Genomic DNA, 72,089 nt, shown 5'->3' on the forward strand with positions numbered 1-72,089 from the left:
CCGATTAGTGCGCACTAACGGGAGTCAGTGCGCGCTAACTCCCCGTTAGTGCGCGCTAAGTCCTGTTAGCGCGCACTAACAAAAACTAACAAAAAGTAACAAAAACTAACAAAATCTAACGGTTTTTGTTAGTGCGCGCTAACAGGAGTTAGCGCGCACTAACTGGGAGTTAGCGCGCACTAACTAAAAATCAATTTTTCGCGAAAAAAAAGACCCGAACTGAAAAAAAACGACATTTTCCATGGCGGCCGAAAAACGAAGAACGACACGAACACAAAAAACGATGCACATCTCTACTCTCTATTACCTCTCTGGGAGACCCTGTGAGGCCCATCTAAGTCCAAGCAGCCTGGGTCCCTATGGGCTCCACCCGGGGGGACCCCGGGCTTCCAGTGATGAAGCTCATCCAAGCCTCTGTCTCCTCCTGTGCTCCGCCCCCTGGGGGCAGGTGCTTCCTGGTCCCTACCAGGGAGCCGTTCTCCACTGCTCCAGGACAAGAGTCCACCTCCAAGTGCAACAATTTGCGCATTTTTTAAAATATTATAGTAAATGTACATGCAGACGCATTCCAGCATATATGCCAATATGCACAGTTGTTTGAAAGTTATCCTCCATAAACTGGGTTTTACATGTGCAAATGCACTTTACCTGCTTTTGAAAATTGCTAAAATATATGCCATTGAATTAATAGGTTTTACCCATGTTACATGCATTTAATGCAGGTGAATGGCTTTTGAAAATTGCTAGATAGTATCTTACATTTACATGCATAACTCCTTTGAAAATTCACCTGTAAGTGATTTTCATGCACAAGATACCCATGTGGATTAAATTAGAGAATAGAACTGTTATGTGGGTGAATGTACGCATATACATTTGGGCAAAACAAACCTGGATGCAAAGGCAGGAGCTTTTAGGGGCATTCCATCTACGAGTATACCATCTACTACCCTCAAAACAACCCCCAAAACACTTCCTTATGCAGACAAGTTTACCCTCATATTTTCAATCTTCTTACCTGGCTGCATATGGCTGACTCATGCAGGTTACATTTTTTTACCTGTGTAACAACTGAAAATGCATCCCTAAAAGCCTAGCCCTTGTCCTGCTCTTTCTCCCCCCTCTTTTTGTAACATTATAATTGTCTTGCGGTATCATTTTACCATTGGTTGCACAAGACACTGGGATATCTCTCTTCAGTGAAAGTCTATTGCAATCAAAGCATTTTGTTTCTTTCCGTTGAGTATGAGTGTGGATGCCAGTTATTCAAATTGAAAAAATATACATCAATAGCTGGCATCACTATTGACCAAAATATCTCTCTCCATAGTAAAGTGTCACATAAACCCTTAAAAATGAAAACGAATTTATAATTGGATTGTGTGTTTTTATAGCCACTGGCTCTCACAATGTATATAATTACAGTTCTAGGTTTCTAATTGTTCTCATTTACAGAGTAAGCATCAAATTCCCCACCCTGGTGCAAAGTCTGTGGGTATGACCTTGTGTTGGAGTCATTTTTTGTTACTTTTGCTGAGGATGTATATAGAGCAGAGCTTTCCAAACTGTGTGTCGGGACACGTTAGTGTGTCGCCTGCAGTGTGCAGGTGTGTCGCGCAAGCCCGGTCAACTCTGATGCGAGTTTGGGCTTTTTTTTTTCTAGAGATTCACTTTTTTTTTTCGGTTTATGGGTTGTTTATTATTGGGTGATTTTTGCTGTCAATCGCGTTTTTTTGGGGGGCTTGGTGGGTGGAACGAGCCCAGCCATCCTTGCATTGGCTGCTGCTGCCGATGAGGCCTGGCCATGAGGAGTACTGACTGCAAGCAGCAGTGTCTGGTGATCATGGAAGGGAGTGAAGCACTTAACTGGCAACAATCAAAAAGACGAGGTACATGAGTGTGGGGGCCAGACATGTGCTGGGGGGAGAGAGATGAGTGAGTGGGGGGCAAAAGTGCTGGGGGGGACAGACATGTGCTTGAGGGGGAGAGATATGAGTGTGTGGGGGCCAGACATGTGCTGGGGGGAGGAGAGAGATGAGTGTGTGGGGGACAGACAATTTGTTTTATTATTGTTTCTCATAAATTATAACAATAACATGAATCTTGGAATATATATTTTTAATATAAATTTAAGGTTTTCATGAGATAGGTTGTGTCGTGAAACATTTTATTTATGTATATATTTAAGGAAACATACATAAATTGTCGAAATATGTTTCGTTCGTTTAACCTTTAACCTCTGGTTTACTAGTAGACTGAATTACCGTGTCGTGAAATTATGTTTGTCTAAAAAGTGTGTCACCAACATGAAAAGTTTGGAAAGCTCTGATATAGAGGATAGGCCGCATGGATTCAACATTTTCACCCAGACACAAACTAGTTTGAAGGCCATAAGCCAACCTCTGAGTGAACTCCTGTTTACTGTCTTGCACTGTGAAATGTTTACGAACAGGTAAGAGTCTGTTTATTTAGTTATTCCACTAAGTCTATGATGAGAAAACTAGCAATTAACTTACACTAAAGCCTGAGAGAGAAAGCGAAGGCCACACAGCTGTGTCTGAAATCTGATAAGAACTCAGAGGGAGGGAAAGCCACTGCTTTCACAAGCATTTGTAGTGCATAAGGAGAGACAGCGAGAAAGAGAGGGGAGAGAGAGCCCTGGATGTGATGGTACAGCTGATCCTTTGGAAATGTAAACTTTTTATATCTTTGTAGCAATTGTTCTAATCTATTATTACTTCTTTGCAATCTGATTTTATGTGTTCTATCCTCCTATTGCTCAAATAAACTTACTTTCTTACTGGAACCGTGACGTACTGAATCCAAGTGTTGGGTCTGAGGCATGGTGTGGACTCTTAGTGACAGTGGTGATGACTCCTCCCACGGGGAGGGGCCCCATGGGGAACCACAGCGATAGGCTGGACTCAGAGAGCAGACACTGGAGATGGAAAGCTTTTTTGCACTGCTGTGAAACACCGAATATTTTGGAGCTGGTTTTAGAGTCTCAGTGCTAGCTGCTGTATAGTGATTTTTCTGCCTGGGTGGAATCTCCTAGGTAAATCTCTAGGTGCTCCTGTATTGTATTCAATATCAGTAACTCAGTTTCCCCAAGTAACTGGTTCTCAGGATAGAGGGGAATTATCAGTTATTTCCACTGCTATGCTTGTTCCGTTATGTTGCATTGGGATCTTATATTTGCTGAGATCCTTAATCAATCATAGCAAGCATTTGTAGATCTTGTTCCATTCAGGGCAGTCAGATTATGAGTACCATGTGGTGGGGGTTTGAGTTACGAGTAGCTTTGTGGATTTTAGAGGGCTCGCTGATTCTTGCCTACGCTCACCTCCTTTACTTGGGTTGGAGCTATCCATTTTTCCTCTCAAGTTGGTTAGCAGTCTTCCCGCCTACTGGAATAGTTGTTCCAATGGTGCCATATGAGTCCACAAAAAAGTCAGAGGCCCTCTCCATAACCATTGCCTCATGCCAATGATCATGGCCTCATTCATTTATTATTCTTTATCTTTATTTGTATTTACAAGAAGACTAGGCGATGTACAGGTAGTACAATCATAAAATGATATACACAAATATATCTTATAAAAACACATACATGAGACCAGCTCTGTTACAGCTAACATAAACCAATAGTTTGATTAGACTAATCTCAGATCAAGTCTTGCTTGGCGAACTGAAGGCACATCCAGGAGGCCCCTATGAGAAGATCGTAGTTGGCGTGCATTTCAGAATTTCTGTGCAGTTCACAGATCAACATTCATAGAATCAATAAAAACATAAATAGCTAAAATCATTGAGGATGCACAAACATAAGACAATGCAAATGAAACACTAAAAAATTAAAAGATGGAAAAATACAACTCACCTAACTTTGCTCCTTGAAAGGTCTCTGCCTGATGGGAGACAGTCCAGTTCTCACTTGATCCCAGCACTCTTGCTACTTTTCTTGATTCCACTCTGTCAGGCATCTATCAATTCTAAGGCAACACGTTATCATTGCTGCCAGGCTCTCCCCAGGGTCTAGCTGCGTGAACTCATAATATATAAGAACATAGCAAAAGATTTGCTATACTGGGTCAAGAGTGAGGCTCCATCAAGCCCAGCATCCTGTTTCCAACAATGCCCAATCCAGGTCACAAGTACCTGGCAGGATCCAAACAGTAGATACAGCCCATGCTGCTGACACCCAGGGAGAAGCAGTGGCTTTTCCCAAGTCTATCTGGTTAATAACAGTTTATGGACTTCTCCAAGAACATGTCCAAACCTTTTTTAAACCCATCTGTGCTAACTGCCTTTACCACAAATTCCAGAGTTTAATTGTGTGTTGAGTGAAACAATTTTTTTCTGATTTGTTTTAAATGTACTACTTACTAATTTCATGGAGCGTTCCCTAGTTGTTTTTTTTTTTTTTTTTTAATAACTGATTCACATTTACCCGTTCTATGCCACTCATAATCATAAAGACTCTGTCATATCCCCCCTCGGCCATCTCTTCTCCAAGCTGAACATCCCTAACCTCTTTAGCCTTTCCTCATAGAGGAATCGTTCAATCCTCTTTATTATTTTGGTCGCCCTTCTCTGTACCTTTTCCACTTCAGCTGTATCTTTTTTGAGATGCCGTGACCAGAATTGCACACAGTACTCTAATGCAGTCTCACAATGGAGCAATATGGATGTATTCTGACATTATCTTTATTTTATTCCATGTTATTTTCCTAATAATTCCTAATGTTCTGTTTGCTTTTCTGACCATTGCCACACACTAAGCTGAGGATTTCAAAATACTGTTCCCGATGATGCCCAGATCCTTAGCCTAGGTGGCAACTCTAAATATGAAACCTAACTACAGTGTGGGCTCCTTTTCTCTATGTTCTTCACTTTGCATTTGCCACATTAAATTTCATCTGCCATTTGGATACCCAGTCTCCCAAGTTCTTCCTCTAATTTCTCACAATCCGCCTTTGATTTCACTACTCGGAATAATTTTGTATCATCTGCAAATGTAATCACCTCACTCGTCGTCGTTCCCATTTCCAGATCATTTATAAATATAGTAAAAAGCTTCAGTACGAATACAAATCCCCGAAGCACTCCACTGTTTACCTTTCTCCACTGTGCAAACAGATCATTTATTCCTACTCTCGGTTTTCCTATCTTTTAACCAGTTTGCAACCCACAAGAGGACATTGCCCATTGCACCCTATCCCATGATTTTTTATTTTTTTCAGGAGTCGAATACCTTCTGAAAATCCAAATACATATATCCACCTGATCAGTATTATCCACATGTTTATTAAACCCTTCAAAAAATGTAGTACATTGGTGAGCCAAGACTTCCCTTGTGCAAATCCATCCTGGCTGTGCCCCATTAAACCATGCTTTTCTATATGTTCTATGATTTTATTCTTTAGAATAGCTTCTATAAATTTTTCCCAGCACTGAAGTCAGGTTTACCAGTCTATAGTTTCCTGGATCACCCCTGGAGCCCTTGATCCACATTACATTGCCACCCTCCAGTCTTCAAATACAATAGATGATTTTATTGATAGCTTAAAATTAATAGTAATAAATCTGCAATTTCATTTTTTAGTTCTTTCAGAACTCTGGAGTGTAAACCATCCGGCCAGGCAATTTGCTACTCTTTAGTTTGTTAGCCTGCTGTATTACTTCATCCAGGTTCACTGTGATTTGTTTTAGTTCTTCTGAATCATCACCATTATGTACCATTTTCGGCAAGGGTATCTCCCCAACATCCTCTTCAGTAAACAGCTCTCTTAAGTTCCCGGACCAGCAGCTCCATGAAGCAGTCATTTATTTCATCTAGAAACTTTACCTCCCTAACATGTCCTGATGTGACATTCATCCAGTCAATATTGGGGTTATTGAAATCTAAAACAATCACATTGTATCAATAAAGTATTTGTGACTTTTGTGAAAATACATTTATGAATTGTTTTATCTTAGATATTGGACCATCATACTACCCGCGGTTTGCAAGTATGTAACTTGTAATTTTTACCGCTACGGGTCTTTTTAATCATCGGTCCATTACCCATATATCTTTTTTATATTTTTATCTTTGCAACTTTTGCTTTTAATTGTTTCTTGTTTTTTTCATAAAAATGTGGAAGGTTCAAATGCCGATAAGAGGAAATGGCGGCAAGGTCTGAGAATAATTAATTTGGACCTCGAATAAAATTTGGGAAGTAATGTGGAACTAACAGACATCCTTCACCCGACCAGCACCGACCGGAGAATATCTCACAACGTGAACTGTCCCCAGTGCAGTCCCTGAAGCAGCAGCTGCGAAACGTGGACACGTCGGACTTGCATTCTTAAACTCCGGACCTTGGACTCTTGAAGCGCGATAGCACTATTAAAGGGAAGTACCTTTTCCACTTTTTTATGAAAAAACAAGAAACAATTAAAAGCAAAAGTTGCAAAGATAAAAATATAAAAAAGATATATAGGTTATGGATCGATGATTAAAAAGATCTGTAGCGGTAAAAATTACAAGTTACATACTTGCAAACCGCGGGTAGTATGATGGTCCAATATCTAAGATAAAACGATTCATAAATTTATTTTCACAAAAGTCACAAATACTTTATTGATACAATGTGATTGTTTTAGGTATACTGTTGTTTTTGTGTATACTGGACTAATTGATACGGATATATTGTGGTTATTGAAATCTCCCATTATTATTGTGAGCTTCCCTAATTTCTGTTAGCTTTTCATTGTCTGCCTGTTCATTTTGGCTAGGCAGATGATAGTATACCTCCACCGCTAGACTATTCCCCATCACACATGGAATTTCCACCCATAAGATTCTACGGTGTATTTAGTCTCTTGCAGGATCTTTATCCTGTTCACGTCTATACCATCCCTAACCTAAAGTGCCACACCCCCCACCAAGTTAATCTACCCTATCATTGTAATATAATTTGTACCCTGGTATAGCACTGTCCCATTGGTTGTCCTCCTTCCACCAGGTCTCTGAGATGCCAATTAAGTATCTCATCATTCACTGCTATACACTCTAACTCTTCCATCTTACTAGTTAGACTTTTGGTATTAGCATACAGACATTTCAAGGTACGTTTTTTATTTGTACGAGCAACTTTCTTAACAATTGATAGGGATAATTTGGAATCTTTTAACTCAATCTGTTTTTTATTTATAAGCACATGGACTATGTTTCTTTTATTGGAACCTCTCTATTGGGGTGCCCTAACACCCCTGATATTTTAGTATCCTTTGAAGATACCTCCCTCTGAACCATATGCTGCTGAGCGGCTCTTGACTTACATAGGAACATAAGATTTGCTATTCAGATTCAGAACAAAGGTACATCAAACCCAGTATACTGTTTCCAGCATTGGCTAATCTGGGACCCAGGTACCTGGCAGGATCCCAAAAAGTCAATAGATTCCATGTTGCTGACTCTCAGGGATAAGCAGTGGATTTCCTTAAGTCCACATTAACAATGGTTAATGAACTTTTCTTCCAGGAAAATGTCTAAACCTTTTTTAAACCCAGCTACACTCCGGCAATGAATTCCAGAGTTAAATTATCTGTCGAGTAAAAAAATATTTTCTCCTATTTGTCTAAAATGTATCACCTAGTAACTTCATTGAATGTCCCCTAGTCTTTGTACTTTTTGAAAGAGTAAACAACCAATTCGCGTTTACCCATTCTACTCCACTCATTATTATAAAGACCTCTATCATATCCCTCCTCAGCCATCTCTTCTCCAAGCTGAAGAGTCCTAACCTCTTTACCCTTTCCTTTCCTGATAGGGGAATTGTTCCACCTCTTTTATCATTTTGGTCACCCTTCTCTGTACCTTTTGTAATTCAGATATATCTTTATTGAGATGCAATGACCAGAACTACACACAATACTCAAAGGGGTAGATTTTCAAAGATGCACGTGCATTACCCGGTGCACACACATGGACGCCCGATTTTATAACATGCGCGTGCAGGTGCGCACATGATATAAAATCGGGGTCAGTGCGCGCAAGGGGGTGAACACATGTGCATCCTGCGCTCGCCGACACCCGCGGCCTTCCTCAGTTCCCTCCCAGTCCACTCCAATTTCGGAGCGGCTTCGGAGGAAACTTCCTAACCCCCTACACTAACCTTCATTCCCCTTCCCCTAACCTACCCATCCCCTAGCCCTAACCTAGCCCCCCCCCCAATCTTTATTTTACCTTTTGCGCCTGCCTCAGGGCAGGCACAGGTTGTGCACACTGGCACCCGATCCCCCTGCACAGCGGCAAATGACAACTGTGCCGGGGGCCTCTAGCCCTGCTTCGCCCCGCCCCTTTCCCGAGGCTCCGGAACTTACATGTGCATGGCCGGGCCTTTGAAAATAGGCCCAGCGTGCATAAGGCCACCTACCCCAAAGTGTGGTCGCACCATGGAGTGATACAGAGGCATTATGATATTCTCTGTTTTATTCTCCATTCCTTTCCTAATAATCCCTAGCATTCTATTTGCTTTCTTGGCTGCTGCTGCACACTGAGCAGAGGATTTCAAAGAATTATCCACGATGATGCCTGGATCCTTTCCCTGAGTGGTGACTCCAAAAGTGGAACCTTGCATTGTGTAGCTATAATTTGGGCTGCTCTTCCCTACATGCATCACTTTGCACTTGTCTACATTAAACTACTTCTGCCAATTGGTTGACCAGTTTTCCAGTCTCACAGGATCCTTTTGCAGTTTCTCACAATCCTCTTGTGATTTAACAGCTTTGAAAAATTTTTATCATCAGCAAATTTGATCACCTCACTTGTTGTTCCCATTTTGGGGTCATTTATAAATATGTTAAATATGTTAAAAAGCGGCATACAGATCCCTAGAGCATTCTCACTATTTACCTTTCTCCATTGTTATAATTAATGAGGTTTGGGTGGACCCTTAGACACTGTGGCAGCTGACCACGCCCACGGGGGGAAGTCCGGTGAGGGGCCACAGGTCAGGCTCAGTTTAGGACACACAAACACAGAGATTGTTCTTTTATTAGACAATGTGATGAAGCCACCAGAGGTGGCAGTGGTGAGCAGCAGAAGTAGCCCGGCTGGGCTAGTGTCCCTCAGGCGCTGGAACAGCGACTCCTCTGGTAGCAGTGCTGTAGTGGAAAGAACTGAGAATAATGAGAACAGTGGAATATGCACAAAGCCCCAGTATGGAGAACCCCAGGATAGGGAGAGCAGGCAATCGAGGAGCGAGTACCTGATCCCTGAGAGCTGAGAGGCTTGAAGGTAATGCACTCACACAGCGGTTCCAAGTAGGAGATGGCACTAGGGCTGGAACGGAGGCAGGCCCTCGAGGAGCGAGTACCTGGTTCCAGGGAACAGCTCTGAGGTGAAGATGGTAGTACTCACTGGTGTTGAAGATAGCGAATCCTTCCAGGCAGAAGAGAAGGTAGGAGCAGGCAGCGAGTCAGGGAACATGGGCCCTCGAGGAGCAAGTACCAGTTTCCTGATAGCGACCTGAAAAGCAAGTGAGGCCCCCGAGGAGCGGGTACCCCGTTAGCGTTAAGAGTCCAGTGGAAGATTGGAGAGGCAGAGTAGCTGGGTACGGAGAGCGAATCCAATCCGTAAGATATCCCCCCCCCCCCCCCCCCTTGCTAACTCAAAGGCTAGCAAACATCGTAGGCTTTAAATATACGGGCAGCGTGTCGTCATCACAGAGGGACGCCCCTGAGGTTCGTGCCAAGTAGGAAATAAGAGTGAGGGCCGCGCGGCACACGTGCCCTAAGGTACCAGCGGAGCATGGCGGGAGGCAGCACCCAAGCCGGTCCGGGGAAGCTGGAGAGGACGGCAGGCAGACGCCGCGGCAGCCAGGCATCCATCCATAGCGAGAGGAGGTGCAAAGAAAGAAAGGCGGCGTGAAGCCGTCGGGAAGGGACGGTTGCAACATCCATTGGGTAAATTGACCATTTAGCCCTACTTTCTTTTCCCACCTTTTAACCGGTTTTCAATCCACACTAGAACATTGCCTTCTACCCCACGATTTTTTAATTTCTTCAAGAGTCAGTCATGAGGGACTTTGCCAAACGCTTTATGAAAATCCAGATACACTATATCAACCGGCTCACTTTTATCCATATGTTTATTCATATCTTCAAAAAAATGTAGCAAATTTGTGAGGGAAGACTTCCCCTTGGCTAAATCCATGTTGATTTTGTTCCATTAAACTATGCCTATCTATATGTTCAGTAATTTTATTATTTAGAATATTTTCATCAATTTTTCCCAGCACTCACAGGCTCACCAGTCTGTAGTTTCCTGGATCTCTCCTGGAACCTTTTTAAAAAGCAGTGTAACACTAGCAGCCCTCCAGTCTTCAGGTTTCGTAGATGATTTTAATGATAGTTTACAGATTACCTACAGTAGGTCCACAATTTCATTTTTCAGTTCTTTCAGCACTCTGGGATGTATACCATCTGGTCCAGGTGATTTGCTTCTGTTTAGTTTGTCAGTTTGCCCTAGTACATCTTCCAGGTTCACTGAGATTTGTTTCAGTTCCTCTGAATCATCACTTTTAAATTTCACTTCTGGCATAGGTATCTGCCTTACATCTTCCTTTGTAAAGACCAAAGCAAAGAATTCATTTAATCTCTCCACTAAGCCTTGTCCTCACTTAGTGCCCCTTTTACCCTGGATTATCTAATGGTTCAACTGATCCTCTCACAGGCTTTTTGCTTTGAATGTACCTGAAAAAGGTTTTATTATGAGTTTTTGCTTCCACGGCAAGCTTCTTTTCAAATTCTCTCTTTGCCTTCCTTATTAATGCTTTGCATCTGACTTGCCAGTGCTTATGCTGTTTCCTGTTTCCTTCATTTGGATCCCTTTCCCATTTTTTGAAAGATGTTCTTTTTGAATAGGCTCTCTCACTTCACATTTTAATCATTCTGGCAGTCATTTGGCCTTCCTTCCACCTTTTTAATGCATGGAATACATCTGGACTAGGGTTCCAAGATGGTATTTTTAAACAACATCCTTGCTTAATATAAACTCTTGACTTTTGCAGCTACTCCTTTCAGTTTTTTCCTCACCATTTTTTCTCATAATCTCCCTTTTGAAAGATAAATGTTATCACAGTAGATGTCCTTAGTATCCTCCTTCCTGTTATAATGTCAGATTTGATTATGCTATGATCACTATTGCCAATTGGCCTTATCACCATTACCTCTTTCACCAAACCATGTGTACCACTAAAATAACTTCCTCCTTGTTGATTCTTGTACTAGCTGCTCCAGAAAACAGTCGTTTATTTCATTTAGAAACTTGATCTATTTAGCTATTTTTGTTTGCTTCCCTAATTTCTGTCAGCATTTCATTGTCTGTTCATTCTGGCCAGGTGGATGCTAGTACACCTCCACTGCTATTCTGTTTCCATAAAGATTCTGCTGTGCATTTTGTTTCCTGCAGAACTTTTCTGCTGTTTGACTCAAATGCTCTCTTTAACATATAGTGCGACCTCTCCACCAATGTGATCCATCCTATCATTTCGATGTAATTTGTACCCTGGTATCACAGTGTCCCATTGGTTAACCTCCTTCCATCAGGTCTCTGAGATGCCAATTATATTTTCCTCTTCATCCAGTGCTATATACTCTAACTCTCTCATCTTATTTTTTTAGACTTCTTGCATTTGTATAAAGACAGTTCAAATTATGATTTTTGTTTGTATTAACAACCTGCTTATCAACTGACAGGGGTAATTTGGAATCTTTCTTCTCTGTCTGCTCTTTACTTAAAGGCACCTTGGCTATTTTAGCATTTATTGCAACCTTTCTATTGGGCTGCCCTAACTTCCCTGTTTTGCTGGTATCCTAAAAGGATACATCATTGCAAACAATGTGTTTCTGAACTTTCCCCATCAACTAGTTTAAAAGCTGCGCTATCTCCTTCTTAAAGGTTAGCATAAACAGCCTGGTTCCACTTCGGTTAAGGTGAAGCCCATCCCGCTGGAAAATGCTCCCCTATCCCCAAAATGTCTCCCAGTTCCTAACAAATCTAAAACCCTTTTCCCGTCTTATCCACACATTGAGGCTGGAGCTCTGCCTGCCTCTGGGGTCCTGCATGTGGAACAGGGAGCATTTCAGAGAATGCAACCCTGCAGGTTCTGGATTTCAGTTTCCTACCTAAGAGTTTAAATTTAGCATCCAGATCCTCCCTCCTGCACCTTCCTATGTCATTGGTACCCCCATGTTCTAGCTTAAAAGCTGTCCTATTTCCTTTTGAAAGGTTAGCACAATCAGCCTGGTTCCACTCTGGTTAAGGTGAAGCCCATCCATTCAGAAAAGGCTCCTCCTACCCCTTTTAAGTCATCTTCTATGTGGCTTGTGAAGCTCCTCTCTAAACTGTACCTTAAATTCTGGCTCGTTCCAGGCTGCACTCGTAGCCCAGCAGTGGAATTACAATGCATTGTGTACTACCATTTGATACTCTTGTTGGAGACTGGTGAGACTACTGTCAGCTATTTCGATTCAGTTCAGCTCCCCGAAAATCTGAGAGATGACAACTCTAAATTGATCTAGGTGGTCGGGGATAGGGCTACTTTGCTTTAGTAGTAGAGTAGCCCAGGCTAAGGCATCCTTGAAGAGCAGGCTGATAATTAAGCCCACCTTCAGGGAATTCATACTATAAGTACAGGGCTATAATCAGAACATGAACTGACTTTGGTTTAGGAATCCTTGAAACTCTTTTCTTGTCTCATCAAATACTTCTGAGAGCAGGATTCAAGGTTATATGGTCAGAATTCGGGTTGGGTGGTGGATCTCATAGGCACATGTTGGGACTTTGCAATATTTCTACTCTTTGCAAGGAGGCTGAGGTGCTGTACCTGCGCTTGAATGACTGTGGTTAGGATCTTCATAACAATGGACATTCCAGATGGAGGAGGCAGGTAGACGGGGCATGAGACCAGCAGGATCACAGTTAACATCCCCAGTGGAGAAAGTCCACAGCAAGGAAGAATACAAGAAAGAACAGCCATGGTGCAAGAACAGGACCAGATGGACAGAGATTTTGGGAAAACCTCTCTGCTTCATTTTTTTGTAAAAGTGGTCTATAAATCTCAGAATAAGTATTTAACCAGATAGGTTGTATCCCAGAAATCCATTGTGCCAGCAGGAGTTGGTCTCTGCCATTCTTTCTCCTTATGTAGGGTGATCTTTCAGGCAAGCTCTCAGCTATACCAACAGGAACCTCTGAAGGTGAGTTACTCTCTGGAATCTCCTCATTTCTATGCCTCCTGTACTTCCTCTACTGTTTTCCTATATTTCCTGTGTAGCATTGCTGGTTTAAGCACCATCAACCCTGGGAGATACGAAAGTGAAACATGGACTCATAATTAAAAAATCATGAAAAAATACTTATATTTGAAGTGTGATATTATGAAAGAATTATGACCTCAAATGAAAGAGCGCATGAGATGATGTGAGGTGGAATACTCTAGTAGACCAAAAGGAAAATTTGATTTGCTGGTCTTGTACTCAGAGGTTCTGCTAACAAATTAACTAATTTAGTGCTAGAGAGCATGACAAAGGGCTAAAAAAAGGAAAACAGAGAGCAATCTGTGGCAATTATTAGGAAGAAAGTTGAGCACAGACAGAACTGGTACACTGTAAGTTGCCGAACTTTGCATTGAAGATGGCACCTGACGATGACGAAGCTAACATTTAAACACCGCTCCTGGATGCTTGCTCCATGAGTCTCTCTCTGAATTACACAAGCTCAATGTTAACTTTTTCCAACAAAAGCACTTGTGTAATGGGGAGAACAGAAGAACAGATTACCTTTGTAGCTAGAGGGACCATTCTCTACCCCCACGCCAAAGAACCATATCTTTTTAGTTTTTCAACCATCCTATCTCTTCTTTATCCGTTGCATGACAACATTCTTTACAATTGTTTGATCAAAATGGTCACTAAGGGGTTTGTCCCATCCATTACTCTGGCTATATCAGTGAGGTGCAGTGGATCTGCTGGCGATAGTGAGGCTTGGGTGCACTACAGAGGCCTGAGACAAGAGAAAAGATGGTTCCAATAAGCAAAGCTGAGGGTGCACCTCAGAGGAAGCTCTGCCAGAATCCAGTAAGGGTTCCCCAGAATCACTTGGGCAATGGGCATGCTGTCTGGCAGACGGCTTCAAAGATGGCAAGGAAAAGGACCAAAAAAAGGGCTACAGTAGAAGAAGAGTTAAATCTTCAGAGGATTGAAATGCCAGCTTGCCAGCAGATACTGTGAGGTCCTAGGCTTTGTTGTCCTGCTAATGTTTTGGTTTCATCCAACAAAACTGTGAGATTTCAAAATTCTTCATACACACCTCCCGCCCCCCCTCCCCCCCCATGCCGTGGCTACAATTTGTGTGGGTAACTCATTATCTGCCCATTATCTGCCCATATCTGCACATTTTACTTTCAGAAATTAGCGCCGACCCAAAGGTCAGCACTAATTTCTTCCGGCGCCGGGAAAGTGCACAGAAAAGCACCCTCCGACTTAATATCATGGCGATATTAAGTCGGAGGTCCCGAAAAGTTAAAAAAAAAAAAAAATTTGAATTCGGCCCGCGGCTGTCGGGCCGAAAACCAGACGCTCAATTTTGCCGGCGTCCGGTTTCCGAACCCGTGGCTGTCAGCGGGCTCGAGAACCGACGCCGGCAAAATTGAGCGTCGGCTGTCAAACCCGCTGACAACCGCCGCTCCTGTCAAAAAGGAGGTGCTAGGGACGCGCTAGTGTCCCTAGCACCTCCTTTTACCCGGATCTACCGCATCACCTAATTTAAATAGAGAATCGCGTGCGCCGAGAGAGTGGGCGTTCATCCGCTCTCCCGCGGACTTTACTGTATCGGCCCGAAAGAGAGATAAAGTTAGCAGGGTAATTTTAACCGGGGATTTTCATGCGGAGCACTTCCCCTGGGAATCCTCCCGCTGCATGTCAATCTCTGTATACTTCAGCTTACGCAGGGCCATTTGTATGATTTCCTAATAAACACTGTGGGGAAGACAAATAATTCAAAGGGGCATGGGATAATCCCTGTGGATCCCTAAAGGCTAGAAGACAGAAATGAAGAATAGAGTGCATGGGGGTATCCTGCTGAGTGGTGGTTACTACCCTTAACAATATGCATGGGGATTGTCACCCTTAGCCAACGAGCCTTGATGCTTTTGACGCAACTGCTCTCTGCTTTGAAATCGCTCTCCAGTTTGATGGAAGGGGGGAAAAGAGGAATTGGATTCAGAAGACAATCAACTTGTGCCCCGACGTTTACGGTCTGGGGTATTAATATACAGGCATAAGGGAAAAAGCACAGGACTGTTTCTATGGCCACGTTCAAGCAAAGCATGTCAAGCAGCATTGTCTGAATTTTCAAGAAGGCTCCTTACCAGTAAAAATGTTGCTTTATTGATATATAAGACTTGGGGGTAACCAGCAAGAAGCGGCAGTTAATACCCTTAACAGAAACAGGGTAACCTGCATGGAGCGGCAGTTACTACCAACAGAAGGCATGGGGGTAACCTGCATGGAGCAGCAGTTACTACTCTTAACAGAAGCATGGGAGTAACCTGCATGGAGCGGCAGTTATTACCCTTAACAGAAGGCATGGGAGTAACCTGCACGGAGCGGCAGTTATTACTCTTAACAGAAGGCATGGGAGTAACCTGCACGGAGTGGCAGTTACTACTCTTAACAGAAACATGGTGGTAACCTGCACCGAGTGGCAGTTACTACCCTTAACAGAAACATGGGGGTAACCTGCACAGAACGGCAGTTACTACTCTTAACAGAAACATGGGGGTAACCTGCACCGAGTGGCAGTTACTACCCTTAACAGAAACATGGGGGTAACCTGCACAGAACGGCAGTTACTACTCTTAACAGAAACATGGGGGTAACCTGCACCGAGTGGCAGTTACTACCCTTAACAGAAACATGGGGGTAACCTGCACAGAACGGCAGTTACTACTCTTAACAGAAACATGGGGTAACCTGCACCGAGCGGCAGTTACTACCCTTAATAGAAGGCATGGGGGTAACCTGCACAGAACGGAAGTTACTACTCTTAACAACATGGGGGTAACCTGCATGGAGCGACAGTTACTACCATAAGAAACTTGCTGGGCAGACTGGGTGGACCATTTGATCTTTTTTCTGCCTTCAATACTGTTATGTTTATTTTCTGTCAGAAAATGACGTAGCGGTGGTGCTTAAAATGTGTCAAAAAAGAAAGGTTTATGCTGTCTGGAAGCCTGCACCTGTTTACCTTAATTCCTAAGATGCTCTTGCAATTCCTATTTAATACCTGCTCCTTTTGAATGTGGTTATCTGTATCATCCCGTATTGTTTATTTATCTTTATATCTTTGTTTTGTTTGCTTAAAAATGAAAATATTTAATAAACAGAGTGAACTCGGAATGGTTTGCCCTGATGGCAGCTCGGAAAGACTTACATTTTGCAAAGTGCCAGGGCTCATCACTAAAGTCCTTTAACAGGAAAGGGTTTTACCTCTTTAAACAAACAGGCCGGGCTTTGCAAGAGTTTTAACTCCTTGCGACCCCCAGAAAATTCTGAGGCCCGATAATGATACTCGGGTCTAGAGGGGTTAAGGAGAAGGGCAGTGCGCTGGATTGCTCCATTCTGAAGAGTCGGCGTTGGGGAGCAGAGGGACAGCGTGGAGGCTGCAGCCCATAAGAACGTTTAATAAATAAATACATCGACCTAAAAGATGCTTTTCAAAGGTGGAGCCTGGCTTTTTTTTTTTTCCAGTTGAGGCCCAGTCAGTTCTGACTCACAAGGGATTGATTACACAGCGCCGCACATCCCCACAGTGCACAGAAATACCTCCCGCTTTATTAAAACCAGCTCCACTGCTCCAGTGATTCAGGGCAATGAGGGAAGCGCAGAGAGCAAGGAATGTCCCGGCGTCACCAGGCCCAGTGCATTCCTTTGGATTTGGCTGCCTGGTTTCCTTTCCCATTCTTCGACCTCCAGCGCCTGAAGCTCCTTCCCGGCTCCTTTTCTCCATGGCTCTTGGAGAGTTGCTCTCCACTGTTTCTGAGGCCTGGCTTTGTAAAGGCGATGGCAGCGTCTGTGCTTCCTCCTGTTCTAAGCACCACAGATGTGCATTTCAGTTCATCAATGCCAAGGAAAGGGGAAAGGGAAAAGAATATTTAATGTAGACCTCACTAGCTTATATCAAACATCAGTAAAAATGTTTTCTTTCTTTTTTTTTTTTTTAATTTTATAGTGGGTCAATAAATAGGAGGGGTATTATATAGGGCATTTTGTGATCCACATTGAACAGGCTTTTACCAGAAGCCTGGAATACAAGATCTAAATGAAACCAAACTATGTGTTTCTGAACATACACAGCTGTAGAAAACATGCCTGGGTTATCCTGGAGATGCGACTCTGGAAAATCAGCTCAGCGTCCATCATCACCCCCAGAATCCAGAGAAATTTCTATCTACTCAAAGATTATTTGAGGAGGTGCCAAAAGAATGGAGAGTTATTTGAAAATCCCAATGCCCTCAGTCTGTGAGGGTTTCTCTTTGTTTATTTCCAGCCAGATGTCTCACCATAGCTCTTAAACCCCTAGAATGACCCTGAAGGACCTTCCTGATGCGAGGAGTCACCTGCTCGGAGCAGCAGTACCCACCCTGAACACCTGACGGGGCAGACTGGATGGGACCATTTTGCTCTTTATCTGCTCTCATTTCCCGGGTTACTATGTTACCTGAGAGGCCAAGCTCACAGGATAATTTTATAATCACCAGCATAATTTTGATAAGCCCAACAGCTCTGATCATTTTCCCTAGCGGCTGTGCCTAAATATTAACCAAGGTAGATGATAACATGGGGTAACCCCGCATTCTAACCTCCATGGGCATGATAAGGACTCCCCGGCCAGGTTAAGAGACCAAGCATGATTGTATCAAAGGTCCAGAGAACCCAGAACTGAATCCTTTCCATATACGCACATTCTGGACACAGGCTTGAATAGGCCAGGAAATGTGATTGATCGCCGAAAGACACTATACAAGAATTCTGCTGTTTAAAAAATAACTTTGCCCTTCTCTCTCTCAGGACAGTTTGACTTTGGTGGGCTATGCAGCTGTCACGTGCCGCCTGGATTATTGCAATTCATTATATCAGCCCAATTTTCACATAAGCACGCATACGAGTCAGCGTGGGCAAAGTCACAGCAGTATTTTGTAAACCATTCAGGAGCTGCGCAGTTCATAAATGAGCCACATATCTCTGCCTGAAAGGTGCGCATGTCTGACTCAGTGTGTGTACTCAAAACAAAGTCCCAAAAATATAGCAAGTGAAAAAATACAAATATATATAAGATTTGCTAGATGGAATTTCTCTATTGATAAGTTAGTCAACCTTCATATGATACCAAATGAAAATGGTTATCGTGCAGATAAGCTCTTATAATTCAAGGGCTTTGTAAATCATTAGGTGACCGTATATTGTGCTATTTCAGTCCAGAAAAATTAATCCTTGGATATGGTACTCGTGGTACTTATCTTTAAATCCACTTGCAGTGATGGTTATCGCCGTCCGACATCACGAGGTTTCAGGGTGTCGGATGGCGATAACCATTAATTTTCCTGGACTGAAATAGCACAATATACGGTCACCTAATGATTTACAAAGCCCTTGAATTGTAAGAGCTTATCTGCACGATAACCATTTTCATTTGGTGTCGTATGAAGGTTGACTAACTTATCAATAGAGAAATTCCATCTAGCAAGTCTTATATATATTTGACTCAGTATGTGCGCATGTCTGTAATGCAGGGAAACACATACATCTCCTGCCTATTTCATCCAAGTCCACGCCCACAGTTCTACCACAGGCATGTAAGAGCCGTCACTTGCAGTATATGCAGAAGCAGGTATTTTAGAAAGTTTGCATATAGTCTGCTTCTGAAATTGCTTCCTTTTGCATGCACTTCTGAACCCTGCCCTGGGATGCCCCTTAACTGCTCCTTTTCCCCCATGTGACACTGCTAGCACACACGTACGTCAGGCTTTTACAAAATGCTCATACATGCTACTTACATGCGTACCTTCTAATTCTACATGCGTTAAAGCTTTTGAAAATTGCCCCCTATTCATTCTCAGATGCCCGCATTCTTCTGGGTTTGCGGCTCCATGATCATTTATTTAAAAAATGTATGAACCCTGTAAACAGTAAAAAAAACAAAACAATAAAAACAGTTTACAAATCAAACATTCGTAATGAAACAATAAACCATAAGAAACAAAAAAAAAAACCCCAAGCTCATACCACTGCAACCCTCCCACAGCTGCAATCCCGTTTCCAAAAAACTAATATCCTGCAGAAGCACCTGAAGCTGTGGTTAATTGCGCCATCACGTAACGATCACTAAAGATGCACCACTGGCTTCCAGTTCTTTCCTGTACTCAATTTAAAATTCTCTGTTCAATTTCTAAGACCTTGACTGGAAGGGACGCACAATATTTAAGGGGGCAAATTATCATTCTACAACCCATCCAGGGGTCTTTGCTCGTTACAGGAGCTTCTGCTCCCACCCTGCTCCAGTTGTACCAAGTAGGATCCTCTCTTTCACTTGTTCCTACTATTACTGCCCTCCCTCCTCTCACCCACCCTTTACCACCATGAAGCATTTTAAAAGTGCATCTTGGTTTTGGTTTCCAGTACCACTGCCGGCATCACTCACTCTCTCAGTATTTTTTTCATGTTTCATCTACACTTCCTTCTGCTTTGATCGATTGTCCTTGAATTTCCTCTCCGATGGAAGAGTTCCCCTTCCCAACTTTACTGAAACCTGTCAAAAATGTGAAAGTTTGTATCATGTCCTACTCCCCATAGCTTCCTTCTTTCCTCCAGCACAGGCATTTTGAGTGCCTTAAAGCTTTTCTCTTTAGCATTTGTCTCGTATCATTTTAGTAGCCCTTATCTGATGTTGCGTCCTTCGGTCTCAGACGGCTTCGTCCGACATGCCTCACCTCTATTTCAGCCTTCTTCACCAACCTCGGGAGAATGGCGTCCGTAGCATCTCCTTGCAGCATCCTCCGACTTCCCCGGAGCGGCTCTGGCGCGGCGTCCCGCCATGTTGACCTGAGGCCTCCTAGGGTGCGCGCGCACGCCTCACGTCTTGTAGCAGTGTTGGTGCGAACCTTGGGGGCGTCCCCCTCGAGTGACGACACTGCTTCTTTCTTCAAAAGGTTGCCCATTTGCTGACTCTCGCTGAGTTAGCAATAGATTGGATTCGCTCTGGTCTGAAGCTGCTTTGCCACTTCTACTCTGCCGGAAGCTACCTTCACCCCCCAGGGTGCCACTAACCTGGATACCTGCTCCTCGGGGGCACCTTGCTTATTTCCAGGTGCCTATCCTAATTACAGGTACTCGCTCCTCAAGGGCCTGTGTGTCTATCCTGGTGCCTGCTACCAATTCCTCTACCTGCTGGAACACTACCTATCAGCTACAGAGAGTGAGTACAACTTCTCCCAGTCTGTCCATCTACAGCTCCTCGCTGCTTATCTGCATCGGGCCCTACACCACCATTGTGGGACGGGTCTCCCACGCCGAGGATCACAGACTGTTGCTATCTAATCCTCTCTCTACTGCCACCTCTGGTGGACCACACTAGCTGTATAATAAAAGATATATTCTCTGTGTTTGTGCACCTGAGTCTAGCCCGGTGCTACAGTTCCCTACTGGCCTCTTCCCAGTAGGAGATACCATCAATGTTGCCCCTGAGAATCCACCAAACACCTCGATATCATAACATCTGAACTGCCTCCAAGCTCTGAGGGGTCGAGGTTCAGACTGCCCGCAGTGGGGAAAAGTCCATGGATCCCGTTTACCCGTGGATGCTGCACCAACATTCACAGAGAAAAGGCGCACGCGAGCCCTTTCACTGTCAAATCGCACCTGCAAACTTTTGCACTTGCTTTTTTTTTTGCAGGCAGATTTTCCAGGGAAAATAATGGGGGTAGACTTGAGAGTGCCACCTGTGCGCGTTCATTTTCCCATCCTACCCAAAATGTCCCTGGGAACGCCTCCTTTAAATGTGGCTAAAAGTATGTGCATTGCTGTGCTGGATGGGTGCTTATCAGATGGCCAGTTTTAGATGAGTAAATTACTACTTACCCTTTGGAAATGGTGCTGTATCAATGCCCTGTGTCCCTCTGAAAGTAGGACTCTCAGAACCAAAGAGGGGTCTTACAAGTGACCTATGAAGAGGAAATACCACCCCCTTTTTCCTGCTAATACCTTTACTTACAAACGGGCCGATACAGTGAAGTCTGCGGGAGAGCGGGCAAATGCCCGCTCTCCCGGCGCATGCACAGGCCACTCTCCTGTGCGCACGATTCAGTATGCAAATTAGGCCCGGCGGTAAAAGGAGGCGCTAGGGACACTAGTGCGTCCCTAGCGCCTCTTTTTTGACAGGAGCGGCGGCTGTCAGCGGGTTTGACAGCCGACGCTCAATTTTGCCGGCGTCGGTTCTTGAGCCCGCTGACAGCCACGGGCTCAGAAAGCGGACGCCGGCAAAATTGAGCGTCCGGTTTTTGACCCGCGAGCCGACTTCAAATTTTTTTTTTACTTTTGGTAACTTTCGGGACCTCTGACTTAATATTGCCATGATATTAAGTCAGAGGATGCACAGAAAAGCAGTTTTTACTGCTTTTCTGTGCACTTTCCCGGTGCCCGAAGAAATTAGCGCCTACCTTTGGGTAGGCGCTAATTTCTGAAAGTAAAATGTGCGGCTTGGCTGCACATTTTCCTTTCTGAATCGCGCGGGAATACCTAATAGCGCCCGCAACATGCATTTGCATGTTGCGGGCGCTATTAGGTTGGGGGGGGGTTGGACACGCGTTTTCGGCCCCTTACTGAATAAGGGGTAAGGCTAGCGCGTTGAAAATGCGCGTCCAATCGAGGGTTAACACCTCTTTGTATCATCTGCGAACAGGCAGATTGTGCCCTCAACTCCCTCAGCAATGCTGCTAATAAAGATATTGAAAAGAAGCCATTCGGTATCAAGCCAGGGTCTATTTTAAATCTATTACATCTATCTCATTTAACTGCATCACCAGAAAATAATTTTAGGCTTAAAACAAAGTCATGACAGTCATGCATTGTACAGAAGGCAGCATGTTTCTAAAAAGAGAAGAATATTTGCATTCCCCGTTATTGACAATTGATGTGGAGCCACTTCATGTAAGCACCTGGGGCAGAGGAGGACAAATATGCTTGATATTTACCTACTCTGAGGAAAGGTGGAAATACAAGAGGCCTTCAGCACCTGCAGAGCCTTCAAGCCGCTGCTTGTCCCACAGGTGAAAACAACAGGGGATTTCTCCCGAGCTGCTTGTTGGAACTGCCGGCTGCCTGAGCACATTCAGCCACAGGTAAACTCTTTTCAGCCCAGCAGAGAGGCCTCCTCTGCAGGCCAGCTTTGTCTCGCATTGCGCTGGGAACCTCGGCAGGGCAAGGTGCGCAACTCATACCGCCCACTAGAATGGAGGAGCCAGGTCTGCGGGCACTTTTGTGCCTGCCTACCTATAGCTAATTTTCAAAGGGACGTGAGTTTATTTACCCACTGCATGGGGTGCAACCTTCATTTACACAGATCTAGCCAGGTAACATCTTAGTGACTCCGCTAGATCTCTCCGAAACTTGCCTTTGAAGTGACGTGTTTGTTCGGAAGTTTGCTTGTCATTGACTATTATCCCTTCCTGTTAATGGTCAGTGAAAAGCCGTGATACAAGAGGCCCAATTACACCTTTGAAGCAGTCGTAATTTTTAACTTTATTCTCCAGAAAACGCCAAACCAGTCAGCTTGGCCTGCTCAGGCCTTTCTATTGAGTGGACAGATGTGACTCAGGCTCAGAAGCTTCATGCACAGTGAGAGAGACTTTGATCAGTACTTTTACAAATCACAATTTTGGACAACATGGGAAGGCTTTGTCATAATCATCATTCAGCTGGCTATGAAATGGCAACCTTGCAGGTAGGCTGTGTCCCTAAAACCTGAATAAAGTAGGTGATTCCGAGCAAAATACCCAAGTTGATGAAATCAAAATGTAGTGAAGAGGTTACAGTTTCATGGCGATGATAAATAATACTGATGTTGTGTACATGGAGGAAAATGTGCCCAAGGAGGAATTGGCGCTACCTGTGAGGGTAAACCCCCACGGGTCCCTATCGTTGGGAGGGGAGGCTGAACTGATGGAGGGGCCGGCTGGAGCTTCACCAATACTAACCCCGTTCCCCACAGGTTGAGCCCTTGGGTGCATGGGGCCAGCTGGTCTTAGGTCTTCACCCTGTGAAGATGGTGGAATCGCAGCTGGAAGGAATGACGATAGTCAGTCCAAGGTCAGAAGCCAGAGGGTCGCCAGTAGCCAGCCCAGGGTCCGAAGCCAGAGAGTCACCGATAGCCAGTCCGAGGTCAGAAACCAGACGATCTATCCGAAGGAACTAGAGGATGAGAACAGGAGCAGGAACAGGACTCGGAAGACAGGAACAGGACTCAGAAGGCAGGAACAGGAACCACGGTACCAACAAAGCACAGAAGACCTCACCTAAGCAAAGCAGACTCGTGGCCAAGTTGAGGAATAGGAAGAGGAGGCTCCTATAAGGAGTTCCCGACCCCTGATGTCATCCAGGAAGCTGAGTGGCAATAATCGGTGCTGGCCCTTTAAGAATGTGCAGGAGGCACGGCCGCGCACCTAGGGATGGCCCTGCCCGACGTGGGCTGCAGGAAGCGTTGGCCTGCGGCCTGATGCCTGATGCCGTGAAGAGGAGGACGGAGGTCGTCTCTCCCGCCACAGAGCGCGGCCCTGGTTCGGCAGCAGGAGCTGCGAAGAAGGAGGAGGCCAGAGGCTTGCACCGGGGACGTCTCCCTGCCGCTGCACGGATGCCGCCAGCAGTCCCGGCGTTCGGGGAGACGGTAAGAGGAGCCGCGGCCGGGGAATCTAACAACTGAAACACAAATAATTATTAGCTCAGTGGTCTAAAGTCAAGTTCTGCTGACAAGAATGTAACCCTCCTCCTCTCAGTTCCTCTTTCACACTTTCTAGTTACCTAATTGCCCTCTGTCATAAGTGATGATAAATACATTTCAAATCCATACCAGCATGATAGGCATAAAGCAAACAGATGTCATGGCCACCCCCTTCTAATTTGTCAAGAACACAGCACAATGAAAAAGATTAGTTGGCATCCAATTGGCTGTATGTGTGAGGCAGCATCCCAGCCCGCCATCTGATTCGCTGCATTTCCACGCCAATATTACACTGTCTAAAGCTTCTTGGTCACTGCTTCTCAGGCCTGACCTCCAGCAATCCCTCTGTTGCAATCTGAGAGCCCTACCACATCTCTATCCTTGCACTTCAGTTCTATCATGAGGCACCTAGTGTTGGACTTCATCCATTGTCCATTTCTAGAAGGACCACAAAAAAGAAGAATCGGCCACATGTACTAAGCTTGAATTTGTGTCCACAAGAAGAAGACTCAGCTCTGTAAATGGGTGTCCAAAATGTCCAGAAGTGACCTAGTGGTTAGGCTGAGAACCAGGGAAGCCAGAGATTCAAGCTCTGGTTCTCACACTGGTGCTCCTTGTGACTTTGGGCAAGTTTCTTCGCCCTCATTGCCTCCAGTACCAACTTATGAGAATATTTTCAAAGGGATTACATGAGAAAAGGGCCTACACATGTGTAAGTAGCATGTAATTGTGGTCATGCTATTTTATAAACATTAAGCATGATTTTTTTGTTTCACATTTTCTTGCTCATTTACCAGTGCAAGAAAAGGTGCAAGCTAGGAGTGTTCTGGTGCAGTGTCCAGGGGTATGTGTGGAAGTTGTTATTTTATAGGAGATGTAGGCATAAAATTTATCGCACTTATTCACGTAATTTAACACTTGTTAATTGACCAGGACATGTGCAGTTTTTGGGTGGGAGGTCTGGGTGAACTGGTGGAGATTCAGGGTGAAGTTCTGAGGGGTCTGGGTGAACTGGCAGAGGGTATTGGCAAACTGGTGACTTCAAGTCTGCGTGCAAATAAGTATTTTACCTGCCACCAGGTAAAAATGGGGGGTTACTACGTGAACATGTTATCATTTTTTACACGTCTAAAATATATGTTCATATTTGCATGCACTAAAACATATGTGTGTACTTTCGCAGCTCTCGCCCACATAATTTAAAAAATACTGAGATAAATCTCCGTGTGTTCACTTATGTGTGTAAATGCAGTACTGTGAATAGCTTTGAAAGTTATCCTCACTGGCTGTAAGCCTTCTGGGGACAGAGAAGTAATAACTTTATCTGAATTTTAACACCACTTGCCTTAAGCTTGGGATTGGAAAGGCAGGTAATTAAATCAATTCTTCTTACTACTGAGCTCGGATTTTAACACATTTTGGGGCTGATGCTATAAAAAACTGTGTTGTCCACTTCTGCAGCGGGTTGTACAGGTGGATCTGGGGGCAAGTTTTCAGGGACCTCCACTTCCAGGCCAAAGCGCAACGCGAGGTTATGTAGCATGCAGCAGGCCATAATAATGCATGCAACCTTTTCAGGTGGTGGGCACCACCTGACCGATACAAGCATCTGAATCGCCCTTTCAGCACGCCAAATGTCCATTCGATGACAGACTTAGTGCTTGTATGTGTCTCATTGTACCGTCTTTCCACCTCAGAGTGCGGGCCTGGAGTGGAGTCAGCAACCACGGTTTATAGCTGTAGCCAGCATCAGCTATAACAGAGGTAATAAATATTGCATCTTTGACACTGACAAAACAAACACCAGGAAACACATATCTATACAATAGTAACAAAATACTTTAGGATTAGGCAATTAACGTCTACTTGTGCATAACTCCTTGCCACCTGGTTCTCTATCAAGACTACGGTTACCTACTGTTTCTTACCGAGCAACCAGCCATTGCCATATTTCCCTTCTGGAAAATCAGTTCAAAGCGAGGAATGAGCAAGGATGTAGGAATCGTGGCAGCTCCCCGGAAACCTCAAAACTACATTCAGGATCCGTTGACGGGCATCACATACCACCTGCACATTCATCGAATGGAATGACTGCCTATTGCAGAATGTACTCTTCTGTTCTGAGCTAGGGGTAAGTGCAGTCTATTGCTCCCAATACATTGGGCATCCCAATTATGTCAAAGAATCCACGCCGGATCTCCTGCAGTTGCACTGGGTCCACCGGAAAATAAATATACTGTCGAATACGTTTCATCATAGCCCTCAAGACTTGTCCAAAATACCGCGAGACTGAGGACTGATTCATCCTGCAAACCAGTCCGACTCTATTCTGGAAACTTCCTGTTGCAAAAAAAATGCAAGGCACACAGATGTTTCACCAGCCCCGGGGCAGCATGGTTGCGAGAGGCGACGGGATCTATATCATTGCACAGGTCCTGGTACAGGGTTTCAATTGCTCTAGAGCTGAGACGGTATCTTCGCACCACTTCAGGCTTGGGCAATCCTAGAAGAGTTGTGCGTGGCCGGATAACACGCTGCCTGCAGGGTCTACGGATGGCTCCAGGCTGCACCTGGAAACATAATAACGTAAGGAACACAAGACATAGAGTCACAGCAAGGGTCCATAAGGTGTTTTCTAACACTTAGACCAACCACATCCTCAGGTTACAAAAGAACAGTTGCAAACAGACCCGGAACTAAAGGACTGTAAGATTATTTAAAGACGCAAAATTAATGAATGTTCAACTGTAAACCATCGATGTAACCGACGTCCAACCCTAGGGTATCCTAATGGCCCAAAAACTGGACGGTCTGCATGATCTTCTGGTCTTCTTCTGGTCTTCTTCTGTTGTTGGCAGGGTTATTTGCTATTGCCTGTGTAGTTGCCCTAATTCTTGCTCGCAGATGCAAGAAAAAGGTCAACATACAAGGAAAAAATAGTATCCATTACAGAAACAGAAAACACCATAAACCGGCAGCTATCAGCACAATATCGCCAGTGTAAAGCAGGTGCAAAATTTTGATCGCAAAAAAAACTCGCTAAAGACGCCCCAAATATCAGTGCATGTTATTGCATCGGGTACGAATACCTAATTGGCACATTTAACTAAGATTTGCATGCCATTAGCATTATGCCGTATGTGCAGATTTTCCGCGTGCGTTAAGGACATGTAAAACCTGATATTGCATTCACGTTCCCTCTGCGCTCAAAAAATGTGCATTCAACTACGCTAAGCTCAATGCCCCGCATTGCATCGGCCCCTTTGTGCGTCTTATTTTCTGCAGGTCACATGACATCTAGTGCATGTCTTTGCTCTATTTAGGGGGTCAAGTCTAGGTAGCCCACTTAGGTGCAAGCTTTGCTGCACTTTTGCATCCAGGGAACTCATGGACCATTTTCAAAGAGAAATTAGCTGCACCCTTTTTCTTTGAAAATGTACTTCTGCAGATAAATGGGCACAAAAGTTTGCAGGTACTTTTTTGCACCTCCTTTTTCTGCAAGTGACAGAACGGGTTAAAAAAAGTAAACGTATACTTGCAGATTTGAAAATTCCATTCCGCACTGTGGGTAGTATGGAAGTTGCCCCCTGGGGAGGGTAGTTCTGTAACAGCCCACATAAGAAAGTTGGCACATGATTGCATAAGTTACACCAATATTCAAAGCAAACTTACGTGGACATGCTTGCTCTGAAAATTAGGTAATGAACACCTGACGTCAGTTTGTACCTCTGGTTTCTCCACCTTTGATTGGCCCTTATTTTGGCATGTCTTTTGGCTATTTAAAATACCCCCTTGGTGTTTTTCTCACTGGCAGTGCATAATTGCCATGCACAATTGAAAGGTATGTTGTCTTGTGACGTCTTTGTTGTTTTGGGGTTTCGCCTGCCCTTTGATCTGCTCTGATGTCCTATTTCTGTTTTTTTGCAGATTACATGCGTTACTATCTTTGCGGGCTATGCTGTCCCTCCTGATGCAGCCTTCTGCAAAACACAGCCCATATCGGGGGACCAATGTTGTAACTTTCAGCGGACTATAATCTCTTCCTAATGGATTTTCTATTAAGGTATTTGTGTCTGCAGATTAATATAAGATTGATTAAGCACACCTCCCTTTGTCATGTGCTTTGAAAATTAAACCATCAAAACCACCTACTCACAATTACATCTGCTAATGTGTGTACAGGGAATTTTCCAGAAAATTCGTAGAATACTTTTGAAAATCCAAAAGTTTGTGCAGACATCCTCCCTAACTCTGCCCCTGGGAATACTTCTGCTCAGTCAGGGTAAACGTATGCGCACACAAGACACCCATGTGAATAGTCACCCGCAACCAGGGCACAAAATTATATAATAAACCATTTTTGTGGTATAAGCACTGTTTTACCCGTGGAAATGTTTTTGAAAAAAGTTACCTTCCCTTTTCAAAGTTTTCCCCATGTTGATCTTCCTTGTACTTCCAGGATGCTGGGGCCAGTGGACCGTTGATCTGACCCCATATAGCAATTTTTATGTTCTTAATTATCAACACAAAATGCAGGATGAGAAGCTGCTGATTCATTCTTCCATGCATAAAGTAATTGCCTATAGAAGGCCAATAGAAAGAACTTCCATCTTTTCCTCTCATTCCTTTTCTCCTCAGGCTCCTCTCCCCCAAGCTTAGAAACCTGCAACCACTGTCCAGTGTCCTCACCCAAGGTCCACAGACCTCCGTTCCCTCCAGCATCTATGTAGAAAGAGCAACTATCCCCGCTGCCTTCAAACGTGCTGAGATCACACCATGCCTCAAAACAATTCCTCGCTGGACCTCACCTGCCCTGGTAGCTATCATCCTATCTCCCTCTTGCTTCCAACTATTTGAATTTGCTGTTCACCACTGTTGTCTTGACTTTCTTTCATCTCAAGCCACTCTTGATCCACTCCAGTCTGATTTCAGCTCTCTACGTTTCACAGAAACAGTCCTTGCCAAAGTCTCCAGTGACCTGTTTATGGCTAAAACCAAAAGCTTTTACTCAATCCTTATCCTACTTGTTCCTTTTGACACCGTTGATCACCACCTACTTCTTGATGCTCTGTCCTTATTTGGATTTCGGGGCTCCGTCCTGTCTTGGTTCTCTTTGCACTTTTAATGTGTCCTCTGGTGGATCCTACTCTACCGCCATCCTACTATCGGTCAGTGTGCCTCTGGGCTCTGTCCTGGGCTCTCTTCTCGCCTCTCTCCATACTGATTTCCTCGGTGTTCTAAACTCCTCCCATGCCTTTCAATACCATTTTTATGCTAATGATTTCCAGATCTACCTCTCTACATTAGAAATTTCATCAGGATTCCATTCCCGATCTTAGCCTGCTTGTCTGACATTGCTGCCTAAATGTCCCACTGCCAATTTAAACTCAACATAGCCAAGGCAGAGCTCCTTATCTTTCCCCTTAAACTCCCTTCCTCTTTCCTTCTTTCTGTGTTTCTGTGGATAATGCTGTCATCGTCCCAGTCCCCTTCGCCAGTAACCTTGGGGTCATCTTCCACTCCTCTCTCTCCTTCTCTGCATGTGACAGGGGCTCTAAATCATGTCCTAGTCACTAGAAAATTGTCTTGGGATCGATGTTAAGGGATGTCACCTAACCTCTCCTTCTGGGGTTCTGGTGATGTGCATTATGGCAAAGGTTGATTACGGGGATGTGATATTTCTCTTTAAGTAGTGGTATGAGGGATTTCCACTTGGGGCGGGGGGGTGTTCTTTGGGTCAATGTAAGGTTGCGCTCAGAGCAGGAAATTGTCTTTTGCCCCTTTGCCTACTCAGTCCAGCAGGGCCAGACAATGGGAGATGAGTGAACCATTGCTGAGCTCTTGGGTGGTGGTGTCTGGTCGCAACCTGCGAGGAGAATGAACCACAACAGCCCTGTGGAAATCCACTGGAAAACGGGTGAACTGTGCCGATGGGAATATGACCGAGCAGATTTCTGGGAGTAATGGGATCTGAATTGAGAAAGACTAGGAGGTATTTTTTGTACTACGTTATCTGAGTGAAGATTTGGAAGAAGAGTTGATGTTTTGCTGCTGCTGCTGCTGCTAAACCAATGCCGTGAACCTGTGAACCCTGATTTAATTAGTGAATTTTAATATGGTTAATCTCTGACTGATGGAAGCCCCAGAACATAAAAGCTATGTCTTGTTGAACATACCTTTTGAGTGAGACCCTCCTTTATCCCGAGGTGTGTCTGTCAGTCCTTGCAGGAAGCTGGCGTGCAGGGGAGTAATAGAGGAAAAAGAAGTATTTTTGTGCAATTTTTTCCCTTCCCAGCTTAAGCAGTACAACCCTGGCCTCTGTGCCAAGGCCACTGTACCATCTGCGCAACAATTTTTTGTATTTTGAAGCCACAAAGACTGGCATACAGTTCAAGCTCCTCTACTACAAGAGCCTTCAGTCTGCAGCTCCTCACTCCCTCTCCTCTCTTATCTTTCCCTACACCGCTCCTCGTGAACTCCACTCAGCAGACAAGCCACTCTTGTACAGTATACGCCCTCCTCCTCTACCTGCTTGGAATATACTTGGTTATGAGTTGACGTGTCATACTTTCTTCCTCTCTCTCTCTCTCTCTGGTCTTATTCAAACAGGCAAAGCACGATCAATAAAAACATCCACACACACTGCTGTATTCACTGTGTGTAGTCTTTAAAGGACAAGTCACAATTTTAAAGTTAATTCTGTAATAAAAACCGAGATAGAGACATGGACATGAGTAATTACATTTAACATTATTGATCACTAACTATGTTACCGAACCTTATGGCACTCTTGTAAATGTGCAAATCACAGTGTCATTAATTTTATGTGCCTTGATGTAAACCGTTGTGACAGTATCCTCCAAACGACGGTATAGAAAAGATTTAAAATAAATAAATAAATAAACACTCATCTTTTTGAGGCTGTCCCTGTTTATCACAGCCTTATTGATTTTAAGCATTTTCTTATTAAACAAAATTCCCAGTTTTGCCCTGTATGTTTGTCTTGATATGATCGTAAGCTCTACTGAGCAGGGAATGTCTCTTTTGTGATTTTTCTTTTGTACAGTGCTAGATATGTTGAGTAGCATAGAGGTGAATTTTAAAAGCTTGATGCATGCCGAAATTACGGGATGCACAAATTTGTCGGGCTTGTGCAAGCTGAGTGGGTTTTAAAAGCCATCTGGATATGCGCTCATCTCGGAAATTCTCAAAAAAGGGGGGGGGGGGGTGGCATGGTCTGGGACGGGCATGGGTGGCACATGGGCATTTTGGGACTTTTAACCAGAAATTTGCACGTAAATACTTACATGATACAGCATGCACTGAGGCCCCCTGCTGCGTAAGGCGAGTAAGCCCCCCCCCCAAAAAGAGCCATTTTATAGGGGTTTAAAGGGTCAGGGGTAACTGAGGGCTATAAAGGCTATAAAAGCAGGGGAGCGTAGGAGGGCCAATCTGTTAACTGGGCAAACTGGCAATGAACTGGAAAAACTGGCAAATGCGCTGGCGTGCGTTCCTTTTAAAATCTCCCCCACTTGTGCGGTAGAAGAGGCATTTGTGCACACAGCCACGCACCCACTTAAAATTCAGCGCACATGTGCACACGGCCAGGCTATTTTATAACATGTGCAAATATTTGCCCGTATGGTATAAAATAGCCACGCCCCGGGTGCGAGCTGACGAATGTGAGTACATGTGCGCCCGCATGGCAGTTTAAAAGTTACAATCATATAGACGTGTCAAGTAGAAGTGTTAGTAAACAAGGATGAACAAGCAAGCTGTAGGCGAGACCTTCTTATGGTTCTAACTTAATACATCAGTGACGAGCTTTCGAGAGCTGTGCTCCCTTCATCAGGTCAGTGAAGAACCAGCACAGTTGTGTAGTTTGGATCCGCTTACCATGAGTTTGCACCTTTGTTGCCTCATTCAGCTTTATGTGGTTTCTTCACTGACCTGGTGAAGTTCGTCACAGATGTATTAAGTTAGCCCAGTAAAAAGATCTCAACTGCAACTTGTTTGACTGTTATTTCTACACATTCAAATGAACTAACATGCCAAGCACAATACTTTGCTCCAGGATCTAGTGCATGCATCTTCAGTCTGGTCCGTAGGTGACGGAGGGAAGTTGCTCTCTGCTGGAGGAGCTGGGATCACTGCCTCCACAGGAATCCCATACACTGTTGGCCCAGTGAGAAGACAGACGGAGGAACTGAATCTTGCATGGCGCATCTGTTGCCTAAGGTTTTGCCTTTCTTGCAACTTCACAAAGGGAAAAAAAAAGGAATCATGCAAGCAAACATTTTGTGCATAAAGCAAGGTACAACATATATGATGAGTCTTAAGTTTTGCACTTTCAGGTAAATGTCCTGCAGTGCTTTTTTTTTTTTCCTTTTTCCTGTGGACTTGTTTCCTTTCTTGAAGTTGCAAGAAATTGAAATCTTTGGGTAAAAAAGATGTACAATTTCAAAATTCTGCAAGCAAACTGAGTTGCAAGCAAATTGCCCTTTTTTTCTGCCCCAATCATAAATCTGGATCCTACTTTTCTTTTAATCCTTCTGGTCTTTGTGAAACCCCAACATCGGTGAGGTGAATTTTCGAAATGTTACGTGCGTAAAACATTTGCATATACTCCGGTATGCTATATTTTATAAAAGCTGGAAATGCACAGGCACTTTCACTTTCTCATACGCATATACACAGAAACTCAGGGAGGGTTTTGGGCAGGGGGTGGTGTTACATTGGTCTGCCTAGGGTGCAAGGGTCTGTAGACCCTTGTAATACTGACTCCCCAGTACCCACCCTGAGGTCAAAGTGCCCCTCTTACAGTGAGATTTATATAGCGAGTGTCAGATTGTCTCTCTAACAGAGACTCTCTCTCTCTCTTGCTCTCTCAGGCTACATGGGGTAGGGATATTTTAAATGATACGCATGTACTTAACATGTGTAAATATGCTTCTGAAAATTACCACAATAGTTTGTTACATTTACATTCGTAACTCCTTTGAAAGGTCACTTGATAGATTTGCCAAGATACTCGTGTAATTTTACACCTGCTAATTATCTGGCATGTATGATATTAAACGTGTTTATTGTATCGTACAGACTGGGTGGGAGGTCTGGGTGAACTGTGGAGAGCTCAGGCTGAAGAACCAGAAGGGTCTCGATGACCTGGGGAAGGACTGGGCTAACTGGTATAGCTGGTAACGCACATGTTTTAAAATACAACGATTTATGCGAGTAAGTCCCACTTCATTTTCGTGTGCAAAATTGTCATGTGTGTGTTTTAAAAATAGGTAGGAGAAGTACATGCATTCAGTGCAGTGATATACTTTCTTTCAATCCGTTACATGAATTCGCACATAAGCCTACCTATGCCCATATGTTGTGGGGTAGAGATACTCATACTTTATAAAATGTATATATGATATAAAATATGGGTTATAAAACACTAGTGTAGATCTGCTCGTGGCTACATACGCACGTATATGGCACTGCGAACATTTGTTTGAACATTATCTTTCGTGTTTTCTAGAATTCTTACTGGTTATGGAATCCTACTGACCAAGGCGTGTTAAGTCTCTTTGTTCTACAGATGTAATACCATCATTACCACTGATAGATTGCCACGTACCTTTGAATAAAACTGTGTCTAGGGATCTGACTCTAGCATTTTTCGACTGGTCTTTGTTTTCTCTTTTGAATTATTCAAATCACAACTAGTGCTGGCCTCAAGAGTACCACAGCAGTCATGGACATCTTTGGATATACTAACCTTCCATTGCTACGAGTGAGATATACAAAATCACCAGACAACACCCGTTTTACCTCCTATGATTTCCCTCCCCCCTAATCACAGGGATAACACTTTCTGAATTAGCTTCCACCTCATTCCCCTCTGCAGAAAGCAAGGCGGATGCTAGCACTATGTTGAAACTGGTTCCTCAAGTTCGGCAGCTGGCCAGAACAAGTCTACGTGAGCACGGAAAGCCCTGTGGTTATGAGAGATAGAGGTGAGGAAAAATTTGGAAACCACAAGCCACTTAAGTATATCTTCAGGGCCTGAAATCAAGGGTTGATTCAGTCAAACTAAAACTACTTTAATTTTAGATTAAATGCAATGGATGCTCACAATCAAGGGAGAAAAAAAAAAGCAACATCAAACAATGCCAGAAATATAACTATATATTTGACTAGACTACAGTGGCCTTTAACTGGTACTCATATACCATTCCCTGTTGTGAGATGGTAGGACTGGAAAGACGGTGAGTTTTTGCAGAATCAGTACTCAGACACCCATTCTTACAGCATTCCTCTCCTGCTTGGAGAAATCATAGAAACATAGAAACATAGAAATGATGGCAGAAAAGGACCAAATGATCCATCCAGTCTGCCCAGCAAGCTTATGGTAGTAACCCCTGGCCATACAAGCCACCTTTATAATTACCAGTTTCCCAGACTATTAAAGTCAGGACCCTTGTTGGTTGCTGTTTGAGTCCAATTCCCCATTACCTCTTGCCATTGAAGCAGAGAGCAATGTTGGAGTTGTATCAACAGCATAAAGGCTTATTAGTTAAGGGTAGTAACTGCCACACCAGCAAGTTGCTCCAATGCACTCTTTTCTTCCTTCACATCCTCTAGCCTTGAGGGATCTACAGTGTTTATCCCATGCCCCTTTGAAATCTTTTACTGTTTTCACCACCTCCTCTGGAAGGGCATTTCAGGCATCCACCACCCTTTCTGTGAAGAAATATTTCCTGACTTTGGTTCTGAATCATCCTCCCTGGAGTTTCATTTTGTGACCTTTGTTCTACTGATTTCTTTCCAACGGAAAAGGTTTGTCATTGATTGTGCATCATTAAAAACTTTCAGATATCTGAAGGTTTGTATCATATCTCCCCTGCTCCTCCTCTCCTCCAGGGTATACATATTTAGGATCATCAACCTTTCTTCATAAATCATTTGATGGAGACCCACCACCATTTTGGTTGTCCTTCTCTGGACCACCTCCATCCTGTCTCTGTCCCTTTTGAGATACGGTCTCCAGAACTGAACACAGTACTCCAGGTGAAGCCTCACCAAGGATCTGTACAAGGGGATTATCACTTCCTTTTTCTTACTAGTTATTCTCCCCAAGGTCTCTCTCTTGTTCCGAGGACAACAGCCCTTCACCCCCCATCACATACAGCTCTTTTGGATTACCACACCCCAGATGCATGACTCTGCACTTCTTGGCATTGAAGCCCAGCTGCCATATCTTCGCCCACTGTTCAACCTTCCATAAATCATGTCTCATTCTCTCCATTCCTTCCGGCATGTCTATTCTGTTGCAGATCTTAGTATCATCCACAAATAGACAAACTTTACCTTCTATCCCTTCCGCAATGTCGCTCACAAAGATGTTGAACAGAACCAGTCCCAACACCGATCCCTATGGCACTCCACTTAACACTGTTTTCTCTTCAGAGCAGGTTCCATTTACCAGCACACACTGTCTTCTATCCGTCAACCAGTTTGTAATCTACACCACCACCTTGGTGCTCACTCCCAAGCTTCTCATTTTCTTCACAGGCCTCCTATGCGGGACCATATCAAAAGCTTTGCTGAAATCCAAGTAAATCACATCGAGCACTCTTCCTGATCCAATTCTCTAGTCACCCAATCAAAATAAATCAATCAGATTCATCTGACAGGACCTTCCTCTGGTGAATCCATGCTGTCTCGGATCGAGCAATGCACCATATTGTAGATAGTTCACTAACCTTTGGTTCACCAGAGTCTCCATTAATTTTCCCACCACTGAGGTGAGGCTAACCGTCCTGTAGTTTCCAGCCTCCTCTCTGCTCCCACTCTTGTGAAGCGGGACCACCATTGCTCTTCTCCAATCACTTGGCACCACTCCCATTTTCCAAGGATCTATTGAACAGGTCCTTCAGTGGACCCACCAGCACATCTCTGAGCTCCCTCAGTGTCCTCATCTGGCCCCATGGCTTTGTCCACTTTCAATTTTCCTAGCTCTTCCCATCCATTCTCTTCTGTAAACAGAGTTTTGCCTGCTCCACCCCTTCCACAGTCTTGTTATCTAGCAACAGTCTTTCTTCAGGGTCTTCTTTAGTAAACACCGAACTGAAGTATTTGTTTAATATTTCCGCCATTTCTTAGTCTCTCTCCACACATTGATCCTGGTCACCTTTCAATCTCACTATACCTCTTTGGACCTTTCTCCTTTCTCTGATGTATCTGAAAAATGTTTTGTCACCTCGCTTTACCTCTTTGGCAATCCTTTCTTCTGCCAGACTTTTTGCTTTCTTGATTACTTTTTTTGTCTCCCTGAGTTTTAACAGATATTCTTCCCTGTGTTCCTCTTTGTGGGATCCCTTATAATTCTTGAATGCTGCTTTTTTTGCTTTTAGTATGCCAGCCACCTCCTTTAAGAACCTGATTGGTTCTCTTTCTTTTGTTTTCTTTTCTAACAATGTCTGGCATATTAAAGTCTCCAACAAGCAGCACTTCTTCTTTCCTTGCATCTTTTGGATGTCTTCGACCAGATCTCTGATCAGTTCTTCCGTTTGAGTTGGAGGCCTGTAAACCACACCAGTAAAAAAGGATGCACCATCATCTTTTTTTAGGATGGCCCATTAATGCTTCTTCTCTGTCCCACATTCCTTGCAGTCCAGTTACTTGGATATTGTTTTTGACATAAAGAGCCACTCCTCCCCCTTTCCTGTCCTCTCTGTCCTTCCTTAATAACTTATAGCCCGGTGTGGCCGTATCCCAATCATGAGAATCCATGAATCAGGTCTCCGTGACAGCAGCAGTGTCCAAGTCCGCCTCCACCATTAGAGCCTGCAGATCTGGGATTTTATTGCCCAAACTATGAGCATTTGTAATCATAGCTTTCCAATTTTTCTCCCTTGATTTGTAGCAATTCTTAGGCACCTTTTCTGCTTTTTTGGACTGATTGATTTTATTTTCTCCTCCTGCTTGGAGGTGACATGTCAATTTCATTGGCCATCTCCTGCCCCCCATTCTTTAGTTTAAATGTCTGATAATATATGATCTAAATTGCTCACTTAGCATCCTCCTTCCTGCTATGAACAAATGTGGGCCATCCCTACCATGTAGCCTTTTACTGCTCCTTACAGACCCCAGCCTTCAATGTATCCAAAATCACTTTCTGTACACCAGGTTTTGATCCACGAGTTGACATTTTCTATATGGCATAGCCTCTCAGTTCCCTTTCCATGAAAGATAATACTTCCAAAAAGGCAGTAATCTTTGCCGTGTGTCTTATCATCTTGCCTAGATTTTGGAAATCTTTTTGTACTTCATGGATTCCATTTCTATTTCTTTATAATTCTTGAATGCTGCTTTTTTTGCTTGTATTATGTCAGCCACCTCCTTTGAGAACCAGATTACAACATTGTAATCACACATTTACTGCTCCTATACCAGTATTACTCAGCTCGATGCTTAGAAGTCACATGAGGCTCTTCTGAGATCTTTGCCGTGGCTTTTGATCTAAATAGAGATTAAAAATAATGCACAGATTAGCTTTGAGCTCATGCTTACATTTTATGGCTGAACCACAACAAAAAGGCAACACCGCTCAGGACTGTCTGTCTATACAGATCCAAAAAGACAAATCAAAAAAGACTGTCTCCACCAATAGCTCACAATTTACATCTTAAATGCATTTATTGATTCATCTATTTATTCATTATCACATACTAAAATCCAAAAACTATATGTTTATCCTAAAATGTTAATATAGAATAAATGTATCAATGTATTCATTGAGTTAACCAAAATGCAACCCTCCCCAACTAACCTCCGTACATCAGTACACACATAGACAACAAAACACACAAAGACATATCACAATACATCACATATCGCACATACACAACCAAAATCAAAAAACATAAATCAAAAAACATATATTAATCAAAATCAAAAAACCAAAAAAAGAACAAGAATGGCCATTACCAAGCTGTGCAAAAGAGTATGTATCATCCGACAAGTGAAGCTGCTTTCTATTGTCCGTGATATTATGTATATCCACAATGTAGTTCTAGATGCTGATCACATCCACTCCGAGACAATCGCGGCAAACACCGATCAGAACCGAACAGTCTCAAGGCATCCACTCACACTGAATTCCACAATCAGAAAACTCTTCCAAAAGATTGTGTGGCTGCAGAGATCCGTGGATTAACTGAGTTGATCCCCTGATGCAGGCAGGGAATGTTTTGTTGTCTATGTGTGTACTGATGTACGGAGGTTAGTTGGGGAGGGTTGCATTTTGGTTAACTCAATGAATAAATTGATACATTTATTCTACATTAACATTTTAGGATAAACATATAGATTTTGGATTTTAGTATGTGATAATGAATAAATAGATGAATCAATAAATGCATTTAAGATGTAAATTGTAAGCTATTGGTGGAAACTGTCTTTTTGGATTTGTCTTTTTGGATTTACATTTTATGGCTGCCAAAGAAAGTCACTAGCCAAGGTTGTGTGCCAGTGTCTTACTTTATTCTCTGATGGAGAGTATGAAACAAGAAAACCATGACCTTCCCCCTATCTCTGGGATAAGCAGCATGGACCCTATCAACCTTTAGAGATCCTGCCAGATCTTTGTGACCTGGATGGGCCACTGCTGGAAACAGGATATTCGGCGTGATGGACCTTTGGCAAATCTAACGTTCTTATGTTCACTCTCCTTTTAACCCCAAGGATCTGGCATCACTCTGCAGGGATTCCCCATTGGGAGATGCTGTAATGTCCCTTCTCCATCCCCAGTCTGTCAGTGTTTTCATACCTGCTCCTGCAGAGAGAGGGACTGAAGGAGCTATATGACCTTCCACACTCCCAGCAGTCTGCATCCTTCTCCACTGGACAGAAGTGCTGCTGGCGGAGACTGGATGTAGATCGACTGGGACAGAAGGAGCCTGGGATGGCTAAAATGATTTAGTTATCTGTAAAGTCTGAAATGTCACTGGTTAGAAATGTGTCTTCTGGCACAGAGATACATTTTTGTACTTTATTCACCCTCAAACCATAAATGAAAGCTGGTTAGTAAGGAATACGCTGCATGAATACAAAACAGTAGGGATGTGAATCGTTTTTGAACGATTAAAATTATCGTCAGATAATTTTAAAATCATCCAAAATCGTTAGAGTGCACGATACAATACAAATGCCCACGATTTATCGTCAGGGGCATTTGTATTGTATCGTTAAATAGGGGGTGGGAAAACCGGCACACCAAAAAAACCCTAACACCCACCCCGAACCTTTAAAACAAACCCCCACCCTCCCGAACCCCCCCAAAATGTTTTAAATGACCTGGGGTCCCGGCGCGATGATCCCGGCGCGATGTCCCGCTCTCTGCCCACGGCTACTGTGAAGAGAAATGGCGCCGGTGGCCCTTTGCCCTTATCATGTGACAGGGCAAAGGTAGCGCCGGCGCCATTTTGATTCCTAGCTCCCGACGTCACGCGTCCAGGAGATCGCTCCCGGACCCCCGCTGGACCCCCAGGGACTTTTGACCAGCTTGGGGGGGCCTCCTGACCCCCACAAGACTTGCCAAAAGTCCAGCGGGGGTCCGGGAACGACCTCCTAAACTCGAATCATTTTGCTGTACAGCAAAATGGCGCCGACCGTACGGCATGGTCGGCGCCATTTTGCTGTACGGCAAAACGATTCGAGTTTAGGAGGTCGTTCCCGGACCCCCGCTGGACTTTTGGCATGTCTTGTGGGGGTCAGGAGGCCCCCCCAAGCTGGCCAAAAGTCCCTGGGGGCCCAGCGGGGGTCCAGGAGCGATCTCCTATGCTCCTGACGTCGGGGGACAAAAAACCAAAATGGCGCCAGCGCTACCTTTGCCCTGCTGTCATATGACAGGGCAAAGGTAGCACCGGCGCCATTTCTACAACGCACCGGAGGTCCAAGAGTAAAAGATCACACCGGGACCCTCCCTCTGGACCCCAGGTAATTTAAGGCATTTTGGGGGGATTCGGGAGGGTGGGGGAGGGTTTTAGGGATGTTTTAGTGTGCCGGTTTTCCCGCCCTCCCCCGATTTACGATTTACATGATATTTTAAAAAACAAAACCGCGACGATAAGATTCCCTCCCCCCCCCCCAGCCGAAATCGATCGTTAAGACGATTGATCACACGATTCACATCTCTACAAAACAGTACTTCAGTTATTGAAATAATTACTGTTAGAATCTCAGGAAAACAAATCTTCATATTAAACCCTCCATACACAATAGACCTGATTCACAGAGGCCTTTAACCCACTCTGGGGATAATAAGCAGTCATTGATTGACTTGCAAAGTTATCCGGCTAACTTTGGTGGGATATTCAGTGGCACAGCTGCACTACTGAATACACCCCAACTACTTAAAGTTTATCCTGGTTACTTTAGGACTACTCTACTGCACGACCAGAGTTAACTTATCCAGCTAAATTAACTCCATCCTGGAATGCCCCTGAACATTCCTATAATAATTTATCCAGCTAAACTTTGGCCAGATAGGTGCCCAAAATATTCAAAAGTTGGCATTTAGCTGGATAGCTCACAAGCTTATCTGGCTAAACGTCACCGAATATAGTCCTGAATGTATGGAAAAAGAACTGCTAAGAAGAGAAGGAAGGGAACGGAAAGAAATGACTCTAATGACCTCATACAATTAAATGGACTGCAAATAAGGCAGGGCAGATGCAGGAGATGAGTGAGATGTGCACGTGGAGGACTTGTGCTTTGCACAATCCCAAGGCTTACAGCAGTTTATGAAATGATGAAACGACGTCACAAATCCCTGCTGTACACAGGGATCTAAGGAACTTATCCCCACATGAAACGGCTAACGTGTGATTACGTGCTAAAAATGTCACTATGTCCACCATGATCATGAGGTATTTTCTCTCCCTGGCCATTGATCCCCACCCACAAGCTTTCAGTTGATTAATCTGGAATTCTGTACAAAGAATGTCCCAGTGTTTCGTATTCTTAAAATCAGATCCAATCTCTTGAGGGAAATGACTTCTCCAAACTCTCTGATCATAATTACTTCTTTTCCTGAGGATCTTGATACTGAGCAAGCCATGAAATACTGTACACAGATGCCTTGGTCTTTGAGCTTGTCACAATCAGGCTGAAAATAATTCACCAGACTAATACCAGGACAGATCAAAATTGGTTCCTTTATCCTATAATACATGAGTGAGTGCACCAACCACAGCTATTCTGTTGTGTGTGTCAACCACAAGCAATAGGGATAAAAGGATCACTTAAAAGTGCTATTCCTTGTGAAACTGCATTTTCCTTTTTTCTCTCAGTAAACTCAGTTTTATTTTTCTTTTCATCTCATAAATTTCCTTTGGGCTTCTAGTTAAGTTGCATCTGGCCTCTGCAGGGCTATAGCAGTGTGAGCCTTCTTTTAAAACTGCCCAAGGATTATTATCCTATTTTATATCCCCTCCAGACTCATTTAGCCCAGTCACTTCAGCAACAGTCTTCCCTAAGGGTAACTGAAATCTCCTATTATGATTGTGTTGCCATTTTTATTAGCCTTTGTAATCTCTGCTAGCATTCTTTAGTCTGTTTCCTTCTTCTGGCCAGGTGGGAGGTAGTATGGCCCAACTACTGTACTCTTCCCTGCATGAGGGAGAGACAAGTGAAAGCCCCTTACTGCCCATAGAAAACAAGAAACCTCGTAGCCAGAGTAGAGTCAAGTGCAGGCTCAGGGCCCCTAGGACAGGGAGGAGCTGGGAAGAGACTACATTTCCCAGATTACCAGAGTTAGGAAAAGCCCAGAGGAACTTGGGGGAGGGGTTTTCTGAGTACAGGTAAAATAGAGCTGGCAGGGCCTAATGAACACACCTGAGAGGGAGGCAGCACTAGAAGGGCCACAGCCTGTCAGTGGGGAATTTAAAACACGGCCTGATATTACAGGGGAGGAGGAGATGGCCCTGGAGGGGCCAGACTCAGAGGAACCTGTGCACATAGAAATCAGCTGAAGGCTCTGAACTTGAAACCCTCCTAAGGGGACATATGAGGATTGTTTTGAGCAGAGCCCCTCTGGATTCAGTGCAAGGCTAGCAGTATTTTTTTTCCTTTTGCTTTGGGATTTTTCTTTCACCTGCAAGCAAGGTAGAGGGCTGCAGGTTTGGCACAACAGAGGGGTGAAGGGGAGAATTTGTGCCTCAGTCCCAAGGCTTGAACGTGGGCTGGAACTTTTGGGTTGAACATACGGTAACAAGAAAGAGCATCCCTTTGATTATTTTTTTTCTCTCCTTTTGGGAGATTGAGACTGTTCTTGTATTAGGGGGGTGGGTTTCTCTGCATACCAAGCTTACATTTTCAGTAAGCTACTCTGGGGACTAAGAGGAATACCTACTGCAGCAGAGAATTGTCAGCAGAAGCCTGCGCTATGTTCGGAGTGCTACTGGACCCAACCGAGGAAGCCCAATGGGACACAGGACTCCCGAGTTAAGTTGGTATCCAGCAGAACTTTTATCTTGCTTGACTCTATGCCATCCTACCATTTCAACAAAATTTGCCCCATGCTATCACAGTGTCCCATTGGTTATCCTCCATCCTCCAGGTCTCTGAGATGCCTATTATCGCCATATTTTCATGTAATTCCATGAATTCTAACTCTCCAATCTTATTTTGCCGATGTCTCGCATTTGCATACAGGCAAAGTGTGTTTTTATTTGTATTTCAATTTTTATCTGTATTCACAGCCTGCTTATTAGCAGATGATACACGCAGTTTGGAGCCATTCATATCTGTGTGCTTTTTATTTCTATCCATCTGGATCACATCAACCTTTACCACAGCCTCTCTAATGGGATATTCTAATATTCCTGTTTTGCCAGTATGCTTTGAAGATAGCTCCCTCTGTACCATGCACTTCTAGTGACTGTCGGCTTTCCCCCGTGACCTAGTTTGAAAGCTGCTCTATCTTCTTTTTAAATGTTAGTGCCAGCAGTCCAGTTCTACCTTGGTTAAGGTCAGAAGAGGCTTCCCCTTCTGCAGAATTGTTCCAACAGTTCCCTATCAGATTTAAAGCCCTTTCCCCTGCTCCACCGCCTCATCCATGCATTGAGATTCTGGATCTCAGGCTGCCTCTGGCGTCCTGTGCATGGAAGAGGCCACATTTCTGAGAATGCAACCCTAGAAGATCCGGATTTCAATTTCTTACCTAAAGGCCTCAATTTTGCCTCCAGAACCTTCCTAAGTAATAGTACCCGCATGTACCCCGACAGCCAGCTCCTTCCCAGCTCGCTTTAAAATCCTACAAGGTCCGCTACCTTTGCTGCTGCTAGACTGTTGTTCCGGCAGTGTTTTCAAAGCTCAGCTCTCAGAGAATGTGCTTTAATAGAGTTTTAAACCTTAGCCATACTGCCTGCGGTCACATTGCATACTGCGTTGTAAAGGGATCCCAAATAGCAACCGGTCTTTCAACCACAGATTAACACTGGAACACATCAAAATCGATTCCTTTGGCCTATAATGCACGAGGGAGTGCACCAACCACAGCTACCCGTTAAATGCAGGTTCTAGCGTAGTTCACAATCACAGGCTACACATCTTAAAGGTGTAGGCGTAGAAAGGGAAGACTGTCAAGCATGGATCATGCATAGCGCCTCCGTCACCTGCAGGCTGGCATGGCACTGGGGCTGCCCCTAAAGATGCATTTCACTCTTCACCCTTCTCTTAATGGAGAAAGTGATTCACAGCCACAGTCGTTACAGATAAAAAAAAAAAAAAGTAGGGCCAAAGCTTTGTGATGCCCAGCAGATGGGTGCATGTGAGGGGTGGAAGCTCTTAGAGCCTGGTGCCTAGGACTACGGAGACCATTGCCACAACCGAAACCAAACTCTGTGCGTCCTTGCTGCCCTTAGACCCGTAGACCCGAAGCGCTGGAGATGTCCGTCTTTCTCGCCCGCCCACTCTGGGCAGCAGAATTCCATCTGCACTCCGCTGGTTCAGAGCTTCCAGACTGCACTTAAAACAAAAACAGCGTCTGGCGGTGGAAAAAATGATGGTATGCCTTTGCTTCTCAGCTGCAGATAATGTGTTGCAGTGCTGGAAGCCAACTGGAACTCAAAATACTTTGGTAAACACATCATTTTTAAAGGAAAAAAAAAAAACCAAGAAGAAGAAAGCATTACGGCCGTAGCTCCCTCCAGCCCGCTCGACAGAAAGGATCATGAATATTCTCGGGCAGCAAGGCTTTGTTACATTCCTCACAGCTAAAGAGAAAAAAAAAACCAGACTCTAGAATTACTGCTGGATCTCTCTTGAACGGAGTTTTCTGGAGCAAGATAATTTTTGGAAAAAAAATTTCCTTCACAACTGCATGGCGATTAAGAAAGGGGTCAAGTCACCTCCACTCGGAAGACTTGCGCCCTCTGGTCAGAACTTTTCATTGCAGCCTTGAACAAATACACTAGGTTGTATCCTGAGTTTGAAGAAAGCCGCAGAGGCCTTGCGTAGCTAGAAAACCCTCAATCAACCGCCTTTAGATGGGGATCTAGACCTGCTCCTGCCCGCCAATGCACAAAACTGTTAATGGGTTTTATGGTGCACACAAAGCTTGTTAACCTTTTATTGGGCTTTCAGAGTCATTCTACTGTCATCAGCAAGATCTGGAATAAGGTGGAGGCAGTGCGCAGAGCATTTTCCCAGCATGACATTCTAACGGAAATAACTCCAACCTACTTCCTAGCACTTCAATCACCAGTTGACCTCATTTAAATATGCTCTGAAACATTTATGTTACCCTGCTCCACAGAAAACACAATGAAGTAAAAGGCAGCAGTAGGTAATGTACAGAGAAAGGAAGGTGCAAAGCATTAAGAGCTGCTGTTAATGAAGGCTACGCAATCTACCCATTATACAGTAAGGGGTAATAGCGCGAGGAAAACGCGTGTCCAACCCCCCCCCCCCCCCAAAAAAAACTAATCGCGCCCGCAACATGCACATGTTGGTGGCCCTATTAGTTATTCCCGCGCCATACAGAAAAAAATACTGCTTTTCTGTATACCCTTCGACTTAATATCGTAGCGATATTTAGTCGAAGGCCCCAAAAATTTAAAAAAAAAATAAAAAATCAGCCCGCAGCTCTCGGATTGGAAGACGGATGCTCAGTTTTGCCGGCGTCCTTTTCCGAACCTGTGGCTGTCAGCAGGTTTGACAGCCGCCGCCTCTGCCAATAAGGAGGCGCTAGGGACACGCTAGGGTCCCTAGCGCCTCCTTTTACCGCGGGCCCTCATTAGCATAGAGAATCGCGCGCCCAGGAGAGTGGCCTGAGCGCGCGTCGGGAGAGCAGACACTCGTCTCGGAGCGCCGGCTCTCCCGCTCGTTTTACTGTATTGGCCCGTTACATAGAATAAATCACTGCTAGTCCCTTCATGTCTCATACCAAAGCAAGGCTTAGAAGGGTAGTGATACATGCAACCTTTTGTGCCCCACACAAGCACTCAATCTATGCTGCACTTACCCTACAGAATTGCTGGGGATGCCCAGAACAGAGTCCTGAGTGTAGGTGTGGCACTTACTTATCCATCTCCTTGAATAAAAGGTATGTTAAATGTGAAATGCATCAGCGACTATGCTGGCCCTGTGGCTAGTGAGCAACAGTAGTCGTGGCTCCTTTTAAATTGCTCTGCCAAGCTAGGGGTTCATAGCAGACTATAAAACTACTAAGACCATTTGTTGTTGCTCATTGTCTAAGTTACAGCAAAAATGCTGACACCGGTCCCTTTCCTGCAATAGGTCTTCCCAGACATCTACTGGGTTTCCAATGATATGCCCTGTCTTTTGTTACATTGTCCTTTTGTATTTATTTGTTTAAAAAAAATCTATATCCCACCTTCTCTTCAGTTCTTTTGTTCTCTGTGTATTCTACCATTGTCTGTTCATATACTGTGTGTAACCATATCCAGTATTGTCTTTGGAACTTTTCCTCTCTTCCTATAATTTTTTTGCTCAATGTACCCAAATGACGCATTCCCTCTTTACAGAGCCTGACTCCTCCAGTCCAGGTTTTCCACCAGAAGATGGAACAGATTACTTTTTTCAATGTGGAGCTCTATGTGCTACCTACAATCCTGATTTCCATTGTCTGGGGTCTGCTAGCCTTGTAATATAATTCTGTGGGGAGTGTAATTTTTGATCTGTTGATCTGCCTCTCCTCCTTTCAGCCACACCATGATATGCCGCTTTCTGGCAGCAGAACCAGCTGAAGAAGGGACTAGCACGAAAGGAGAGCCCCTGTCCCAGAACAGACACTGAGAGGAACCCTCCAAATCGCACCTGGGAACTAAATCCTGAGAGAGAGGCAATAGAATAATAAAATCCAAACAAAATTATTTTTTGTGTATCTTAATTGGTGTCCTTGCTTGTGGATTGGTTGTGTGCGAGCATGAAATATGGGTCTGACTATAACCGTATGCATGCACATATACAACGTATGTACTGCAACTACATGAATGATACTGAGACTATAAACAGGAGGTGAAATCAAAGGGGCATGTGTAGTGAGTGCTAGACTAAGGCGTTAGCAAAGTACATTTCTAAAATCCAAGTGCTATCATCTGGCGCTTTTTAAAAGCTACTTTTGCAATACAAAAATACCGCTGATGGTATTTAGAGAGCAGGTGGGTTTGTCACCTTTCTCCCTCATGGAACATGACAGAGTAAAACGACATGACCCGTTTGAGCTAGGTTTGACAATTTTGCCGTGACAGGAAAAGGAAAAAAGTGAGAAAGTCGTTCCCATAGGCCAGAACATACAATTAGTGTGTGGGTGAATAAACCCTTCTGGGCAAGTTCTACGCTATCGTTTTCCTCTGCCCACCAGGAATATCTTTTTTTTTTTTTTTGGAGCCATGACAAATATTTCTGATTACTCTGGAATGCGCCTTGTTATGAGAGTTGCTACTCAGCAAAATCCAAATAATCCCAGGTAGTTATTCTCCACCCTCAAAACGAGCGGGGATGACCTGACTGACTCCTTTTGCATAAACTTTTCAGCAGCAGCCTAACCGTAATCCTGTAACTAAATCAGATCTCACGCCTTTAAACAGTGATAGCGTTCTCATGCAAGGTGCATCAATTAGTACATGAGATGTCTATTATAGAGCGGCACCTGGACTAACAACTGCATCTTATGTCCTTGGTCCTTTCCTTTGTGCTGCTGGGGTTATAATCATCGGTCAGAAACATGGAGCTCATACCATGACATCCATACATACTTTTTTTTTTTCAAGAATTTTTTTGTTGCAATTAAAACAGTTTATGAATTAGAAGTACTTGTGCTTGTTGATTTTTGCATCTTTACGTTAGGGATTTCCACAATCCAATTTTCGACTGGTGTTCTCGACTTTTTCTATCAAGGGCCAACTTGTATGTTACTCAATTTGAGGAGACGTTTATGTATTCAGTGACCTATTTTCAGCATGTTCGCCTATGGAGTAGATACATAACGATATATTTTGCATCGGGAGGGATAAAGAGGAACATCTTTGCAATTTTCACCAGTGGCTAAATCAATTCGATGCAAATTGACGTTGTACTCTTGCATGCCACCGCAAGCAGGTTGCATTCCTGGATGTAACTATAATATGCTGTGGCATGGGAATAGCAGACGCAGCCCAACGGGGCTGTCGTGGAATTAAAAAGAAGAAGCAAGCCAACAAATTAAAGAAGGCTCCGTGACAACGCTCTCATAAGGAGATACTGAAGGATACCCCCTGAAGCAGGACGATGATGTCCGAAACACAGTTGTGTCGGGTGAACTACCAGGAATGGAGTAGATGAGTATTAGTGTCCCCTTTTTGTACTTGTGGAGATTGCGTGACAATTAATGATTGATTTTATTATAAAGAAAAATTTCAACAAAAAGGATATATAATCTACTTTAGGATTGACGATTGAAAATTAAAATTAAAGTAAGGTGACCCTGCACAATAGTAGAGTCTGTCGCATAATACAGACCCTCGAAGTAAGGGGCCTACAGATATTTGGCTAAGAAAAACCTTTGAGGTGTTTAATATATACCTGATGTACCATTAATTTTGATATTGTTATGGGAATAGCTACAACATCACATTGTAAAAAAGTAGAATGCAATAATCTGCTTCACTTTGAAAATGATCCCCGTACAACTTTCACATGTGCTTTTCCAGTAGACCAATTCTTTAGACTTTGTCGCCTCTGCACAACCATGGCTGAATTCAATCACCAGTCTACAGAACTTATCCAAAGATTTGTGACAAGAGATTATCCTAAGAAATCCATAAAGCAAGCCCCCTTGCATGCACATTACTCAGAATGAGACCAACTGTTACAAAACAGGGCTAAGCTGAGCTTAAATCAAACAATTTTTGTATTGAGTTACTCAAATTTAGCGAGACAGAATTAAAGCATCAATCAGACAACATTGGCATATACTGAGCTACCATTGTGTATTTCAAAAGTCACCCTGATATCTTAAATGCAAGGAAAACTATCATAGAAAATGTGGTAAGGGCTGCTGTATAGGTCCGGACACTGACGGTTTGTAGCTCCAATGGTCTGGGCATTATTCATGTGGCCAGTGTGATATGTGTGTAAGTACGATCCCAGGACTGCAGTGGGAGCACCCCTGAACAGACCATAAGAACATAATAAATTGCCATACTGAGTCAAACCGAGGGGCCATCAAGCTCAACATCTTGTTTCCAACAATGGCCAATCCAGGACACAAGTACCTGGCAAGTATACAAACATTAAAAACATGCCAGTAATAGAGGTGGATATTCCCTAAGTCAACTTGATTAATAGCAGTTTATGGACTTCTCCTCCAGGAACTTATCCAAACCTTTTTTAAGCCCAGCTACACTAACTGCACTAACCACATCCTCTGGCAACAAATTCCAGAGCTTAATTGTGCGTTGAGTGAAAAAGAATTTTCTACGATTTGTTTTAAATGTGCTACTTGCTAATTCATGGAGTGCCCTCTATTCCTTCTATTATCTGAATGAGTAAATAACCAATTCACATTTACCCGTTTTAGTCCTCTCATGATTTTATAGATCTCTATCGTATCCCCCCTCAGCAGTTTCTTCTCCAAACTGAACAACCCTAACCTCTTTAGACTTTCCTCATAGGGGAGCTATTCCATCCCCTTTATCATTTTGGTTGCTCTTCTCTGTACCTTCTCCAGTGCAACTATATCTTTTTTGAGATGCAGTGACCAGAATTGCATACAGTGCTCTGGGTGTGATCTCACCATGGATGGATAAAGAGGCATTTTGACATTCTCCATTTTATTCACCATTCCCTTCCTAATAATTCCTAACATTCTGTTGTTTGCTTTTTTGACTGCCACGGCACACGGAGCCGACGATTTTAATGTATTATCCACTATGATGCCTAGATCTTTGTCCTGGATAGTAACTCCTAATAAGGAACCTAACATCGTGTAACTACAGCAAGGCTTATTTTTCCCTATATGCATCACCTTGCACTTGTCCACATTAAATTTCATCTGCCATTTGGATGCCCAATTTTCCAGTCTCACAAGGTCCTCCTGCAATTTATCACAATTCACATGTGATTTAACAACTATGAATAACTTTGTGTCATCTGCAAATTTGGTCACCTCACTCATCGTAACCCTTTCCAAGTAATTTATAAATATATCAAAAAGGCTAAGTACCGATCCAAGTACAGATCCTTGAGGCACTCCACTGTTTACCCTTTTCCACTGAGAAAATTGTCCATTTGATCCTACTCTCTGTTTCCTGTCTTTTAACCAGTTTGCAATTCACGAAAGGACATCACCTCCTATCCCATGACTTTTTAGTTTTCTGAAAAGCCTCTCATAAGGGAGTTTGTCAAACACCTTCTGAAAATCCAAATATACTACATCTTCTGGTTCACTTTTATCCACATGTTTATTCACCTCTTCAAAAAAATGAAGCAGATTTGTTAGGCAAGACTTCCCTTGGGTAAATCCATGCTGACTGTGTTCCATGAAACCATGTTTATCTAGATGTTCTGTGATTTTATTCTTTATAACAGTTTCCATGATTTTTCCCAGTACTAAAATCAGACTCACTGGTCTGTAGTTTCCCAGATCATCCTGGAGCCCTTTTTAAATATCGGGGTTACATTGGTCACCCTACAGTCTTCAGGTACAATGGATGATTTTATTGATAGATTACAAATTTTTTCTAATAGATCTGAAATTTCATTGTTTATTTATTTCAGAACCCTAGGTTGTATACCATACAATCCAGGTGATTTGCTGTTCTTCAGTTTGTCAATCTGGCCTCCTACATCTTCCAGGTTCACTGTGATTTGGTTTAGTGATTTGAAAACCATCTCCAGAAAAGGTATCTCCCCAACATCCTCATCAGTAAACATGGAAGCAAAGAATACATTTAGTCTTTCTGCGTTGGCCTTATCTTCCCTGAGCGTCACTTTAATCCTTTGATCATCTAATGGTCCTACCGACTCCCTCACAGGCTTCCTGCTTCAGAAAAAAAAGTTTTTATTATGAGTTTTTGTCTCTATGGTCAATTTCATTTTAAATTCAATCTTAGCCTGTCTTATCAATGTTTTACATTTAACTTGACAATGCTTATGCTATTTCCTAATATCTTCAGATGGATCCTTCTTCCAATTTTTGGAAGATTTTTTTTGGCTAAAATAACCTCTTTTACCTCACCTTTTATCCATTCTTTTAATCATTTTGTCTTCCTTCCACCTTTCTTAATGCATGGAATACATCTTGGACTGCGCTTCTAAGATTGTATTTTTAAACAATGTCCATGCCTGTTGTATACTCAAACTTTGCAGCTGCACCTTTCAGTTTTTTCTATTTTCCTCATTTTATCAAAGTTTCCCTTTTGAAAGTTTAGTGTTAGAACTGTACATTTACATATTGTCCCCCTTCCAGTCATTAGTTGAAATTTGATCATGCTATGATCACTTTTGACAAGTGGCCTCACCACTTTCACCTCTCTCACCAAATTCTGCTTTCCACTAAGAATGAGGTCTAAGATATCTCCCTCTCGTCAGTTTCAGAACCAATTTATCCATGAAGCAGTCATTTATTCCATTCAGGAACTTCACTTCTCTAGCATGTCCTCTAGCATGTTCTCTAGCATGTAGCCGGTAAATATTGGGATAATTGAAATCTCCCATTATTACTGCATTGCTAAATTAGTTAGCTTCCCTAATTTCTCTTAGTATTTCATCGTGTATCTAAGCATTTTGGTCAGGTGGATGGTAGTATACTCCTATCATTATACTCTTACCCAACACACATGGTCTCTTCCGTAGAGTATATCAAAGATGTAGTACAAACTGCAATTCTGTCAGCGTGTGATGGATTTGTTGCAGTGCCCCTGCCATAAGATCTATATAGGTCATACATTACAACCAATCACAGTACGGCTCATTGAACACCGAAGCTGCTTGAATACTCGAGGCAAGCTCGCACCAATAGTCGCTCAATGCATGACACTGGGCATAGCTTCCTAGACTTGTGTTGGACTGTCTTGGAGCAATTTTGCGGCCCGCGCCCAGGGATGCAGCCATTTTATAACAAACGCGTGTATGTGCATGCGTGTTATAAATCAGGCTGCCTGCGTGCACATGAGTACACAATTTTAAGTGGATGCGCGTGTACGCATGCAAATGCTGCTTCTGCCACGTAAATGGGAGGAGTTTAATAGACTCACACGCCGATGCCATTACCAGTTTTCCCAGTTCATTCCCAGTTCACCTAGGTAAGGGATAAGACTTCCAACCCCCCACCCCCCTAGTTTAAACTCCTCCCTTCTCTTCTGTTAGCCCCTACCCTTAAAAACTCCACCAATCTATTTCTCTTTATTGTATTACTTGTACGTCCTCCGTAGCAGAAGTAAAATTCTGCAGCAGGGGACCCCGGCGCGTGCCTGGGTGCAAAAGTATTTATGCGCTAATTTGAAGTTGAAATCCAGGAATGCTCAAGGCCTGCCCTTCCAGACCATGTCCATGCCCCTTTTTTTGAACTTTCCATCTGTGCGCATAGCGGAAGATATGCACGTACTCGGGCAGCTGTTATGCCAGTCCTGTGCGTACATTTTGAAAATTCTGATTTCGCGTGTTGCTTCACAGCATTATGCGCTAGAAGTTCTCTTTTTTTTATGTGGCCAAATGTACGCCTTAAGAGCCATATTCAGAAGCATTTAGCCGGATAATACAGAAGTTATCCAACTAAATGAAGATTTGAGCACTTATCTGGCAGACTGTGGAAAACGGAGCTGCATTCGCCCTTTTAGCAGTTACGCCTAACGCAAAATGGGTTTCCCGGCCCCCAGAGAATGATTTCTTTATTGTGTTTCTGTGCAAGGCCCGGGCACATCATTACACAGCGGCATGCAGAACATCTCCTGATTGATCACATACGTCAAAACTTGCTGTTATGGCCGCCCGCCGCGGCAGCGCGCGACCGGGGCCGACTGTCATGGCGGCCGGTCGCGGCGGTCCGCGGCCGGGACCCGGCACTCACCCTCAGCGTCGGACCTCCAGGGGGACTCCTGCGGGTGCAGGGAGCCTCAGACGATGTTCCCCACGCGGCCAGGGCCGACAGGCGGCCGGCCGCAGGCTCCTGACTCCCTCCGTGGCTCCGCCCCCTTCCCGGACTGCCTAGGGCCGCGCGCGCGGCTGAAGACTATTATTAAAGGGGCCACGACAGGAAGTGTCGTGGCTCCCTTTTGCAGCACTTCCCCTGGATCCTGTATTTAACGGCAAGGTCTGTCCCTCAGACCTTGCCTTGGTATCGAGGTTAGTTTGGATCTGCGCTTTTGGTTCCTGGTTCTTCGTCCTGCTCCTGCTTTGCCTTCCCTGCTGCTTGATTCTTTTGGTTTGGACTTCGGATTGGATTTGGACCCCTCTTGGACTCTGACTTCGGATTGGACTTGGATCTCGCTTTGGACTTTGATTCGGACTGGCTTTGGACCTCGCACTGGACCTTCGACCCTTGGACTGGCTTTGGACCACGATCTGGCTTTCGACCCCTGGACTGGCTGCGGACTACGTTTGTGTACCGACTCTGGGACCGGCTTGTTGGATTTTCCCTACTCCCCACATAGACCTTCTTACGACCTGCTGGAGGCGCCAGCCGTCTGGAAATCACGACCTGCAGGAGGCGCCTGCATCCAGACCACCTTCTGTCTTCTGTGTGTCGCCTAAGTCCCAGCGGCTGTGATCCTACGGGCTCCTCCTGGGGGTTTCACGTGCTTCCAGGGCGAAGTTCGAGCCACGTCGTCCACAGGCCTCGCCATCTGACGGTAGTAGTCATCGAGGAGTTTTCGTCCTTTATCTACCGCAGAAACAAGGGTCCACGAACCAGCTCGTAACAGAATACCAAGGCCATGGATCCGGCAGAGGCCTCAGCCCGGCAGGCTATTCCTGGCATAGCCCAGAAGGTTATGGAACAACAGCGCATCTTGGAATCCATGGCAGCATCCTTGGAGAGACTGAACGCCAGGATGGACGCTATGGCCATTGCTCAGGCTACCCCGCCACCTGTGATTCCGGTGGTACCAAGTAATACCCGGCATATGATTACTCTACCTACCCCTCCGCGATATGCCGGTGATTCTCGATCCTGTCAGGGGTTTCTCGACCAGTGCAGTATGCATTTCCAGCTACAAGCTTCCTTATTTCCAGATGACATCACCAAGACCACATACATTTTATCATTACTGGAGGGTAAAGCCCTTGCGTGGGCTTCTCCATACTGGCGACGTTCAGATCCAGTCCTCCGAGACCTGTCCAAATTCCTAGAACTATTTCAAGCAGTATTCGACGATCCTGGAAGGCAAGTGGTCGCGGGCTCCAAACTTCTACAGCTCAGACAAGGAGGAAGACCATTGGCCGACTATGTCATTGAATTTAGGACATTGGCATCCGAACTCCACTGGGAAGAGAATTGTCTTCGATCTATTTTTCTGGAAGGACTGTCACCCAGAATAAAGGATGAAATGGCCGCCCGGGAATTACCTCAACCCTTGGACTCTATCATCGAGTTAGTAACCCGAATTGACCGGCGTCTTCAAGAGAGAGCAAGAGAAGCATCTAGCACGAGGAGACACATTCCGGGGGCTGCAGCTAATCGCCCGGTTCCGGTTTCCCAAATCTCTAATAAACCTGAAGGATCTACTGAAGAGCCCATGCAGTTGGGTCGGGGTCCACTTTCTCCAGAAGAAAGACTAAGACGCAGGAAAGCAGGGCTTTGCCTGTACTGTGGAGAAGCAGGTCATCTGATTGCCCGATGTCCCACGCGTCCGGGAAACTTCAAAGCCTAGGCTCCATCGGGGGAGTTACCCTAGGCATCACCTCTCCGGCTCCCCCACTCACGCTGCATGTTTCCTTGGGGTTTGACAACCATCGATTCTCCGCATTAGCTCTAGTGGATTCAGGAGCTGGCGGGAATTTTATTCTTCAAGATGTGGTCCAACAACTACACATTCCTACGTGCTTATGTCCTAAGCCGTTGATTATCTCTTCCATCCATGGAGATCCCCTGCCGGGGAGGATAACTCATCACACCGTTCCGATGGACTGCCACATTTCTCCTAACCACTCTGAAAGTATTTCATTCTATGTCATTCAGAGGGCTATTCACCCCATAGTCCTGGGCATCCCTTGGTTGCAGCAGCACAATCCACAGTTCGACTGGACTTCTATGGCTCTGATCGGTTGGGGTCCCAATTGTCAGAAAACATGTATCTCTGTACCCAATTCATCGCATAGTTTCATCTGCACCTCCCGATTAGAGGGTCTGCCCTCTCAATATAAGCAATTTTCTGATGTCTTCTCCAAAAAGGCTGCGGATATTTTACCTCCCCATCGTGAATATGACTGTGGCATCAACCTGATCCCCGGTACCACTCCGCCCCGGGGAAGAGTTTATCCATTATCAGCTCCAGAGTCCCAAGCTATGTCTGAATATATTCGGGACAATTTACGGAAGGGATTCATCAGACGCTCCAAATCTCCTGCTGGAGCTGGGTTCTTTTTCGTGGGAAAAAAAGATGGAACTCTACGCCCCTGTATAGACTTTCGTGGGCTAAATGCTATTACCATAAAGGACCGGTATCCGCTACCACTCATAGCGGAGCTTTTTGATCGTTTACACGGAGCCCAAATTTTCTCGAAACTTGACCTCCGAGGAGCTTATAATCTCGTCCGAATCCGAAATGGGGATGAGTGGAAAACCGCTTTTAACACAAGAGATGGACATTATGAATATCTAGTCATGCCGTTTGGGTTAACCAATGCTCCAGCAGTATTTCAACATTTCATTAACGAGATATTCAGGGATCTGTTATACGTATGTGTGGTCGTTTATCTGGATGATATCTTAATTTTCTCTCAGAATTTACAGGTGCATCGACAACACGTTATCCTAGTATTACAACGTTTAAGAGAGAATCACCTCTATGCCAAGCTCGAAAAATGCATCTTTGAACAAGAATCCTTACCATTTTTGGGGTACATAATCTCGAAAGAAGGCTTTCAGATGGACCCATCCAAATTAAGATGTATACAGGATTGGCCTCAACCTACTGGACTACGGGCCTTGCAACGTTTCCTCGGTTTTTCTAACTATTACCGTAGTTTCATCCTGAACTACTCCAGACTAGCAGCACCTCTCACGGCCCTTACTCGCAAAGGCGTTAATAACAGAGTTTGGCCTCCTGAAGCCGAGGAGGCATTTCGGGCACTCAAGGACTCTTTTCTCAAGAAGCCATGCTTGCGACACCCAGATCCTAGACGACCGTTTGTAGTTGAAGTTGATGCTTCTGCTGAAGGGGTAGGGGCCGTCTTGAGTCAAAACGATCTCACGGGAACTTCTCATCCCTGCTCTTATTATTCTCGGAAATTTTCAACAGCCGAACGAAATTATTCTATTGGAGACAGGGAACTGCTCGCCATTAAACTGGCTTTTGAAGAGTGGCGGCAGTGGCTGGAGGGAGCGCAGCACCGGATTACAGTTTTCACAGACCATAAAAATCTGGTTTATCTTCAACAAGCCCAACGTTTGAACCCTCGTCAGGCCCGATGGGCTTTGTTTTTCACACGATTTGATTTTGAACTACGGTATCGTCCGGCTAGCAAGAATATTAAAGCAGATGCACTGTCCCGCTCATTTTTGGAAGAGGATACAGAGGAACCTATCCAACATATTATTGACCCAGCTCGTGTCTGCTTGGCCGCAACTTTCACGGTACCACCTGGGAAAACGGTGGTGCCTAAGAGACTACGAAACAAGGTGTTGGCTTGGGGACATGACTCGCTGCTATCTGGGCATCCTGGACAAGCCCGGACGCAGGCATGTATTCAGCGATATTATTGGTGGCCGGGTATGGGTAAAGACATTCGTGCATATGTGGCATCCTGTCCAACTTGTGCACAACATAAAGTTCCTACAGGAAGACCGCACGGACTCTTGCAGCCATTGCCAATTCCTTCGAGACCCTGGACACACATCTCGACGGATTTCATTGTGGAATTACCATCCTCGGAAGGCAACACTGTTATATGGGTAGTAGTGGATCGCTTTTCCAAAATGGCCCACTTCATTCCTCTACCCTCTCTTCCGTCTGCTCCCCGGCTAGCTCAGCTGTTTATGCGCCATATCTTCAGATTTCACGGACTTCCGCTTCACATTGTTTCGGATCGGGGACCTCAGTTCACTGCTCATTACTGGCGTAACCTTTGTAAAAAATTTCGTATTTCCCTGGACTTTACCACCGCGTTTCACCCGCAAGCCAATGGTCAGGCGGAACGCACAAATCGGGGTTTGAAGCAGTTTTTACGCCTATATGTCAATTCCTGTCAAGATGATTGGGCAACGCTTCTGTCTTGGGCTGAGTTTTCACACAACTCCCACGCTTGTGTATCTACGGGAGCGTCACCCTTTCAGATCGTCTTCGGCCGGCAGCCCCGACCTCCCTTGCCGCTCCCGTTACCGGTTCCTTCCCCGGCAGCTCAACTTACGGCGGCTCAGATAAAACAGCTTTGGATCCGTACCCAGCGGCTGCTCCGTCGGGCAGCTCTTCTGGCCAAGAAATTTGCCGATAAGCACCGGACGCCCGGACCTCAAATCCGTCCTGGCGATAAGGTATGGTTGAGCACCCGACACATCCGCCTCCGTGTTCCCTCCATGAGATTGGCTCCGCGCTACATCGGGCCCTTTCCGGTGCTTCGCCAACTGGGACCAGTGACTTATCAGCTTCGATTACCTACGACTTTACGCATCCATAACTCCTTCCACGTGTCTCTTTTGAAACCTGTGGTCCTCACCTGGCCTTCGCGGAAACTGCCTGGGGTTCCTCAGCTTCAGTCTGCAGATGAGTCCATCTACAGGGTACACGAGGTACTGGATGTTCGGAAACGTGGCGAGACATGGGAGTACCTTCTCTCTTGGGAAGGATTCGGGCCTGAGGAGAATTCTTGGGAGCCTGCTAAGAACATCTTGGACAAATCGCTTCTTCACACCTTTCACTCCGAACATCCGACTAAGCCCAAGCCTTCTCGGGGGAGGCCTAGGGGAGGGGGTACTGTTATGGCCGCCCGCCGCGGCAGCGCGCGACCGGGGCCGACTGTCATGGCGGCCGGTCGCGGCGGTCCGCGGCCGGGACCCGGCACTCACCCTCAGCGTCGGACCTCCAGGGGGACTCCTGCGGGTGCAGGGAGCCTCAGACGATGTTCCCCACGCGGCCAGGGCCGACAGGCGGCCGGCCGCAGGCTCCTGACTCCCTCCGTGGCTCCGCCCCCTTCCCGGACTGCCTAGGGCCGCGCGCGCGGCTGAAGACTATTATTAAAGGGGCCACGACAGGAAGTGTCGTGGCTCCCTTTTGCAGCACTTCCCCTGGATCCTGTATTTAACGGCAAGGTCTGTCCCTCAGACCTTGCCTTGGTATCGAGGTTAGTTTGGATCTGCGCTTTTGGTTCCTGGTTCTTCGTCCTGCTCCTGCTTTGCCTTCCCTGCTGCTTGATTCTTTTGGTTTGGACTTCGGATTGGATTTGGACCCCTCTTGGACTCTGACTTCGGATTGGACTTGGATCTCGCTTTGGACTTTGATTCGGACTGGCTTTGGACCTCGCACTGGACCTTCGACCCTTGGACTGGCTTTGGACCACGATCTGGCTTTCGACCCCTGGACTGGCTGCGGACTACGTTTGTGTACCGACTCTGGGACCGGCTTGTTGGATTTTCCCTACTCCCCACATAGACCTTCTTACGACCTGCTGGAGGCGCCAGCCGTCTGGAAATCACGACCTGCAGGAGGCGCCTGCATCCAGACCACCTTCTGTCTTCTGTGTGTCGCCTAAGTCCCAGCGGCTGTGATCCTACGGGCTCCTCCTGGGGGTTTCACGTGCTTCCAGGGCGAAGTTCGAGCCACGTCGTCCACAGGCCTCGCCATCTGACGGTAGTAGTCATCGAGGAGTTTTCGTCCTTTATCTACCGCAGAAACAAGGGTCCACGAACCAGCTCGTAACACTTGCCTTTCAGCAAATTTGCACATTGCACGCAGGCTCTAGCCCGCACACAGCTTTAAAAGGTTTTGCCCTGTCGTAGACAAAGTGAGGCTAATTTTATAACTGTGCATGCTAGGGTAAAGTCTGTGCTTACCTTTATTCACAAATTTTCAAAGTGAACTTATGCACATAAGCTCAGGTAAGTGGCCCAGAAATTGCAGAAACTAACTTGCACATAGCTTTACTTGCTGTTTCGAGAGACCAGACTGTATGGGTCAATTGACACGCATGCTTTTTAAAATACGAAAGCATGCGTGCAAGTCCAAATTCCGCCTCCTGGAACACCCATCTCCAGGTCGCATTCAAGTATGCGACCTGGAGATAGGTTATAAAATAGCCAGGGCTCTGTTCGCAGTAAAGTCCATGTGTAACCTGATTTTGTGCATACTTGTATGTGACCTGAAGATAGGCATTCTGAGAGGTGGAGTTTGGACTTGTGCGCATGCTTTCATATTTTAAAAAGCATGGGTGTCAGTTATCCCACACTAGTCATGTAAATACTTCATACACGGCTTGTGCAGGACTTTATGTGTGCGAGTAGGTTTTGCAAGAGCCTGAAGTATGTGTGTACTAGCAGTGATGTGTGTAAATGTGAAAGGGGTGTTCAGGGACATTAATGAACATATCAGTATGTTTTTGCTCTTGCTAACTAACAGGTCATTATTAAAATGAGGTGCATGCACCCATGCATATGCCTATCTGCGCACAAGCGAGGATACGCTAGAAGTTTTAATCATGTGCATACTTACGTGTGTATGTTTTGAAATGCACCAATTGTGCATAAGTATGCTCCTACTCGAGCACAGCTAGCACGCATGTCTTCCATAGGACTTTGTCTGCTTTTACATGTGGATATGGGCGGATTTTAGCACATGCTCACATGAAGGACAACTCAGTTTTTCCAGTTAGTCCACCAGTTTTCCCAGTTAATATTGCAGTCTTCCAGACATAAGAACATAAGAACATAAGAAATTGCCATGCTGGGTCAGACCAAGGGTCCATCAAGCCCAGCATCCTGTTTCCAACAGAGGCCAAAACCAGGCCACAAGAACCTGGCAATTACCCAAACACTAAGAAGATCCCATGCTACTGATGCAATTAATAGCAGTGGCTATTCCCTAAGTAAATTTGATTAATAGCAGTTAATGGACTTCTATTCCAAGAACTTATCCAAACCTTTTTTGAACCCAGCTACACTAACTGCACTAACCACATCCTCTGGCAACAAATTCCAGAGCTTTATTGTGCGTTGAGTGAAAAAGAATGTTCTCCGATTAGTCTTAAATGTGCTACTTGCTAACTTCATGGAATGCCCCCTAGTCCTTCTATTATTCGAAAGTGTAAATAACCAAGTCACATCTACTCGTTCAAGATCTCTCATGATCTTAAATACCTCTATCATATCCCCCCTCAGCTGCCTCTTCTCCAAGCTGAAAAGTCCTAACCTCTTCAGCCTTTCCTCATAGGGGAGCTGTTCCATCCCCTTTATCATTTTGGTCGCCCTTCTCTGTACCTTCTCCATCGCAACTATATCTTTTTTGAGATGTGGTGACCAGAATTGTACACAGTATTCAAGGTGCGGTCTCACCATGGAGCGATACAGAGGCATTATGACATTTTCCGTTCAATTAATCATTCCCTTCCTAATAATTCCCAACATTCTGTTTGCTTTTTTGACTGCTGCAGCACACTGAACTGACGATTTTAAAGTATTATCCACTATGATGCCCTCTGGTTCTTCATCCTGCACCCCCCCCCCCCCCCAGTTGACCCAGACCCCTCACCTTATCCTGTAATCCCTAAAACTCAGGATCCATAGACTGGCTTCTCATCTGCAACAGCAGTAATGTTATGTGGATAAACAGTCGACGTGCGCCGCGGTCTCCGGTTTTGAAATACAGAGTTACGACCGGAACTGTTAGCCTTGCCCCAGGATGCCCACGCCCTGCGCCTTTTTGCCCCCTTATTTTTGACGCTCGCACCGGTATATAGGCGTGTACTTTGCAGCTTTTTAAAAGTTGCCTTGCTCGTGCGCAGAACACATATGCAACGCTTTTAAAATCGACCTGGACGTCGTGGAAGTGAAATTGCCCTTGTCTTTTGTCTGCAGTTTTTTTTTTTGGTGGGGGGGGGAGGTAATGGGTTCAGTGGGGAGTGAGAGTAAAGTGCTGGAGGATCTGGGTGAACTAGCGATTGCAAGCTCACGCACGAGGAAGTGCTTTCATAAGGGTACGAGCAGTCTTTATAAAATACTTGCCTCCATATGTAACTCAGGATTATCACGTGTACATGTTACCATTATTATGCATGTAAAATATATGCACTTACCTTTATAACACAGGTAGAGAAAGTATGTGGTTTGCTGCAATACAAATATGAGCGCGTACTGAAACATTCGCATGCCCGTCAGGCAGGGATACGCAGTATTCTCTCAAACTGGGTGGCTCCCATCACACAGCTTATAAAACATTTCTGTAACCTTAGACATACCGAGTTACGACTTATGCCGGCGATTAAAAATTACCCTCACTTGAGCACCTTTCCAAAGGGGTTACATGTGGAAAATTAGCATATTCTTGCGTAAGTAGCCTGAATTCGCATACCTGCTATTTGATAAACATCGAAAGTGCGCACATATTTTTGGTTTCCCGCGCACATTTACTGGTGCAAAAAAGGAGCAGGTCTGGGACGTTCCAGGGCGGGGTCAAGAGGTATGCGTGAAAGTTGTTGTTTTATAAGAGATTTGCCCGAACCTGTGAGCTCGCTTATTTGTACACTTTCACACCTGCTAACTGAGTTGGGAAAATGAAATTGGACATCCGTTTGATGTTTTTTGGGGGGGGAGGTCCGGGTGAAGGACTAGATGAACTAGGTGAACTGGTGGCGGTATCGGCAAACTGGTGATTTCAAGATCAGGCACATATTTTAAAATATACCCGATCAGGGTTTTACACTTACATACAGGTAAAATATACACGCGTATGTTTGCAAAATAGGTAAAGTATGCACTTTCCTCGCATTGGAAATCTTCGGGGCCTGGCTAAGAGAATCACGCAGAACTACTTACACGCCCTGGCTCACACTGGGGTCCCCTGCCGTGTAATTTTACTTCTGCTACGGAGGACGTGTAAGTTATAAAATGGAAGGACTGAGCCGTTTCTGAGGGGTTTAAAGGGTCTGGAGTAACTGGGGGCAGTGTAGGCTATCAGGCTTGGAGGACCCTAGCTGTTAACTGAGCAAATGGTGGACATTGACAAACTGGTGAACTGGCACGCACCCCTCTTAAAACCCTTCCACCTACAGGGCAGAAGCAGGATTTGCGCGCACACACGTGCGTCCACTTAAAATTTGGCGCACATGTTCGCGCGGCCAGGCTATTTTATAACATGCTGACATATTCGTGCGCAAGCTATAAAATGGCCACATCCCTGGTGCAGGCCGACACACATGTGTCACTGTGCGCCCGTGCACCGGTTTAAAAGTTACCGTCATAAAACACACGGCACACGCGCACAGGCCACATACGCGCACAGGCCACATACGCGTGGACGTGGCCCTTTTTTAGGCGAATATCTCTTATAAAATTCATCTTAACACGTGTATTATTTTTTCTTCCCCCGAGCCACCCACCCACCCTAAGTTACATCCTGGGGAATGCTTACATTTAAAGCAGCGGTATTAGGTGCTACTGCCTGGCAGTAGTTTTCAAGCCTTTTGATCTTGCCAGCTGGATCCCTTTAAAAACTGCCCTCCACATCACTCCCCGTTCCTCTTCCTGGCTTTATTCCAGAAGGGAAATGTATGTTAGGCCATTGACTAGAATAATAAATTGAACTATTGGTCTTTCAGTCGGAGCAATAGGTTCACTTCCAGGGATCAGAAGTCCCCAATCTCATTTATTATAGGAAGGGAAAGCCTGTAATCTTCGATTGGTAGTGTAAAAGAGAAAGTGATATAGACCACCATGCACTTCCAGCAGGGCTCCCGACCATGCTGCATCCCCAGCCGTTCCCAGCAGCTTGGTTTCACCGCACATTTGCACGGTGCCAGGCCTTCAAAGGGGCACCAAAACTGGAGAGCTGGGAGCGGGTAAGGGTCTTACCAGCACTCGTTAGGGATTTTCCGATATCGGGGTGGGGGGAGGGGTCAGGCACTGAGGGTTCAAGGGGGAGCTTTCTTAATGAATATGTTTGTCCTGAAGCAGGAAAGCGGTCTGGGGGGGGGGGGGGTGTCACATGTTTAGGAGGGGTTTGAGGGGTGGGGGTGCACAGCAGGAGAGGGGAACGGACGGGACTGAGCTGCAGCCCCTTCTCTTCTTTCCTTGTGTGTTACGTGACAGCGCTAGGTAGCCGGATATCTTCTGAAGATATTTAGTTAAGTAGGAAGTTATCCGGGCACATAAGGCTGGATACCTTCGCTGGCTCTATTTAAAATCTCGCCGGCTAACTAAACTGCTCCCCGATCGCCTCTTTTTAATCCAGTTGGATTTCAGCCTGATAATGACATATCCAACTAAAACCAAGCCGGATAAGGGGTGAATATCCCAAAACTTGCCATTCAGGTGGATCACTTTGGAGTTGTCCATCTCCATGGCTTTGAATACCTTGTGCGTGTGGTGCAATGAATGTTGATTTCTGCTGGCACTTGTTGGCTTTTCTTCTTCTTTGCTCCCCAGTTCCTGTCCAGCTTCGTCTCCATAATTAGTCCCGGGCAGATTCGTTCTGTGTTCACCTGACTAGAATAGGCCCAGGCTTTTACAACCGATCTTTATGCTTGCAGTGGTAAAATAAGACAACCAGAACCGCTAAAGCACCAACAGGCCTCAGGTTATCCTGAAAACGATGGGTTTGAGGGCAGGACACAGATGGCAAGAAACAGAGCACATACTCAGCGCAGACTTTTATCTTTTGTCTTTTATTTGCCTGTGCAAATGGACTTCACGGACTTCTCCCGTTTTCTTGTAATGAGAGTCTGGGTAAGCTTTAGCTCGGCTGCATCTCTTAGCTAAGGCTGACCATTGCACGGTTGTAAATTAGCATGAAAAGTAACTACCGCTTGCAGTAAGTAACTGACAAACTAAAACTTGCATTTCATTCGTGAACCTAGCCCAAGAAAACCTTTTCTTTTTCCATAAACTCCGAGTAGGAGGCGGAGCGGGTGAAAAGAGGAACTCCCCCAGCCCTGGCTCCCACAGCAGCTCACAAATATTGTGAAAACCCGTATGGATCCCCACAGACCTGTAAGTCCCTCCCGATTCCTAGCTTGGCAGGCATCCCAAATTCCACAAAAACGATCACCAGAAAGCAACACGGACTCCTGCATGCACAGCGACTTCAGGGCAGTGAAAGACCCATCATGACAGGGAAAGCACCTTAGTCAGAGCCCTGCTATGTCGGTGCAGCCTGGCTCCCCCCCAAAGCAGAAAGCTTCTTTCTGAGTGGGCAAACTCTGATAGCTTTGTGCAACAGATAAATCCTTAGCGGGAGCCATAGTGATGCCAACCTTGCTCTCAAAGCCCGATTGGAATGTACCCCCGCAGAAGACACGAGGACCTCACTGATCCCCCTAGGTTTAACTTCCCATCTCGCTCAGTGCTTACAAACATTTTTTTTACCCATATTTCCAAAATGCATATGGTAAATAATAATGAAAATTTTCAAGAGTAAATAATAATAATAATACGTAATAATGAACATTTGCAAGAGTAAAGGTGCTAATCTTGGGGTGAGAGCAAAATTCCAACACTTTGTACCCTCTGGTTTCATGAACTTCCCCCTACAAAAAGAATCTAATTAGCCTTGGGGAGAAAAAGCCTGACGCTCATAGACATCCCTGTGCAACATGTAGGATAAAAGCACTGTACATATGAAAAATAACCCCCGTATACTAATTATGGGGATAATTTTGCAACATCATGCATAAATGATATCAACTTTCCAAGGCAATTTACTCCATGTACTAAATGCACCTTGGAAATGAATCCAGTAAACTCCACACTTACACCTGGCATTTCCTGCGCATAGTTTTTCCAAGAGAATTTTCCTATCATAATTTTTAAAATCATAAAGTATGCACAAAAGTCCCAACCCTGCCCAGATGCTTCTCCCAGAAAGCTTCTCTTCTATGTGGGGCGGATTTTAAAAGCCCTGCTCGCGTAAATCCGCCCAGATTTATGCGAGCAGGGCCTTGCGCGCCGGCGCGCCTATTTTCCTTAGGCCTGCCAGTGCGCGCAGAGCCCCGGGACTCGCGTAAGTCCCGGGGTTTTTTGTCGGGGGTGTGTCAGGGGCGGGGCCGATCGACGCGGCGTTTTGGGGGCGGGACACGGCGTTTTGGGGGCGGGCCCGGGGGCGTGGCCGCGCCCTCCGGAACCGCCCCCGGGTTGCGTCTCGGCGCGCCAGCGGCCCGCTGGCGCGCGTGGATTTACATCTCCCTCCGGGAGGCGTAAATCCGTGGACAAAGGTGGGGGGGGTTTAGATAGGGCCGGGGGGGTGGGTTAGGTAGAGGAAGGGAGGGGAAGGTGAGGGGAGGGCGAAAGAGAGTTCCCTCCGAGGCCGCTCCGATTTCGGAGCGGCCTCGGAGGGAATGGAGGCAGGCTGCGCGGCTCGGCGCGCGCCGGCTGCCCAAAATCGGCAGCCTTGCGCGCGCCGATCCTGGATTTTAGAAGATACGCGCGGCTACGCGCGTATCTACTAAAATCCAGCGTACTTTTGTTTGCGACTGGTGCGCCAACAAAAGTACACGAACACGCATTTTTTAAAAATCTACCCCTGTATGTATAAGTGCAGGTACAGAGGGACAATTAACTTTCAAACAACTGTGCGCAGCGGCATATACGGTATGCATGTATGTGGCCGAGAGCAGATCTAATACAGTGTTTTACAAAACGCACATATATCAGTACATCTATATCTACCTCACCACATACACATGTATGTAGGCTCCTGTGCAGATGCACGCAATGCACAGAAAACCATGCATCAATGCATTCAGCAAGCAAACTTTACCCACTATTTTCAAAACATGTGTGTATATTTTGCGTGTGCAAATAAAATAGGGCGTGCATAAATCAGCTTTTACACGCGTAAGATGGCATATTTTATAGCATACATGCATGAGCGAAATTACCAACGTTACCAATTAGTCCACCAGTTTCCCCCAGTCCTTCTGCAACTCATCGAGACCTCCTGGTTCTTCAGCCTGAACGCCCTCCTTGTAACTCACTCTCAGACCTCTCACCCAGCCACAAGTATTCACTAAACACGTTTATTATTACTTCACGCCAGATAATTAGCAGGTGTAAACGTACGCGAGTGCATGTCTTTTAAAATGGCCATTTTCACATGTATGTGCCCCAGAGTGCGTATGTTCAATGTTTATATAAATACAGAATATGCATGTAGAGGATATTTATACATGTACATGCTAATTTTTACATGCATAGGAGGTAAGTTTCAAAGGAGTTACATGCATAAACGTAACATACTATTGTAGCAATTTTCAAAAGCCATTTATGCATTTAAAGTGCACTTACCCATGTATATCCTATGGTCAATTCAATGGCATATATTGTAGCAATTTTCAAAAGCCCACTTACATGGGTAAAGTGCATTTACATATGTAAAACCCAATTTTAAGCATGTAAATAATTTTAAAATCAGGCCCATAATATTTTGCAACGTCACCTTACAGTGTGTGTGTAATTTTACGCATGTATCAGTTGTGCAGTTTTTTTATAGCGCCATTTCTGAGGGTAAAGCCCTGCTTTACCCACAGACGTTCCTTTGAAGATTGCCCTGCCTAATTGGGTGCAGTCGCTTGCAATGCCTTTGGCTCACATCTAAATGCATCGAGCTGGCAGCCTCTATTTACATTTACTTCTGGAGGCAGATTTCCTCTGCTAATTCAAACAAGGTCTGAGCTTGGAACTTCCTTCTTTTTGCAAAAGTTCTACATTCAGCCTCGTGGTTACCGCAGGTGGCACTTGTTGTCTGGAAAGAAGACTAGAATGAGCAGTAAGTGCCTCTGAAGTTAGCATAACCACCACCACGATTGTCAGATGGCAAGTGGGCGATGAGAAAATGTCATTCAGCAACACGCCGCTCTCTCGACCCCTCTTTGCCAACAAATTGCTGCCATAATCTACGCCTTTTGTACCAGTGATGGACCTGTAGGCAGGGCTGGCGCTACAGCAAATGGAGCCCTGGCCCAAAATGATCAGTGGCCACCCCTGAGGGGCGATTTGGAACCTAAGTGACTTTGCTTCCTCTTCTCCACTGGGAAAAAGTGGAAGGTGGAGGCTGTGGCTGGACCCAACCCCGTACTTTTTTTATTTAGATGTCCCCATATATTCTTCCCTTCTTTTTCCTCCTCCCTTCACTTATTCTTCCACTCTCTCCCTTCATTCTCCATCTCTTCCTCCCTCCTAACATTCTGTCCCTCCTCCCCCCCTCCCTCCATTCCTTCTCTTCAGGCACTCTCTGTCCTTTCTTTCCCTCTCTCTCCAAGCCTCTTCTCCCTCCTGTCATTCTTTCCCTCCTCCTCCCCTCCCTCCATTCCTTCTCTTCAGGCACTCTCTGTCCTTTCCCTCTCTCTCCAAGCCTCTTCTCCCTCCTCTCGCTGGGCATTCCTTCCCTCTTCCAAACATTCTGCCCTCCAAGCATTCTCTTCCCACTCTCCATCCTGCTAGGTACTCTCTCTCCTCCTTCCTCCACCTCCCTTTCTCCTTGCAAGCATTCTCTCTCTCCCCCTTCCCCCTTCTTCCCTTCCAATGCGCATTGTACACAAATTCTGAAATCACCTCAGCAAAACTCTCCACAAAGCAAAAAGCTAAGAAAACCCCATATTCCAAGCCTATGAAGCTTCCCATACCAAAACAGCACTAACTGCCAGGACTCAAACAGCAAAAATCCTACCTATGAAAGGCAGCACTGCAAATATTACATTGGGTCCTAAAACATCAATACACTTCCTATTGGGGAAAGATAAAAAGTCAGACAGCTACAGAGAAACTGAACCAGTAAAACCTCACACATACAGACCTCTTGCACACATAGACCTTCACCTAGTACTGAATAAGGACCACAAATTAGAAAATGGAAGCTGCAGACAAAAACTGAACTGGAAATCTCAAGCAGCCTTGACTCTGCTGGCAAAGCAACACTGGAGAGAGAGAAACAGAATGCAAAGTATACAAATATCAGAGATGCACATTTAATGTCACTAAACTTAAAATCAATCTCTTCTACCCTTGTTGTCTGGCATTTTATTTTTCTAATTGTGTTGGTCCTGGTCTTTATTCTGCTTTCAGTGCTTTTCTTTTCTCCATTGTTTCTTTTCCAGGGTCTCCTTTCTATTTTCTGTTTCTGCCTCTTACACTGATCTTTTCCTTTCAGCTCATTTCTCGTCTTCTCTGTTCACACATAGCTGGATTTCAACCCATCCTCCTCCTTTTCTCACCGCTAGAGGTTTCCCCCTTTCCCTTCCATTGCCCTTTTCATTTCCCCCTCAGATATCCTCGCCCCCAGCTGCAGTTTCCTTTCTGACTGTCTTCGTCCACCATCTCCAAGCTGACTCTCTCTCCAACCAGGCTCCTTCAAGCTCTCCTTGCCATTTCTCCACATCTTTTATTTTCCACCCTTCTTGGTCTCCTCCATCCTCCCTATCTAAATGTGACCCCCATTGCCCTTCCAGTACTCACAATCTCCCTATTCTCATCTCTTGACCACCTACCAGTATTCTCTCTCCCTATTTCACCCTGTTTCTTAGTCCTCCTTCCCCTCTCTTTCTCGCCCCTTCCCTATTCTCCCTCCCTCCCCAGCCTTCTGTTTCTTTCTCTTTCTCCCCCTCCCTAGAGCCCATTTCCACCCTTCTGTACTCACCCCCTCCCCAGCCCTCATCTGCTTTCTTCTGCCTCTCATCAACTTACGCATTCTGTCACTCTCTCCTCTGACTCCAGTCCTTCTTTTGTCGTCTCAGACCCTCTCTCCCTCTTCATCATCCCATCCCTAATCCCTTCTGCAACTCCCTCCATTCCCACATCTTCTCTTTCTGCCTCCCCCATTCCTCCCTAGATCTGGTCTGCCCTGCCTTTACTCTGTACACTCTTGATTTTCCCTCCATCCAAATGTTGTTCTCTCTTCTTCTCTGATTGACCCATCCCAGTCTCTCTCCCTCTATCTGTGGTCCTCTCTTTCTCTCCCTTTCCTTCCCTCCCCATGCTAGGTCCTATCCCACTCCCACTTCATGCCCCCTTCTCAAGATCCCCCTCCTTCTTCTTGCCCCCCACCCTACTTAATGTCTCCCTTCCCCTATCTTTTCCACCATCCCGTGTACAGTCTCCCTTTCCCCAATACATCCTGCTCTGTGCCCCAAATTCCTGGTACTTTCAATCACTGCCCCCCCCCCCCCCCCCCGCCCCCAGTTTCTTCCTTGGCTGGCAGGAGCGACACTTAATAGCACATCAGCTTCGTCTGCTGCACAGGGCCAGTTTCGTGGTTTGAGCTGTGCAATCCCATAACTTTGCTCAGAATGCGAGACCGGCCCAGTGTGGTACAGGAACCCAATGCACTATTAAAAACTGCTTCCCGTGGCAGGGGGGCCATGGAGGCAGACCCAGGCCACCAGGCTTTGCCTCCTCAGGTTTTGTCTTATACCGGGCGCTTGCTATCACCACTGCTGCTTGGCCCATCAGCTGAAACGGCCCAATGAGCAATGCTGACAGCATCTGAGGCAGCCCTAGCCCACCTCACCTCACCATCAGAGTATTACTGCCGCTCCCTTCCTGGATCCGAAATCCAACTTCTTAACTTCCCTTCCCTCCACCAAACAAACAAACAAACCTTGGATCTCATTCTCCTGTGCCCCCCAGCAGACTTCCCAAAACCTTCAGGGCTCTGGTAGTGCTTTCAGCAGAAAGGAATGGCTGCAAGGACTTAAGTCAGTCTGGAGAGGGCAAGGCCATGGGCCATTGTGAGACTTGTGAGTGTGGGCTGACAGTGCCTCTGCTGACAGTGCTGCTGGATCCCTGATGTATAGGGGAAGGAGGGGTGTTGGGAAGGGGACTGGAAGTCCACTGGAGTGGGGAAAATCAAATATGGGATCCAGACATGGACGGAAACTTTGCTGCTCACAGAGTTTTGAAAGCCAAGTAGGCTTGTCCTTAAATCCAGGCCTGGTTCTCACTAGTAAAAATGAAGAGGTCCACATTCCAGAGCCCGGTGAGTGGCAAAGTTATCTGGATATTCAGTGGCACTTATCTGGATAAAAGCGCTGCTGAATACACTCGGATAAAGTTACCCAAATACAGTTGTGCAGGTAACTTTGCCATTCACTGGGATTTTGAATCTAGACGTAGGGGTGGGCGGGGCTAGGCCCCCACAACGTATGAAAAATTGCTGTGAACCGGGGCGACCAACCTCTCCTCTCCTTTGCCCACCCCCAAGATATGAAGAATTGTAGCAACTGAATCCTATGCCCCCCCCCCTTCCAAAATCTCCTTCCTTAGAAAACTGGTGCAGCAAATTCCCTCCCCAAAACACTGAAGGACGACAGGGCCTTCCCACTTCCCCGCTGGGTTGAATATTAAGTGCCAGTATATCTGTGCCAGCTCTTAATGTTCATTTATCCACTGCACTATGGGGTGAAAATCCAACCCCCATTCAGTACCGAGCTCGGAACAGGGACTGGGCCCATCCCTATCGGTGAATTCTGAATGGGGAGTGGACCCTTCTTCTGCCGCCCCCGTTTTGTTTTTATTTTTAAGGTAGGGGATGTGGGAGGGAGGGGGCAGGGAATCGGTGTCTCTTGGCTGTACATTTTTTTATACCTTGGCGGGCAGTCTGGGTGTGTATATATATATATATATTGATGTAAATTCTAGATGTACATACATATCTGACTACAGCCTTAATTTAACCTGACTGAGAAGATGGCCGAGGAAAAAATGAGGGGGGGAGGGGTGGCGGGGTTCGTAACAAATTGCCAAAAAAATACAGCAGATAGCAGTTGCATTTTTAAAGCTGAATTTCAGGCTGCCTTAGGGAAGCTGACTTGGAAAATTGGCTGCTGGCCAGCATCTGCGGTCAGACGCTCTTCCCTCCCCCATCCTACGTGTACATTATGTCTTGAATCCTTTTTTTTTTTTTTTTGACAATTAACATTATGACTGCTGGAGGGCGGAGTGTGGGGAAGAGAGAACTTGCAGGGGTGCAGCTCCGCTGCTTCAGGGATTCCATTAGACTTGCCTGGCTGAATGAGCTCATGAAAGAGTAACTTAGAGAAGGGACTGCTGAAACCACAGGTGAAAAGATGCAGGCTTAGAAACAGCCTTCTCCTTCTCCTGTTTCTTTCCTTCCATTCCTGGGCATTATTTATATTTTCCAATGTGCAAGACTCCTCACTGGTCATCTTCTGGCCACTCCTAAAGAAGTCATATTTCTATGGATCAGAGGGTTTTGATATCAAAGAGGGCCAGCATCTCGCCGTAGGGGGTGTTAACGATTTGGAGAGTTCGCAATTGCTACAGGTCTTTGCAAACAAAACAAAAAAAAACCTCTCTCCCCCAATCCTCAGTCTCCAGCCACTCTTTTCTCTCCAGCCTGCCTTGCATTGTCCTCTTTCTCTCAAGGCCAGGCGCCTTTTGCAGTTTCTGCCCCTTCACCCTTTCTATAATGTCCACCAGTAGTTCACTTTGCACTCTTGAGGGGACACCTGACACAGAAACCTCAGTTCTGGGGGACTCACTCGTTCCACCCTACCCTCCTTGACTTATATTATCATTCAGAGGGACTACAAAGGGGAAATTAGCTTGCGTTCAGCTCATTGGCATCCTGCTGTCATAAATATGAAAGCAACATGCCCTTTTAGGGATAACTCCAGATGAGTAATTGTACTGGAGGAATGTAATCGGAGAAGGCAAACTGAAGAGGCACTTCTGGCTGCTTTGCTGACTGTATTTGAGTTTAATCATTGCACTCTAGGTCCCAAGTGCTTTGCTGGTGGAAGAGGTGGATTTCCAATGACTTATTACATTTTTAGGGTTATTTTCAAAGGGAAGTGTCAATGTAAAATACTGTCATAGCAATTTTCAAAAGCCCATTTACTCAGGTTAAGTGCCTTTGAAAATTGCTACAGTATATACTGTTGAATTGTTAATTAATTTTTAAGTGCACTTAACATGGGTAAATGGGTTTTTGAAAATTGCCCCAATAGTGTGTTACAATTACTTTTTCCTTTGAAAATGACCTCCTATGCATCTTTTCTAAACCTTTTGGGAGCACTATCCTAACAGCCCACCTAGCTGTAAACTACACAGGCAGTTTAAACATGCTCACTTTAATGCAAATTTCAAAGGGAAACCACACGGGTACTTTCCCTTTGAAAATGTGTGTAAACTGCACCCAGGGAGCCTAACTTTTAAACCTATCCATGGTGC

General features: G+C 45.0%; 1 long non-coding RNA gene across 1 annotated transcript; it reads left to right on the forward strand.

Annotated features, from left to right (window-relative positions):
- The first annotated feature begins 22,357 nt into the window (after positions 1-22,357).
- On the forward strand, positions 22,358-46,416 carry LOC115074570. The gene is made up of 3 exons (XR_003852278.1): positions 22,358-22,448; positions 27,971-28,106; positions 46,270-46,416. It is a non-coding gene; the product is annotated as an uncharacterized LOC115074570 (long non-coding RNA).
- Positions 46,417-72,089: the final 25,673 nt, after the last annotated feature.

The sequence above is a fragment of the Rhinatrema bivittatum genome, chromosome 12, assembly GCF_901001135.1.
Source record: "Rhinatrema bivittatum chromosome 12, aRhiBiv1.1, whole genome shotgun sequence".
NCBI classification, from domain to species: Eukaryota; Metazoa; Chordata; class Amphibia; order Gymnophiona; family Rhinatrematidae; genus Rhinatrema; species Rhinatrema bivittatum.